We start from the raw sequence: 72089 nt of genomic DNA on the forward strand, positions 1-72089 counted from the left end.
AGATGGAGGAAGATGAGAACATTGAAGCAATGTTTTCAAGGTTCCAGACTCTGACTACTGGATTAAGAGTGTTAGATAAAGGCTACACCAAAGCTGATCATGTCAAGAAGATCATCAGAAGCTTACCCAGAAGATGGGGTCCTACGGTGACTGCATTCAAGATTTCCAAGAACTTGAATGAAGTGTCTCTTGAAGAGATGATTAGTGCCCTAAGTAGTCATGAAATAGAGCTGGATGCAAATGAACCTCAGAAGAAAGGTAAGTCAATTGCATTAAAATCTAATAATAAAAAATGCACAAACGCTTTTCAGGATGAAGAAGAAGATTCTAAAGAGTCAGAATCATAAGAAGAAGAAGAAGATATTGAACTTTCTATGATTTCCAGAAGAGTAAATCAACTCTAGAAAAGCAAGCAGAGAAAGTTCAAGAACTTCAAGAACTTCAAAAGGCCTGAAAGAGGAGAATCTTCTGGACACGAAAGATCTGACAAGAAGAAGGTGACGTGCTATGAATGCAAGGAACCTGGACATTACAAGAATGAGTGTCCAAAGCTTCGGAGGGAAAAGCCCAGGAAAAAGTTTGAAAAGAAGAAAGGTCTTATGGCTACTTGGGATGACTCAGATTCTTCTGATCAAGAGTCAGACTCTGAAGATGAGCAGGCAAACATAGCACTGATGGCTACTGTTGATGATGAATCAGAATCTACATCAGACTCAGATTCTGAAGAGGTATTTTATGAACTTTCTAGAGATGAGCTAGTTTCCAGCTTAACTAAACTTTTGGAAATCAAGGCTAAACTTAGTATCAAATACAAAAAGCTGAGAAAGCTCTTTTCATCTGAAACTAAGAAGCTTGAAATAGAAACTGCTGAACTTTAAGAAAAAGTTTTAAAACTATCTAAAGATGTTGAATCACCTTCAAGTTCATAAAAGTCTATTCCAAGTGTGAACAATATTCTTAAGGAATATGACTTGAGTTTAAGGAAGTTTCTATCTAGATGTATTGGCAGAAGTCACCTAGCCTCTATGATATATGGTGTAAGTGGAAACAAGAGAATTGGCATAGGCTATGAGGGTGAAACCCCATATAAACTTGAACCAGTTGATGAAATGGTTATTACATACAAACCTTTGTATGATCAGTTCAAGTTTGGCCATTCTCATGATATAAAGCACATATCTAACTCTAAGAGTTTCCACATAACACACACCAAGAAATATGTTGCACACACAAGAAAATCTTATGATAAATCCTGTGTTAAACCTGAGTTCAATCAGAACTTGAGGAGAACTAACCCAAAAGGACCCAAAATAATGTGGGTACCTAAGGAAAAGATTATACCTATTGTAGACCTCCTTCAAGGCTCAAAAGACAGAGGAAAACATGTCATGGTACCTGGACTCTAGGTGCTCGCGAAACATGACAGGAAGAAGGTCTATGTTCCAAGACCAGGAGGTTAAATTTGCTGGAGAAGTTAAGTTTAGAGGGAACCAGAAGGGAAAAATCATTGGCTCTGGAACCATATACATTGGTAACTCTCCCTCTATAACTAATGTTCTTTTAGTAGATGGATTAGCTCATAACTTATTGTCCGTAAGTCAATTAAGTGACTATGGTTATGACATTATCTTCAATCAAAAGTCTTGTAAAGCTCTTAGTCAGAAGGATGGCTCAATCCTATTTATAGGCAAGAGAAAGAACAACATTTATAAGATTGATCTTCCTGATCTTAAGAATCAGAAGGTTACCTGTCTAATGTCTGTTAGTGAAGAGCAGTGGGTCTGGCACAGAAGATTAGGTCATGCTAGTTTTAGAAAGATTTCTCATATTAACAAACTTAATCTGGTCAGAGGACTCCCTAATCTGAAATATAAATCAGATGCTCTTTGCGAAGCATGTCAGAAAGGGAAGTTTTCAAAACCTGCATTCAAGTCTAAAAATGTTGTCTCTTCCTCTAGGACGCTAGAACTTCTGCACATTGATCTTTTTGGCCCATTCAAAACAACATCACTCAGAGGGAAGAAATATGGATTAGTCATCGTAGACGACTATAGCAGGTGGACATGGGTAAAGTTATTGAAACACAAGGATGAGTTGCATACTATGTTCTTTGACTTCTGCACTCAGATTCAATCTGAGAAGGAATGCAAAATCATAAAGGTAAGAAGTGATCATGGTGGTGAATTTGAGAATAGATTCTTTGAAATTTATTTCAAAAAAAAATGGTATTGCCCATGATTTATTTTGTCCTAGAACTCCACAGCAAAATGGAGTTGTAGAACGAAAGAATAGGACTCTACAAGAAATGGCCAGAACCATGATCAATGAAACCAATATGGATAAGCATTTATGGGCAAAAGCAATTAACACTGCATGCTATATTTAGAATAGAATCTCCATAAGACCTATTCTAAATAAAACTCCTTATAAATTGTGGAAGAGCAGAAAGCCCAACATTTCATATTTCCATCCATTTGGATGTGTATGCTATATTCTGAATACTAAAGATCATCTGCATAAGTTTGACTCTAAAGCTCAGAAGTATTTTCTACTGGGATATTCTGAACGCTCAAAAGGCTACAGAGTATACAATACTGAAACTCTTGTAGTGGAAGAGTCAATCAATATCAGATTTGATGATAAGCTTGGTCTTGAAAAGCCAAAGCAGTTTGAGAATTTTGCAGATATAGAAATCTCTAACTCAGATATTGAAGAACCCAAAGCAAAGTTTTAGAAGATCACGTTGCTGCCTCTTTAGTGAATCTCAGAATATTTGAAGAGCCAACACCCAAAAGATCTTCTAGACTCAACTCTGCTCATCCAGAAGTTGTTATCATTGGAAAGAAAGATGATCCTATCAGAACAAAAGCATTCCTTAAGAACAATGCAGAATGTCAATTTGGTCTAGTATCTCTGATTGAGCCAACGTATGTTGATTAAGCTCTGGAGGATGCTGATTGGGTAATTGCCATGCAAGAAGAACTAAATCAGTTTACAAGGAATGATGTTTGGGATCTAGTTCCAAGACCAAAAGGATTTAACATCCTTGGAACTAAGTGGGTCTTCAGAAACAAGCTAAACGAAAAAGGAGAAGTTGTAAGAAGCAAAGCCAGACTGGTTGCTCAGGGTTATACTCAGCAAGAAGGCATTGACTATACAGAGACCTTTGCACCAGTGGCCAGGTTAGAATCTATTCGCTTATTAGTTTCATTTGCCACTCAACATAACATCACTCTATATCAGATGGATGTTAAGAGTGCCTTCTTAAATGGTTATATAGATGAGGAAGTATATGTCCACCAACCTCCTGGATATGAAGACTTTAAGTCTCCAGAACATGTTTTCAAACTAAAGAAATCATTATATGGCCCGAAGCAAGCTCCCAGAGCTTGGTATGAAAGGCTTAAGTTCTTTCCTTCTGGATAATGGTTTCACTAGAGGACAAGTGGATACAAATCTCTTTTGTAAAACAATTAAAAAGGATATTTTAATTTGCCAAATTTATGTTGATGATATCATTTTTGGAACATCTAATGCTACACTTGAGAAGGAGTTTGCTAAGTCTATGCAGGCAGAGTTTGAAATGAGCATGATGTGAGAACTCAAGTATTTCCTTGGGATCCAGATCAATCAAACTTCTGAAGGAACCTATGTTCATTGGACCAAGTATATGACAGAAGTTCTGAAGAAGTTTAATCTTTCAGAAAGCAAAGAAGCAAAGACTCATATGCATCCAACATGTGTATTAGGTAAGGATGAGGTAAGTAAGGAGGTAGATCAGAAGCTCTACAAAAATATGATTGGATCTCTTCTATATCTTACTGCTTCTAGACGTGATTTTCTATTTAGTGTATGCCTATGTGCTAGATTCCAACCAGATCCTAGAGAATCTCACTTAACTGCTGTTAAGAGAATTCTGAGGTATCTGAAAGGTACTACTAATGTTGGTTTAGTCTACATAAGATCTGAAGAATACAACTTAGGAGGATATTGTGATGTTGATTACGCTGGAGGTAGAGTTGAAAGGAAAAGTATTCTAGAAGCTGTCAATTTCTGGGAACTCATTTGATCTATTGGTACAGCAAGAAGCAAGCCACAATTGCCCTCTCTACATTAGAAGCAAAATATGTTGCTGCTGCTGGATGTAGTACACAGATGCTATGGATGAAGAGTCAACTAGAAGATTATCAGATATATGAGAGTAACATTCCTATCTTCTGTGATAATACTTCTTCTATTTGTTTATCTAAGAATCCTATCCTACATTCCAAAGCTAAACATATTGAGATCAAACATCACTTCATTAGGGACTATGTTCTAAAGGGTGTTCTTTCTTTAAACTTTCTGGATACAGACCATCAGTGGGCTGATATCTTCACAAAACCCCTTGCTGAAGATAGGTTTAAGTTCATTCTGAAGAATATCAATATGGATTTATGTCCAGAATGAAAGGATGAGAAGATATGATATATGGATTAGATTTGAAATGATTACTTATTTTCTTATCAGATATTCTGAACTTGTTTATCAATTAGATATTCTGATTCTGTTATTGCTAATGTTTCATATGTCTAAGTTTATTCAGATTTTCTTTTAAAGCAAAACAGTTGTCACCAGCTATTCCAGATGATGAACACGTGTTCATTCTGAAGGGACAAGCATGCATGCAGTTGATGAGACGCCGCCCTAGGTAACTGTGCAAATCATTTTAAATATCACATTATCTCTCCCAACGTCATTCAACATTAAATGCATTTGATTCAAATTCTGTAACATATTTCATTCAGAATCTCATTGCATATTATTTCAAATCTGTGCCTATATAAACGTATCTCTTTGTCATTTCATCTCTTTCCATTCATCTTCATTGTTCATTGTTTATGCATTTTTGCCTCTTTTCTCTCTCTTCAAAAACCCTAAAGTTACGAAACCCAACAATCTTAGTAGTGATTCAATGGCTTCTTCATCAAATGTTCAACGCAAGGTTTCATCTTTAAGACAAGAACAACAAAAGAAATCTGTAACTTCTCCATTGAAGACATGTTTGGTTCCTCATGATGAACTAGAAGTTCTCTGTGAATCTATGGTTGATTTTGAAAATCTGCAAGCACATGATTTCAAAATCAAAATAGGCATGTTTGTTCAAGGATGGGCAAACTACTTTGATCGTCTAATTGGACCAGTTTACCCTGCTTTGGTTAAGGAATTTTGGATTCATGCCACTGTTACTCCAACTGCCATCATTTCCTTCGTGTTAGGTCATGAAGTGGTTGTCTCTGAGAATCTGATAAGGAAGCTATATAATCTTGAAAGTACAAGTTGTATAACTGGTGCTCTCCCTGGAAGATCTAATTGGGAAAAGATTAATCTAGAATTGTTTACTTCTGGTAAAAACTCTCCTCACACCACTGATCTAAAGCCTACCTACAGAGTTTGGGATAAGATTATTATGGGATCTCTCTATCATAGAATATCAAAAAACTCTTCAACTTACTTCAGTCAAGATCAGCAGGTCATCTTGTACTGCATTGGAAAAGGTATGAGAGTCAATCTTCCTCATATTTTGTTTCAACATCTAAAGACTAATGTTGAAGAGTCAAGGGAAGAAGAACGTCTGAAGAATCCCAAGTTGAAGAAGAAAAATATTCCTTTGGGAAGATTGATATCAGACATTCTGACTAAGAATGGTTTGATTGAGACTCTGAGAGCAGCTGGCTCTAAACATTTGACTGCAGTTTGTGGAAGCATTTTGAATGCTCACACTCTGAGGAGAATGCAACTAATTGAGACAGTAACTACAACTCCTAAAGCACCTTCTGATGTTCTGACAAGAAGAAATCCTGTTGTTGATTTCTCTCTTTTGTTCAAAGAAGAATTGTCAAAATCTGTTAAGCTATATCTGGAATTTTGCGTTAAAGAAAAATCAGATGTTGATCCTGCATGGATTCGTGGAAGAACCCTTCCATCCTTGGAGGAATTACAGAAAAAGGATAAGAAGAAGAAATAGAAGAAGCTGAAGAGAAAGGTCACAGAAGAAGGTCCTGATGCTAAGAAAGCCAAGAAGAAGAAACCTTCAAGTATTGTTTGAAGGATAGAAAAACACTTAGAAAGGGGGGGTTTGAATAAGTGTAGTTTTAAAAACTTGACAGATAAAAATAAATTGCACGGTTATTTTTATCCTGGTTCGTTGTTAACTAAACTACTCCAGTCCACCCCCGCAGAGATGATTTACCTCAACTGAGGATTTAATCCACTAATCGCACGGATTACAATGGTTTTCCACTTAGTCAGCAACTAAGTCTTCCAGAGTCTTCTGATCACACACTGATCACTCCAGGAGCAACTGCTTAGATACCCTCTAAGACTTTTCTAGAGTCTACTGATCCACACGATCACTCTAGTTACAATCTGCTTAGTTCACTTCTAAGACTTCCTAGAGTATTCTGATCCACACGATCACTCTAGTTCCTTACAACTTAATGTAATCAATTCTAAGAGTATTACAAATGCTTCTTAAAAGCGATAATCACACACTGTGATATTTCTCTTAACGTTTAAGCTTAATCTCACTAATATATTACAACAGCAATGTAGTGAGCTTTGATGAAGATGAAGATTTTGAGCTTTGATTTGAACAGCGTTTCAGCAAGTTAATTTGAATTGTTTTGTTCAGGATCGTTAACCTTGCTTCTCATCAGAACTTCATATTTATAGGCGTTGGAGAAGATGACCGTTGAATGCATTTAATGCTTTGCGTGTTCCGTACAACATCGCATTTAATGTTATACGCTTTTGTCAACTACCTCGAGCCTTGTTCACGCTGTGTCTACTGACGTAGCCTAGAATAGCTTTTAACGTTCCTTTTGTCAGTCAGCGTAGCTTGCCACTTGTACTTCCTTCTGATCTGATGTTTGTGAATACAACGTTTGAATATCATCAGAGTCAAACAGCTTGGTGCATAGCATCTTCTGATCTTCTGACCTTGAAGTGCTTCTGAGCGTGATACCATCAGAACTTCAGTGCTTCTGTTCTCTTGTTCTTCTGATGCTTCCATAGACCCATGTTCTGATTCTGCTTCGACCATCTTCTGATGTCTTGCCAGACCATGTTCTGATGTTGCATGCTGAACCCTTTGAGACAAAGCTTCTGAGCGCTGAAATATGCGTACTCTTTATATATTTCCTGAAAGGGAAATTGCAATGGATTAGAGTACCATATTATCTTAAGCAAAATTCATATTATTGTTATCATCAAAACTAAGATAATTGATCAGAACAAATCTTGTTCTAACAATCTCCCCCTTTTTGATGATGACAAAAACATATATAAATGATATGAATTTGCGATCAGAAAGAACAGACGGCAAAAGACAAATTACACAGCTATAGCATAAGCATATGAATATGTCTCCCCCTGAGATTAACAATCTCCCCCTGAGATAAATAATCTCCCCCTGAAATAAATACTCGAAGAACTTTAATAAAAGACTTCCCTGATTATTTCGGTAGAGACGATCATATAAGCTTCTGTCTTCAGAGAATTCCTAGCTTCTGACTTCTGCTTCCATTGGACAGCTTCAGAACTAGAATTTCCTTAGATCCTTAGAACACTCACAGCTTCTGATTCCTGCTTCCATCTAGGACAGCTTCAGAACTTGAATTTCTTTGATCTTCTGAACATTCACAGCTTCTGACTTCTGCTTCCATCTAGGACAGCTTCAGAACTTGAATTTCTTTGATCTTCTGAACATTCACAGCTTCTGATTTCTGCTTCCATTTAGGACAGCTTCAGAACTTGAGTTTTCTGGATCTTTAGAACATTCGCAGCTTCTGATTTCTGCTTCCCTCGGATAGCTTCAGAGCTTTGAATTTCTACCAACATCACTTCATGCTAGATTTGTATCAGAACATTGTTGAATGTACCAGAGCATCATCTGAGCATCTCTACATCCTGAAATGTTACAGAACAAAAAACTAAACGACAAAAGTCAGCATGAACGAGTCAGAACATAAAATGTATATTAGAACACATTATATGTATCAGAGCCATATAGGCCAAAATGATGTATCAGAGCAAATAGAATTTTGTCAGATCAAATAGACAAATATGGATCAAATTCTATTATCAGTGCTTCTGATTCATTCTTCTTTCTTGCTTCTGATTTCTGAAGCTTGACAGCACTCGGCTTGCTTCAGTTTCCATGGTTTTTCTTCTTGTGTTTGCTTTGAAGATTCTCTTCACTTCTTTATACCTGCAAAACACTTAAACCATATAGAACTTGCAGTTCTTGTTAGTGAATGTGTGGGAGCTTTACCCAGCAACTGATAGATTAATCAGATCATTTATCATTTATCTTCTCCCCCTTTTTGTCATAATCATCAAAAAGAATATTTCAAAAGATTCAGATGCAATAAAACGACAAATAAAAATCACTGGAATGTAAATCAAAGAAAACTTTCATTGATAATCAAACGAAGGATTACAGGAGAGGAATGCAGGAAAAACAGATGCAACAAGGAAAGAAAACTACAAAGACCAAAAGACTAAGATCCTAGCCTACGCAAAATCCGCGCCAGAACATCATGAATCCCGTCAGTGCTTGTAGCTTGCCTTGTCATGAAGGAGCGAAACTCAGCATTGGCTGCTTCTTGCGCGTCCAAGCGAGAAGCCAGCATAGCTTGATTCTGATGAAAAGTTTCCAAGGTCTCCATCAGAGCTGAGGTTTCACCAGAAGAAGAGGCACCTGAATTTCTGCCAAAAGGGACAGCAATCTCAGCAGGGTGATCTTCTGGGAGATCTTCAGCTTGTGCATCTTCCATTTCCTCATCTGAGTCTGACTCAGAAGTAGCCTTAGCATATTCTGGTTCAGGCAGCTCAGAAGTTCCAGCTTCCAACGCTTGAAGAATAGCTGCTAGGTTTGTTGGAGGAGTAGGACCAGCAACTTCAGCACGATAAACCACTACTGGAAAGACCATATGAGGTGCTTTTTCAGAAGGGTTCATTCTGAACCAGTTGAACAGCCACTGAAAATCTCCAGTCAGCACAGGAAACCATGGTCTCCACACCACGATGTCTCTGCAGAGATTTTCTTCTTCCAACTCATCTGCTGGTATCTTCCTTTCAAGAACACTTCTGTTCCTGATGAGATGGTGATGGCTGCTCTCACCAACTTCCAACCGGAGACCACGAACACCAGGAGCTTCAGACATAATCCTTCTCTGAGTGTCTGTAGCCTTATCCAGAAAATCCTGACGAAAGGTATTCCAAAGGTTGTTTGTAGCATACTCATCCAGATGATTAAGGTGAGCAGCACCCAGAATTTCCAACCAGCCATTTACATCAGCATGTAAAAGCTCCAGATAAGATTGAGTGGTAGGGGTTGGAGGGATGACAGTGAACCTTGAGTCGGGAAGAACAACACTGTAGGGATTAGGGGTTCTGGTGGGAAAAGGGTGTGAGAGAGATGAAGAAATATCTGATGGAAGGGTTGAAGGAGAGGAGATATCAGATGGTGAAGAAGGTGGTTCCGAGAGGATGAATGAGGAAGAAGAGGTGGTGGAGGTCTTTGAGTAGGGAGGTGATTGAGGGGAACCGTCAAGAGGTTGATACACTTTGAGAGGGTCATAGGAGATCCTTACTCTTTTTGGTTTGGTTTCTGGTTCAGCAGATGCCTTTCTCTTTTGTTTCCGATCATTATCTTGATTCCCAGAGCTTGACGATGGATTCATGATGAATTTGCAGATATTGGAACTGCTAGGGTTTATGATATGAAAACAAAGAGAGAGAACGAAAAAGAAACTGAATGCAAAGTGAGAGAAATATGAGAGGGAAAAGAAACGTTTGAAGAATATAAAAAGAAAACTGAAAGGGAGTTAATGATGAAAAGCATTTAATGTTACGTGACATGAGGAGAGATAATAAAGAAAAAAGACGTGATTTGCACAGTTACCTAAGTAGACGTCCCCTCAACTGCACGCACGCTTGTCCAGGAGTAGTGAACACGTGTTTACCATCTGGATAGCCAGTTACAACTGTTTTGCTTTTAAAGAGATTTTGAGTCAACTTAGACAATGAAACGTTAGTAGTAACTGAATCACAATTTCTAATTGATTTTAATCAGAACTTCTTAAGAAAAAGATTTCATTTCAGAAGATACCCATATATAAGAACTTCTCATCTTCTAATTTTGGGCTTGTTTCTGAAGACTCATTTTGTACCAATTATATTGAATCCATCTGGTCTAGGAACAAGATCCCAAACATCATTCCTTGTAAACTGATTCAGTTCTTCTTGCATAGCAATTATCCAGTCTGGATCTTCTAGAGCATGATCAACAGAAGTTGGCTCGATCAAAGATACAAGACCTAATTGACAGTCTGCATTGTTCTTAAGGAATGCTCTTGTTCTGATTGGATCATCCTTCTTTCCAAGAATGACATCTTCTGAATGACCAGAGATGAGTCTGGATGATCTTCTGACAGATGGTTCTTCAGATATGCTTAGATTCTCCAGAGAAGCTGATACTTGATCTTCCGATTCTTTGCTTCTGAGAAGCTCTGCTTCTGATGCGTTGCTTCTTGGCTCAACAACTTCTGATATATCAATATCATAATCTGCAAAATTATCAAACTGCTTTGGTTTTTCAGAACCAAGCTTATCATCAAACCTGATATTGATTGATTCTTCTACAATCAATGTTTCAGTATTGTATACTCTGTAGCCTTTTGAGCGTTCAGAATATCCAAGAAGGAAACACTTTTGAGCTTTGGAATCAAACTTACCAAGATGATCTTTAGTGTTCAGAATAAAGCATACACATCCAAAAGGATGGAAATATGAAATGTTAGGCTTTCTATTCTTCCACAATTCATAGGGAGTCTTATTTAGAATAGGTCTGATAGAGATTCTATTCTGAATATAGCATGCAGTGTTTATTGCTTCTGCCCAAAAATGCTTAGCCATATTGGTTTCATTGATCATGGTTCTGGCCATTTCTTGTAGAGTCCTATTCTTTCGTTCTACAACTCCATTTTGCTGTGGAGTTCTAGGACAAGAGAAATCATGGGCAATGCCATTCTCTTTGAAGAATTCTTCAAAGGATCTGTTCTCAAATTCACCACCATGATCACTTCTGACCTTTATGATTTTACACTCTTTTTCAGATTGAATCTGAATGCAGAAATCAAAGAACACTGAATGAGTCTCATCCTTGTGTTTTAAGAATTTTACCCATGTCCAGCGGCTATAATCATCTACGATGACTAATCCATATTTCTTTCCTCTGACAGATGCTGTTTTGACTGGGCCAAACAGATCAATGTGCAAGAGTTCTAATGGCCTTGAGGTAGAAACAACATTCTTGGACTTGAATGCAGGTTTGGAGAATTTTCCCTTCTGACATGCTTCACAAAGAGCATCTGATTTGAATTTCAGATTAGGGAGTCCTCTGACATGATCCAGTTTGTTAATCTGAGAAATCTTTCTCAAACTAGCATGACCTAATCTTCTGTGCCAGACCCACTGCTCTTCAGAAACAGACATAAGACAAGTCACCTTCTGACTCATAAGATCTTGCAGATCTGTCTTATAAATGTTGTTCTTCCTCTTGCCTGTAAATAGGATTGAGCCATCCTTCTGATTTACAGCCTTGCAAGACTCTTGATTAAAGATTATATCATAACCATTGTCACTCAATTGACTGATAGATAAGAGGTTATGTGTTAATCCTTCTACAAGAAGTACATTAGAAATGGAAGGAGAGTTACAAGACTTTATAGTTCCAGAGCCAATTATCTTGCCCTTCTGATCTCCTCCGAACTTGACTTCTCCTCCAGACTTAAGCACCAGGTCTTGGAACATAGACCTTCTTCCTGTCATGTGTCGTGAGCATCCAGAGTCCAGGTACCATGACATGTTGTGCTTTGTCCTTTTTGCAGTCAAGGATATCTGCAATAGGAATAATCTTATCCTTAGGTACCCATATCTTTTTGGGTCCTTTCTTGTTAGATTTTCTCAAGTTCTGATTGAACTTGGGTTTAACATTATAAGCAATAGGAGGAACAGCATGATAATTCTTAATGTGAGTTTCATGATATTTCCTAGGTTGTGTCACATGCTTTTTGGTGTGTGTATGTGAAAACTTTGAGCATGTGAAGTGTGCCTAATATCATGGGAGTGGCCATACTTGAACTGATCATACAATGGCTTGTATGTGAGTTTCATTTCATCAACAGGTTCAAGTTTGTATGGGGTTTCACCCTTAAAACCAATGCCAACTCTTTTGTTTCCAGACACAGCATATATCATAGAAGCTAGCTGACTTCTGCCAATACTTCTAGATAAGAACTTCCTGAAACTTAAATCATATTCTTTCAGAATATGGTTTAGACTAGGAGTGGATTGTTCTGAATCAGAAGGAGATCCAACATTATTGGATAATTTTAAAAGTTTTTCTTTTAATTCAGAATTCTCCAACTCAAGCTTCTTTGTTTCAAATTCAAATAGCTTTTTCAGCTTTTTGTATTTGAGACTAATCTGAGACTTGAGTTCCAGAAGTTCAGTTAGACCGGAAACTAACTCATCTCTAGTAAGTTCAGAAAATACCTCTTCAGAATCTGATTCTGATGTAGATTCTGATCCGTCATCTTCTGTCGCCATCAGCGCACAGTTAGCCTGCTCATCTTCAGAGTCTGAATCATCTTCTGACTCATCCCAGGTTGCCATAAGACCTTTCTTCTTATGAAACTTCTTCTTGGGATTTTCCTTCTGAAGATTTGGACATTCATTCTTGTAGTGTCCAGGCTCATTGCATTCATAGCACATGACCTTCTTCTTGTCAAATCTTCTGTCATCAGAAGATTCTCCACGTTCAAATTTCTTTGAACTTCTGAAGCCTCTGAACTTCCTTTGCTTGGTCTTCCAGAGTTGATTTAGCCTTCTGGAAATCAAAGACAGTTCATCTTCTTCTTCAGATTCTGATTCTTCAGGATCTTCTTCTCTAGCCTGAAAAGCGTTAGTGCATTTCTTGATATTTGATTTTAATGCAATAGACTTACCTTTCTTTTGAGGCTCATTTGCGTCCAGCTCTATTTCATGACTTCTCAAGGCACTGATAAGCTCTTCCAGAGAAACTTCATTCAGATTCTTTGCAATCTTGAATGCAGTCACCATAGGACCCCATCTTCTGGGTAAGCTTCTGATGATCTTCTTTACATGATCAGCCTTGGTGTATCCCTTGTCAAGAACTCTCAATCCAGCAGTAAGAGTTTGAAATCTTGAAAACATCTTTTCAATGTCTTCATCATCCTCCATCTTGAAGGCTTCATACTTCTGGATTAAAGCTAGAGCTTTAGTCTCCTTGACTTGAGCATTTCCTTCATGAGTCATTTTCAAGGACTCATATATGTCATAGGCCGTTTCCCTGTTAGATATCTTCTCATACTCAGCATGAGAGATAGCATTCAGCAAAACAGTTCTGCATTTATGATGATTCCTGAAAAGCTTTTTCTGATCATCATTCATCTCTTGCCTTGTCAGCTTTACGCCACTGGCATTTACTGGATGTTTGTAACCATCCATCAGAAGATCCCATAGATCACCATCTAGACCAAGAAAGTAACTTTCCAGTTTATCTTTCCAGTATTCAAAGTTTTCACCATCAAATACCGCCGGTCTAGTATAACCATTGTTACCGTTGTATTGCTCAGCAGAGCCAGATGTAGATGCAGGTGTAGGTGTAGACTTTTCACTTTCATCAACCATCTTTTACTGAAGCGTTTTTCTCTTCCTGAATCTTTTCTAAACACGGTTAAGTGCTTGCACCTTAGAACCGGCGCTCTGATGCCAATTGAAGGATAGAAAAACACTTAGAAAGGGGGGGTTTGAATAAGTGTAGTTTTAAAAACTTGACAGATAAAAATAAATTGCACGGTTATTTTTATCCTGGTTCGTTGTTAACTAAACTACTCCAGTCCACCCCCGCAGAGATGATTTACCTCAACTGAGGATTTAATCCACTAATCGCACGGATTACAATGGTTTTCCACTTAGTCAGCAACTAAGTCTTCCAGAGTCTTCTGATCACACACTGATCACTCCAGGAACAACTGCTTAGATACCCTCTAAGACTTTTCTAGAGTCTACTGATCCACACGATCACTCTAGTTACAATCTGCTTAGTTCACTTCTAAGACTTCCTAGAGTATTCTGATCCACACGATCACTCTAGTTCCTTACAACTTAATGTAATCAATTCTAAGAGTATTACAAATGCTTCTTAAAAGCGATAATCACAAACTGTGATATTTCTCTTAACGTTTAAGCTTAATCTCACTAATATATTACAACAGCAATGTAGTGAGCTTTGATGAAGATGAAGATTCTGAGCTTTGATTTGAACAGCGTTTCAGCAAGTTAATTTGAATTGTTTTGTTCAGGATCGTTAACCTTGCTTCTCATCAGAACTTCATATTTATAGGCGTTGGAGAAGATGACCGTTGAATGCATTTAATGCTTTGCGTGTTCCGTACAGCATCGCATTTAATGTTATACGCTTTTGTCAACTACCTCGAGCCTTGTTCACGCTGTGTCTACTGACGTAGCCTAGAATAGCTTTTAACGTTCCTTTTGTCAGTCAGCGTAGCTTGCCACTTGTACTTCCTTCTGATCTGATGTTTGTGAATACAACGTTTGAATATCATCAGAGTCAAACAGCTTGGTGCATAGCATCTTCTGATCTTCTGACCTTGAAGTGCTTCTGAGCGTGATACCATCAGAACTTCAGTGCTTCTGTTCTCTTGTTCTTCTGATGCTTCCATAGACCCATGTTCTGATTCTGCTTCGACCATCTTCTGATGTCTTGCCAGACCATGTTCTGATGTTGCATGCTGAACCCTTTGAGACAAAGCTTCTGAGCGCTGAAATATGCGTACTCTTTATATATTTCCTGAAAGGGAAATTGCAATGGATTAGAGTACCATATTATCTTAAGCAAAGTTCATATTATTGTTATCATCAAAACTAAGATAATTGATCAGAACAAATCTTGTTCTAACATTGTTATCTCTGAATCTGTACCTGTTAATAGTTCTGAACAAGTATCAACAGATTTCATCAAAGTTCTTAGAACTTCTGAACAGCTTCAGAAGCTCATAGAAGATATATACAATGTAGATACCTCTAGTTTACATTCTACCTCTGACCTTCCCCCTCAGAAAATACCACCTACTTCTGATCTTCCATCGTCTTCCACCCCCACTAAAAGAAACCATCCACTTCATTTTGAACCAACCCTTGACCCCCAACCTCTAAATGTTGTCTTTCCACTTATTCCTTCTGAAAATATTTTCTCAACCACCTCCTATCCTTCTGAAATCTCACCATTAAATGATCCTTCAACTACCTCAACAACAGATTCTTCATCATCTCTATCATCTTCTCCCACCTCTATTTTGTTCTCTAGAGAACCTGAACCATATTTTGTTCTTAATCCAAACTCCCCTATCACCCGTCTCAGAATCAGCCCTCCTGAACCCTCTGTTGATATTTGTTTTGAATTATTAAAATATAAGGTACGGACATGGCTATATGCTCTGAAGGTTGCTCATGACTCCAAGATGGATCATGTAGCTGCTGGGAAGCTCTGGAGAGCTTTCAGAAGGGAGATTCAATAAGACTTTCTAGAGCTTCAGAAAGACTGTCTAGCTGCAGCTCCTAGTCCTTCTGGATACCTTTTGGAGTATGATGATGGAAGATACTACCATCCCATCACCAGCTGGAAGCTTCTTGAAAAGAAGGAGTTTGTTGATGAGCTTGAAGTAGTGCAGCCTTTGGCAATTGTTGTGTGGAAGCCATATCCATACAAGGTTCTAACTGGAGATTTTCAGTTTTTGTTGAACTGGCTTAGAGAGAACCCCTCTGATAAGGCACCAAATATGGTATATCCAGAAGTTGAATACCTGTAGCAACCTGCCCTAAAATTGAAAGTTTAGAGTCGCCACCTATTCTACCAAGGCGAATAGGAAACCTTACGCAGCTATAAAGATTCAGGGTAAGATACTATATTCGGGTCGAGGGAAGGTATTAGGCACCCTCAAACCTTTCCTAAGGGTTTCATTATAAAGCCAAGGTTTATGGTTAAACATAAAGAAAAGTGACCGAAAGTTAATAGGGTTAAAAGACTAATTATTTGAACATGATTAGAGTTTGGAGGAGGGGGACTCGCCTTGTTGCCAAGTGCCTACGTATCTCCTTAGGGAGAATCAGAGTCAACGTAGTTCGGGATAGGGGTTGTACGCCTTTTGAATTTGATCTGATATGGTTCAAAGGCTTTTTCAGTTGCCTTATCGTAGTTATGATAAATCGCAGTTTTGAAAAGGTTTGGGAAGTGTTTTAAGGTTGGGCGTACAACCCTCATTTAATATGTTTCGTTAGGTGCGATGATCAATAGATTTGATCATTATAATTAACTAATTGAATTGTGTATCACTGGTTACTCTGACCAATAGATTTGATCGTCGCGGACAGCAAATGAAATGTCTTTTAGTAAAATTTATTTTTTACCGTCAACTCTCATAACCAATAAATTCATTTATTACACGATGACGAGTTCCATTAATTTATATTTTTATTATCTCTTGCCTAATGCGACAAATAAATTCAGTCGGGTCGAGAGGAGAATTTAAACAAGGGTAAATATCAATTAATATCAATAAGTTAAATTAAATCAATTAAGTTCATCTCTCGTCAATGCGACTAATGATTATAATCGGATCGAGGAGAAAATAGTATGAATAAACAATTAACAATTATTATTAATTCTTTTATTTATTTTTCTATTTGACAAGGGGGTGTATTTTACTTTTAACAAAAAAAAAAAGGGTTCTAATAGCAAAAGCCTGGCCCATTAAGGGAGGTTGAGTGATTCAACGTAGCAACCCTTAAGGCCTATGGTATAATTATTCAATCGTATGCGTTGGATATAGATGGATGGTGAATTAAAGGGTCAGATCTGAGGGCGCATGAGGGACTATAGCAATACAGGCACATGGGATCTTATGAGAAAATTCAGAAAAATATATAAAGAGCCAGGGATCGAACCCTGGACCCTTGGGGTAACCAACAGACACGCGCACCAACTCAGCCATTGCCATGATGCGTTAACAAATCATATCATAATAATTATATAAAAAACACAAACAAGTTGCAAACAACTCGCACGAAAATTTAAAAGGACTAATCAGATGATGACACCTCATCATCTTCCCCAAACAGACCTGTAATTTCTGCAAATTTAGCTACGATTTAGCTAGGGTTTATTTCATAGCAAACCAACCTGAAAAAATAGCGAAAGCATATGGGTGCACATAAATATTTCGTGACCTGCCAGATCCCTTCGTCTACCTCATGTGAACCCAACCATACCCTCCTTTTAACCTAATTTCACCCTTACAAGAAACCCCTAATTTAAACCCTAAAAACCTCACTCGACCTTCAATGGCCGATCATATATATAATGCCCAGAAATCCAATCAATGATTCACAAACGTTCACAACATCAATAACAGACAGAATACACGATTAAAAACCTATGAGGATGCATGAAACAGTCCAATCGATCCAAGTTTTAAAGTCATATACCTCGGCCAATTGGAGATTGTTTTGGGGGTGTTGAAGTCGTGCAATGATTCAGATAGACTCAGAGTGCTCCAAGGAACGTGCAACAATGTTTAAATCTCTTTGAAATTCTTCCAATTCTTGAAACCGAAATTGAGTTTTTTTGGAGATTTTGTGTTCTTGCCAACTCTTCTCAAACCAGAAATTGCACCCCTATTCGTGTGGCATGTGTTAGGTACTTATAGGCAACGAATTAGGTCAAATCTTCTATTAATCCTTTCCCAATCAATACACCACGAAAATATATTGTAATTTTGTCATAAATGAGATTGGAATATGTCAATATAATTTTTTTTACACAATATTTGATCTTTCCTTTAATTATATTACTTTAAATCATCTTTAAATGAAATAAAATTATATAAAAATAAATAAAATGATATAATTCGTGGCACATGGTTTGGATAACTCGTGGACCAAGATTGAGTCATGAAAAGCTAAGCCCATTTGCAAAAAATTCCAATTTGAACCTCTTTTATTTCACCTTTTGCCTCCAAAATTACCCAACTTTGACAAGGCACATCTCTCTCAATTTTTAAGATATGAAGAAGTTCTCAGACTTTTTGGAAACCTCAAGAGGTCCTCTATAAGCCACTTTGGAACATATTTTTCATTTGGAGATTTTATCTTGATGATATGCCCTTTGACAAAAAACTGTCTTTGGTTGACTTTGAAAAGGACCTATAATCTTTTGTACTATATCTTCCAAATAAAGTATTTCTGGCCTTGGCTTGTGAGAGACAAAGTTGTAGAGGATCCAATTTCCTTCAAAATAGGCTTTGAGTGAGGAATTTTTGATGTTCCATATGAAAGTTATGGACAGTCAAAGTTGAGTTGACTTTCTCCCATAAAAACCCTAATTTGAACCTTTTTGCCTTTGTTCATTTCTGAGTTTCTATTCATGAATCATGATCAACCTTTGATCAAATGATGGATATATTATTCCATACTTGATGTTGACCAAGAGTCAGGAGCTTTGATTGTACTTTGACCATGGTTTACTTTTAGGCCAAACCCGTTGATTGTGGATCATCTGAGCTTTTGAATGAGTAACCTTTGGAATTAGGCTTTGACTTTTGACATGGAGGTGTCTTGAGACATAATGGACCATGGAGAACTTCATTGGAGGCCTTATTTTGTTAATTTCTTCAAGGAGGTACCAAACCCTAGTTTTAGGAGATTCTTGCTTAAGCGAATGTATGAGACTCTTGAGCTTTTGAACCATTATGACTGAAATATGGAAGGTAAATTTTGGGGTATGACAATACCCTCTAGAACCTGTTGCTCAAACTCCTCCAGAAAATATGGCTGCAATTCTTGCAGGCTTAGAACATCATGCTACAGAGATTCTTGTTGAGGAAAATCATGAAGATGTTCTTATGGTTAAAGCTGGTGCAAATCCTCCTGCTACGGACAACAGTTTTGTTGCTGCTTCTGCTGGACCTTCTGTCTCTGTTCTGATGAACACTTTGGACAAGCTTCAACAGAATCAAGCAGGTTTGGCTACTCGTCTAGACAAGCACGAGGATACACATGTTGAGTTCAGATCCTTTATGAAGGATCAAAAGGAAGCTACTCAGGAGCAAGTTGAAGACATTACTGAGATTAAGAACCTTCTAACCATCTTAGCTTCTAAGCTTAGCCAGTCGTAGTCCGTCTTGTGTCTTAGGTTGTTTTCTGCATCTTCTTGAATTGCATCTATTTCTGTACTGATTATCTTCTGATTCTATCAATGAAAAATTATCCTTTCATTCTTCACTCTGTGTGTCTCTTTCATCTAAATCTTTATGCTTTTTGATGTTATGACAAAAAGGGGGAGAAATGTGATAATTGAATTAATTTATAATATCAGTTGCTAGGATTAAGTCTCAACATTCCTAACATTATTTTCAAGTTTTCTGTCTCTGATAGTTTTGCGGGAATATGATATTCTGGACAAAGCTCGACATGAGAAGAAAATACATGGGGAAAAGCAATTCTAAAGGAAAAGCAAGCTCTTAAAGAATTGAAGCAAGCTTAGTGCTTTAAAGCTTCAAGATCAGAAGCAAGAAGAATGCTCTGATACAATTGAGTATGCTCTGATACAAATGATTACAAAGAGAAATTCAAAGCTCTGCAGCTGTCCAATGGAAGCTCTGCTGTCCAATGGAAGCTCTGAAGAGAAGCTCTAAATGTTCTGAAGTTCTATTCTATGTGAAAGTCTCAAATGAAATGGAAAAATACTCAGGGAAGTCTTTCATTTATAAATTCTTCTAGTATTAAATTTAGGGGGAGATTGTTAATCTCAAGGGGAGACATATTCACACACTCGGATTATATGCTTATGCTATAACTGTGTAATTGTCTTTGTTCATCTGATATTCTGGATACAAATTCATATCAATTATATATGTTTTTGTCATTATCAAAAAGTGGGAGATTGTTAGAACAAGAATTGTTCTGATCAATATTCTGTGTTTTGATGATAACATTATATATGAATTTTTTATAAGATAATGTGGTACTCTAATCCTTTTCATTTTCCATTTCAGAAAATATATAAAGAGAATGCACAAATCAGCGCTCAGAAGCAACTGACTCAGAAGGTTCTGGATGGCTTCATCGTAACATGCTCTGGCAAGACATCAGAAGATGGTCAAGCAGAATCAGAACATGAGCTGGAAAGCATCAGAAGAATGAAAGTTAGAAGAACAAGCTCTGAAGCTGTGATGGTATCACGCTTAAAGCTCTTCAAAGTCAGAAGACATAAGATGCTCTGCACCAAAGTTGATGACTCTAATATTCAAACGTTGTTATCTACAAAATCTGAGTCCAGAAGAAAGTACAAGATGAAAGGATGAAACGTCTAATATCTGACTGACAAAAGGAACGTTAGAAGCTACAAAAGGCAAAGTCAGCAAAAGTAGCAAAAGAAAGGCTCGAGGTAGTTGACAAAAGTGTGAAACATTAAATGCAGCGTTGTACTATTCAAGCAAAGCATTAAATTTTCCCAATGGTCATTTCCTCTCAACGCCTATAAATAAAAGTTCTGATCAGAAGCAAAGTAGAACACTTGTGCAAATATACTGAAATGCTGTCAAATTCAAAAGCTCATGAACTTCATCTTCAACCTCACAAACTCTTGTAATATTTTAGTGAGTGTCAAGTTTAGAACTTAAGAGAAATATCACAGCTGTGATTACAGCTTTATTAGAAGCAAATCTATACTCTTGTAAACGTTATTTTTACATTGATTGTAAAAGGTTCCAAGAGTGATCAAGTTATGATATGTAGACTCTAGAAGGATTCCTAGAGTGATCAAGTTGTGATCTGTATACTCTAGAAGGATTCCTAGAGTGATCAAGTTGTGATCTGTATACTCTAGAAGACTTAGAGGTTATCTAAGTGGAAAACCATTGTAATCAGTTGGATTAGTGGACTAAATCCTCAGTTAAGGTAAATCACTCTAAGGGGGTGGACTGGAGTAGTTTGGTTAACAAAGAACCAGGATAAAAATAATTGTGTTCATTGTCTTTATCTTCTAAGTTTTTGAAGTTACACTTATTCAATCCCCCCCCTTTCTAAGTGTTTTTATATCCTTCATATTCAATTCAAAAATAATTAAGATAAAAATAAAGGAGGCGTGGAAAGGAGTATAAAGGCAATGGATAATGTCAAGAACAAGTTTGGGTCATAAAATTATAGGCCCATTTGGAAAAAAATTGGTTTTGACCAATATTTTCTTTTGTGCACCTCTTCAAAAATGCCCAACTTGTGCAATTTGTATCTTGCTCAATTTTCCACATTTTTTAGTGTTCTTAGACTTTTTAGAAAGGTCAAGATGTCCTATAATCAACCATTTTTGTTTCATCTTCGTTGAAGTTTCCATGTTCAAGAACACTTCTTTGCGAAAAGATGACATTTTGTTGACTTTTGAAAAGGACCTATAATGTTTTGGCTCCTATCTTCTAAATGAAGCATTTCTGGCCTTGGCATGTGAGCGAAAAAAGTGTAGAGAATTCAATTTCCTTCAAAATGAGCTTTGGATGGAGAATTTCTTAGGTTCCATGTGAAAGTTATGGCTAATCAAAGTTCAGTTGTCTTTTAGGTCAAAAACCCTAATTTATAAACTTTGAGTTTTGTTGGTTTCGGAGCTTTACTTGATGAATCATGATCAATTCTTGATCAAATGATGAATGTGACTTCAAAATATTGATGTTGACCAAAAATCAGGAGTTTTGACTGTACTTTGACTATAGTTGACTTTTAGGTTAAACCGGTCGACTGTCGACCATTTGAGCAGTTGATTGGGCAATCTTGGGAATCAAGGCTTGAAAATTGGCATGAGGATACTATGAGGCATATGAGAGGCCATGAAGTCCACTTGAAGTATCAGAATTTGATTTTACTTGGAGGGGAGCAAAACCCTACTTGAAAGCTTGTTGCTTAGGAGACAAGTAAGTGTGCTTATTCCTCAACATTTGAAAATCCGGTGGATCAGAATATTTTGAAATATGATGGGAAAATTTTAGGGTATGACAGCTGCCCCTGTTCAATCTTCTTAAACCTGAAGATGTAGAATGGTTTGTATGCGAATCGGTATTTGAAGGTGGAAGAGGATTGAACACTAGAATACCCAGAAATTTGCGCTTTTTGAACTTGTGTAAAGGATGGGCTTAGAGATGCCATCAGCAGGAAATATGAAGTGGGCTTAAAGATGCCGCCAGGATATTGAGAGAATTGATTGAGATGGGCTTGGAGATGCCATCTAGCTTGATAAGTTTATCGGGGATGGGCTTAGAGATGCCACCATGTTATTGAGATAATTGATTGAGATGGGCTTAAAAGATGCCATTTGGATGTTGGGAGTATGAAGTGGGCTTAAAGATGCCACCTTCCTTGATAGGTTGAAAGTCAGAATGAGCCGTACGTTAGACTGTATCTGAAAAGATATACTTAGGATAAGTCGTACGTTAGACTGAATCCACTGTATTGATAAATGTCAAGGTAAGCCGTACGTTAGGCTGTACTTTAGAAAGATTCATACGTTAGACTAGGTCCAATTGCATCGATAGATGTCTATAAAGCCGTACATTAGGTTGTAGGATGGGTCGTACGCTAGACTAGATCCTTTGTATTGAGAAGTGTTTGTTGGAGATTGATCGTGTCAGCACCGTTCGTGGCGACTGAATTAGATCTTTGAAGAATGACCGTGTCTACACCGTTGTGATGATAGAATTAGATCTTTGAATGTTGACCGTGTCGGTACCGTTCGTAGAAACTGAATTAGATCCTGGAATGTTTTTTATTACTGCCAGGGGACTGATGTAGATATCGTTGCCAGGGGACTGATGTAGATATCACTGCCAGGGGACTGATACAATAAGGAGTATTGCTTATGAAGTCATTTGTCTATCAGGATAACTTTTAGTTATTAGTTGTACCCTGTGCAGATTTTTCCTGATGCTAACATTTGATATTATGTAGCAGAATATGTTTAATAATGAATTTATGAGATGCAATTCATATGTCTGTCTTGAGTTTTGTTTTAAAAAATAGGAGATGTAAAAGCGTGATATTTGTAAAAACGTGATATCAACTCAGCATTTATGGCCAACCTTAAGGAGTCAAGATACCTTTTTGGTGACAATATACTTTCGAACTAACCATGCTTCAGTTAGGACTTTCAAGGGTTGTAACATGGCTTGGTTCATGGTTTAAGAAACAAAGGAAAATGGCTCAAATTTTATTTGTACCCATCCCAATCTTCGTGATGTTCTTCGATCCTATGCTCAGTTAACTTTGCGTTTAAGTCCTAGCAGATCTTGAAGTCGTAACATTGACATTTGATGATGGTTAAAGAAATTACAGGTTATTGGACAGGCAGCCGTCCTTTTTTTGTAACATTATTGAGGATTCGTAACGACCTCTCTTTTTTGACTTTTATTATCCCTACCTTTTGCCTAAAATGTTCATTTTGAGATTTCAGTCAGCGGGATGTTTCAATTTTTATAAGTCTCCTTCATAGGTTTTGACTTAACAGCTTTTTTCCTTTTTGGTGGATATTGGTTGCCTGACTTAATGGTTACGGGAACCCATCACAAATCGTGTAGAAGAAATGCTAGCATAACTGAGTTAACTGAGTAACTACCCTGCCCCAGGTTATGATTAAGGGTTTTAATCTGTATGAGAAAGAAAACTTCTACTTCTTAGGCTCAAAGGGGTTGACGAGGGATTAACATCCTTATATATCCACTGTTTAGGAGTTGAAACAATGCTTGTACATCGTCAGCATAGTCCATTCAAAAGCATATTGTATGAGGTTGCGGTATCGTTTTCGTCATCCTCCCTTAAAAGGCTTACAGCTTAGCAGGAGTTAAACATCACAAAACATAAATAGAGTAAAGACACAATTTAAATGTGTGATAGGAAATGATTTATTCAAGAAAAACATATGTAATGCACTAATGATGATTATTAAAATAGATAATGTCTATCATAAGTCGAATGATTAACCAAACAGAATAGAAATTGCAAATGAAAATAAAACTAATGATTTGAAAGTCCATCCTTCTAGCCATCCACAGCATTAGCAATCTTGTTATGATTAGGCATGGGAGCAGTGATCACGTTAGGAGATGCAGGAGGGTCGAACTCAATTTCACCAACATCGATCATGTCTTGGATGTTAATCTTCAGTGCCCAACAGCTATTGGTGTCGTGCCCAGGACTATTGGAATGATAAGCATATCGCACATTTGGATTGTACTTAACAGAGGAAGTGTTGATGTGTTGAGGAGGATCCCTCACAGTAATCATTCCTGCTTTCAACAGATGTTGCAGTGCCTGATCTAATGACATTTTAATTTTGGGGAATTGACGCTTAGGTACATCTGGCTTGCATCGTTGTTGTGGAATTTCCCCAACCGATAGGTTGCGTTCATTTCGACTTTTCTGGTTGTACACAGCATTGAATTCATTCTTCCCATTATATGACTTTTTTGTAGCACCAGATGAAGTAACCACTTGAATCTTACCACTTCGGATTCTGCTTTCTACGCGTTCTCCAGTTAGTATCAGACCAGTGAAACCAAATGATGAGCTTCCCAACAGATGACTATAGAAAGGACCAATCAGTGTACTCATAAACATATCGACCAACTCTCTGTCAGCTAAAGGAGGTTGAACTCTGCCAGCCAGGTGTCTCCATTTTTTAGCATATTCCTTGAAACTTTCTTTCGGCCCCATAGACATGCTTGGTAGTTGCATGCGAGTCGGCGCTAGATCAACATTATATTGGTATTTCTTGTAGAAAGCGGTTGCCAAATCTTCCCATGTATGAATGTTGGCACCATCCAATTGATAGTACCATTCTAGTTGAGTTCCAGATAAGCTCTCTTGAAAAAAGTGGATCCATAGCATCTTGTCAGCAGTATGAGGCTGAATCTTCCTCACATAGGACTTTAAGTGCAGTTTAGGACAGGAGACTCCAGTTACTACGAACGGTACTGACACGACAAAAAGATCTAATTCTATCATCACGAACGGTGTAGACACGATCATCTTCCAAAGTCTAATTTAGTTACTACGAACGGTGCTGACACGAACAACTCTCCAAAAATCTAATTCATCTACTATACGATCAACATTCAAACAACTACTTCTCAAACACTTCAGTCTCGACATCTGGATGGCATTTTTAAGCCGATCTCCAACAAATATTCCTCAATACAAAAAACATCAACCTGACGCACGGTTTTCCAGACATCTACGGATGCAATTTGGATTAGTCTAACGCACGACTCATTCATCAACCTAACGCACGGTTTTCCAGACATCTGAGGATGCAATTGAGAATAGTCTAACGCACGATTTATTCTTCGACCTAACGCACGGTTTTCCAGACATCTGACGATGCAATTAAGAATAGTCTGACGCACGATTTATTCTTCGACCTAACGCCCGGTTTTCCAGACATCTGAGGATGCAATTGAGAATAGTCTAACGCACGATTTATTCTTCAACCTAACAAATGGTTTTTTAGACATCTGAGGATGCAAGCTAGACCCAGTCTAACGTACGACTCAACCTAAGTCTAAGGCTCAGAAACAGTCTAACGTATGACGTACTCTGACTCTCAAGTTTATCAAGTTGGATGGCATCTTTAAGCCCATCTCAATCATACATCTTTTCCAAACACCCGGATGGCATCTTCAAGCCCATCTCCGACAAAAGTCCCTACTTCAGCTAGGGCAAATTTCTGGGTATTCTAGTGTTCAATCCTCTTCTACCTTCAGATTCCAACAGGCACACGTGCCAATCTACATCCTCAGATATTAGAAGATTGAACAGGGGCAGCTGTCATACCCCAAAATTTGCCTACATATATTTTCGTATGTCATTTCATTTCGAATAATTGACATAGTCTAGTCGGTAAGAAAATAAGGTTTGCAAATATAGGGTCCCGGTTCGAATCTCACGTCTAACTTTTTTCCCATCTTTTTTCTCTCTCCTTTTATTTTCATTTATATTCATAAAATCAAAAAATAAGTAGTCTTGTTATATAGATATTAATTTTGTTTTTTTTTGTTTGTTATTTACTTTAGTAAAATCATTTTTGCATTATTACCAAAACAAAAGAAATATAGGTGTTCTTCTAATTTTGTTTAAATATTATGTTTAATTTGTTCCATATTTATTTTAGTTGGTCCAAGCCCATTTTATTTAACCTAATTTTTCCTATAAATATAACAACAATAAACCTTTTGCGGGGATGGACAATAATCCTAACCTACACATTCCCTATTCTCACGTTTACTGTTACAGCAAAAAACATTCTTTCCATAATCCTATCACCTCCAACCTTTATCTAACTAAATTCTCCACACAAATTTTCAAGTCATGGTGTCTACCATTCACTAACACATCACAAATTCAATAAAATCACCATGCTCAAACAACACTCAGATATTGAAAATCTACCATTATCATAATACAAAAGTGCAACAGCAGATAATATGACTTGTGCAATTTTGTTTTTCCTTTTGTTGTTGTTGTTTTGAGTTACAGAAAAAAAGGAGAGGAATCCATATTACTACCGCGCAGAGAAGTAGCGATAGCCCTTTGCGATGCCGACACCTTTTGCACACCATCCTAGCGGTGGCCTCCATCGTCAACAGCTTTCGACACGCCATCGACTGAAGCCAATCGCCGCCATCAATTTTATTCTGGTATGTTTCTTTCTCTAAATCGATTTATTTGTGGTTCTGTTTTGGTATTTGGTTGGATTTCTGTAGGAGCACACTTTGGTGGAGGAAGCATTACAAAGAGAGGAGGAGAGATTTTGTTGTTTCTGTGCCGTAAGAAATAAAAGAAAGACAAAGTTGTTAGAACAAGATTTGTTCTGATCAATTATCTTAGTTTTGATGATAACAATAATATGAATTTTGCTTAAGATAATATGGTACTCTAATCCAATGCAATTTCCCTTTCAGGAAATATATATAAAGAGTACGCATAATTCAGCGCTCAGAAGCTTTGTCTCAAAGGGTTCAGCATGCAACATCAGAACATGGTCTGGCAAGACATCAGAAGATGGTCGAAGCAGAATCAAAACATGGGTCTATGGAAGCATCAGAAGAACAAGAGAACAGAAGCACTGAAGTTCTGATGGTATCACGCTCAGAAGCACTTCAAGGTCAGAAGATCAGAAGATGCTATGCACCAAGCTGTTTGACTCTGATGATATTCAAACGTTGTATTCACAAACATCAGATCAGAAGAAAGTACAAGTGGCAAGCTACGCTGACTGACAAAAGGAACGTTAAAAGCTACTAAAGGCTACGTCAGTAGACACAGCGTGAACAAGGCTCGAGGTAGTTGACAAAAGCGTATAACATTAAATGCGATGCTGTACGGAACACGCAAAGCATTAAATGCATTCAACGGTCATCTTCTCCAAACGCCTATAAATATGAAGTTCTGATGAGAAGCAAGGTTAACGACTCTGAACGAAAACAACTCATATCAACTTGCTGAAACTCTGTTCAAATCAAAACTCAGAATCTTCATCTTCATCAAAGCTCACTACATTGCTGTTGTAATATTTTAGTGAGATTAAGCTTAAACGATTAAGAGAAATATCACAGTTGTGATTATCGCTTTTAAGAAGCATTTGTAATACTCTTAGAATTACATTAAGTTGTAAAGGAACTAGAGTGATCGTGTGGATCAGAATACTCTAGGAAAAGTCTTAGGAGTGAACTAAGCAGTTGTAACTAGAGTGATCGTGTGGATCAGTATACTCTAGAAAAGTCTTAGAGGGTATCTAAGCAGTGTTCCTGGAGTGATCAGTGTGTGATCAGAAGACTCTGGAAGACTTAGTTGCTGACTAAGTGGAAAACCATTGTAATCCGTGCGATTAGTGGATTAAATCCTCAGTTGAGGTAAATCATCTCTGTGGGGGTGGACTGGAGTAGTTTAGTTAACAACGAACCAGGATAAAAATAACTGTGCATTTATTTTTATCTGTCAAGTTTTTAAAGCTACACTTATTCAAACCCCCCCTTTCTAAGTGTTTTTCTATCCTTCAATTGGCATCAGAGCGCCGGTTCTAAGGTGCAAGCACTTAACCGTGTTTAGAAAAGATTCAGGAAGAGAAAAACGCTTCTGTAAAAGATGGTTGATGAAAGTGAAAAGACTACACCTACACCTGCATCTACATCTGGCTCTGCTGAGCAATACAACGGTAACAATGGTTATACTAGACCGCCGGTATTTGATGGTGAAAACTTTGAATACTGGAAAGATAAACTGGAAAGTTACTTTCTTGGTCTAGATGGTGATCTATGGGATCTTCTGATGGATGGTTACAAACATCCAGTAAATGCCAGTGGCGTAAAGCTGACAAGGCAAGAAATGAACGATGATCAAAAGAAGCTTTTCAGGAATCATCATAAATGCAGAACTGTTTTGCTGAATGCTATCTCTCATGCTGAGTATGAGAAGATATCTAACAGGGAAACGGCCTATGACATATATGAGTCCTTGAAAATGACTCATGAAGGAAATGCTCAAGTCAAGGAGACTAAAGCTCTAGCTTTAATCCAGAAGTATGAAGCCTTCAAGTTGGAGGATGATGAAGACATTGAAAAGATGTTCTCAAGATTTCAAACTCTTACTGCTGGATTGAGAGTTCTTGACAAGGGATACACCAAGGCTGATCACGTGAAGAAGATTATCAGAAGCTTACCCAGAAGATGGGGTCCTATGGTGACTGCATTCAAGATTGCAAAGAATCTGAATGAAGTTTCTCTGGAAGAGCTTATCAGTGCCTTGAGGAGTCATGAAATAGAGCTGGACGCAAATGAGCCTCAAAAGAAAGGTAAGTCTATTGCATTAAAATCCAATATCAAGAAATGCACTAACGCTTTTCAGGCTAGAGAAGAAGATCCTGAAGAATCAGAATCTGAAGAAGAAGATGAACTGTCTTTGATCTCCAGAAGGCTAAATCAACTCTGGAAGACCAAGCAAAGGAAGTTCAGAGGCTTCAGAAGTTCAAAGAAATTTGAACGTGGAGAATCTTCTGATGACAGAAGATTTGACAAGAAGAAGGTCATGTGCTATGAATGCAATGAGCCTGGACACTACAAGAATGAATGTCCAAATCTTCAGAAGGAAAATCCCAAGAAGAAGTTTCATAAGAAGAAAAGTCTTATGGCAACCTGGGATGAGTCAGAAGATGATTCAGACTCTGAAGATGAGCAGGCCAACTGTGCGCTGATGGCGACAGAAGATGACGAATCAGAATCTACATCAGAATCAGACTCTGAAGAGGTATTTTCTGAACTTACTAGAGATGAGTTAGTTTCCGGTCTAACTGAACTTCTGGAACTCAAGTCTCAGATTAGTCTCAAATACAAAAAGCTGAAAAAGCTATTTGAATTTGAAACAAAGAAGCTCGAGTTGGAAAATTCTGAATTAAAAGAAAAACTTTTAAAATTATCCAATAATGTTGGATCTCCTTCTGATTCAGAAAAATCCACTCCTAGTCTAAACCATATTCTGAAAGAATATGATTTAAGTTTCAGGAAGTTCTTATCTAGAAGTATTGGCAGAAGTCAGCTAGCTTCTATGATATATGCTGTGTCTGGAAACAAAAGAGTTGGCATTGGTTTTGAGGGTGAAACCCCATACAAACTTGAACCTGTTGATGAAATGAAATTCACATACAAGCCATTGTATGATCAGTTCAAGTATGGCCACTCCCATGATATTAGGCACACTTCACATGCTCAAAGCTTTCGCATTACACACACCAAAAAGCATGTGACACAACCTAGGAAATATCATGAAACTCACATTAAGAATTATCATGCTGTTCCTCCTATTACTTACAATGTTAAACCTAAGTTCAATCAGAACTTGAGGAGAACTAACAAGAAAGGACCCAAGAAAATGTGGGTACCAAAGAAAAAGACTATTTCTTTTGCAGATTCTCTTGGTGACAAAGAAGATAAAAGTCAACATGACATGTCTCCTGGACTCAAGTTGATCTCAACACTTGAAGGGAAGAAAGATTGTCTTCCAAGTTCTGGTTCTTAAATCTGTTGAAGAAACTATGTTCGTTGGAGATTCAGAAAAGAAAGTTTATTAGTCTTGGAACCATCTGCTTTGTTTGTCTCTAAAGCATTGATGTTTCATTCTTGATTATTCTGAATGCTCTAAATGCTACAGAATATACAACATTGAAACATTGATTGTGGACGAATCAATAAATATCTGGTTTTGATGATAAACTTGTTTCTGATGAAACAAAGCAGCTCAAGAATTTCTGCAGATACAATTTTGTCTTATCAGAAGCTGCAGAACAAAGAAGTGAACCTCCAGAAGCTGTGCATATCAGAAGTAATGGATCAGAAGATCATTCAGATTTATATCAGCACACTTCAGAAGGAGTGTTTCCAAAAGAGAAAGTTGATCAGATAAGAAGCAGTGATCAGAATCTGAAGGCGTAAAGTCTATTCTGAAATTTACAGCTGTCATCTATTATCTGATGGTGAACACGTGTCTGCACGGTTAGTACAAAGCGTGCAGTTGAAAAGACGCCGACCTAGGTAACTGTATTAAATCATTTCATTTACTGTGTTCTCTCTCCTAATGTCATTTCTCATTAAATGCATAATGATTTCTTTTTAAATCTTTTAAATAACCCGCTTCATCTTCATTCCCTCTTTTTCTCTCTTTCTCTCTATTTTGTGCATTCACTTCGTTACATCTCTTTTAAAACCCTAGTTCTCTGATCTGATCTCAAAGCATTATCATCATGAACTCTTCCTCTTGTTCATCTTCCTCAAAAGAGAGACCTACTTCTTCACAAATCCGTCTACGAAGTTATAAAGATGCTCCTTTGAAAACTTGCTTGATACCCACGAAGGACTTGGAGGTTTTATGTGAAACTGCTGTGGACATCAACAACCTTAAAGCTAATGGCTTTCAGTGTGATGCAAGAATCTTTGAGCAAGGATGGTCTAATTATCTTGATAGATTGGTTGGTCCAATTTATCCTGAACTTGTGAAGGATTTTTGGGTACACGCAACGGTTACACCAACTGCCATCATTTCATTTGTGCTAGGGCATGAAGTGGTTATCACTGAGAAGCTCATCAGGAAGCTGTACAATCTTGATGATGAAGAAGGTTGGTCTGGCCTTCAACCCAATACAGTTGACTGGACTCCAGTTGAAAAACAAATCTCTACGGTTTTTGGAATTGATTCTCATAACACAGGCACCTTAAGGCCTTTCTATAAAGTATGGGCTGAGATTATTCTGGGTTCTCTTCACCATAGAAAAAGGATGCTCTTCTCCTCCTACATCAGTCCGACTCACAAGTACACTCTTTTCTGCATTGGCAAAAAGATAGAAATCAACATCTCTCATATTCTGTTTGAAAATCTGAAAACATCTATCTTTGAATCAAGAGAAGATGAAAGGGCGAAGTACCCTCATATTCCAAGAACAACCATTCCTTTCGGAAGGATGATTTCAGACATTCTGATTGAAAGCAAAGTTGTGGACTCTATCAGAAATCGCAATGCATCGCATTCTCTTGGAGTAATTCAAGGTCCCATCTTCAATGGTGTTGATTTGTTCAGACTGGAACTCATTAAGAATGTACCTTTCGTGTGTACAAGCTTTCCTAACATTCTGTCAAGAAGAATTGCTGTTGAAGGATTCATCTCCTTGTTTCATAAAGAACTTGATCATGTTGTCAAGTTTTACTTGGAAGATTGTGTTAGGAAGCAATCAGACGTTGATCCTGCTTGGATCCGTGGCAGAGTACTCCCTTCCAAAGATGATATTCTGAAGAAGGATAAGAAGGAACGACAGGCAAGGCTAAAAAGAAAGGCACAAGAAGATGAGGCTGAGAGAGCCAAGAAGTTGAGGGTCACCTATGATCCTGACAAGGTGGACTCTAAAGAACGAAGAGATAAAAGGATCAGAGATTCCTTTCGCAGAACCAGATCTTCTTCTTCTTCTGTACAAATCTCCAGAAAGGTCTTTACTCCACCTCCTTCTGTCCCTAAACCATCTTTCCAATCACCTCCTTCTGAACCAATAGTAAACTTCACCCTACCAAATCCTTCTCCATCATCCTTCTCCTCTCCCATTCTAAACCCCACACCTTTAAGTATTCTTCCCCCAACTCCTTCTGATAAATCTCTCTCACCAATTCCCTTTACAAACACTCCATCCTCGTCTCAATCTATCATTTCTGATATTCCATCCTCATCAATCATTCTCTCAGATATCCCTTCTTCCTCATCCACCGTACCTCCAACTTCTATATCCCATCCCTTACCTACTAGAAAATCCAAACCTTACTGTCTTCTCTACCCTGACTACAAATTCACCTTCAATCCGCCTGAACCTGAACCCTATACCTACCTGGAACTTTTCAGACATGAGGTGATTAGCAGTCTAGACCTTCTGAAGGATGCATTCCTAAATGGTCTGGATGATGTTTCTACAAGAAATCTCTGGAGAAGATTTCGCAAGGATGTTCAAGTAGAAGCAATGGGAGTACAGAAAAGACTAGTGGCTGCTGCCCCTGGTTACCCTGGTTACCTTCTGGAGGAAGATAATGGTATATACTACCATCCTCTCAGAAATTGTGTTGCTGCTGAGGAGAAGCCGTTTGTGGATGAATTGGAAGTATTAAGACTGGCTGCTGAAATGGAAGCAAATCCATGCAGGGATATGGTTATCTTTGTTCCTGATTATCCTGTTCTGCTCGGAGATTTCAAGACTCTCTTTGACTATCTGAGGGAAAACCCGTCTGAGAAAGACCCAACCTTGGTCATTCCAGAAGTTGTTGACCCACCAGTAGTTGAAGGTCCTTCTGCTCCAAGGAATCTAGCTGCCATTCTTCAGGCACTTGAGAATGGAGACTCGGAAATTCCTGCTGCAGAATATGGAGATGCTTCTATGCAAGAAGCAGATGTTGAAGATCATGTTGCTAAAACTGTTCCTGTTGAGGAAATCCCTGCAAATGATCTATCCATGGAAGCTACAGATCAAGTTGCTATTCCTGTAGTTGAAAGCGTTGAAACTTCTTCTGGTGAACCTTCTCGTCTTGCAAGGACCCTGGAAGAAATTCAGAGGAGACAGGATGAGCAAAGCTCACTCAATGCTGAGTATAGCGCTTTCATGGTGAGGCAAGAAGGACACAACAATATGGTTCAAGAGATGCTGACCAAGATCTTGTCAAGACTAGGGCCATCTTAGATTGAGTCTGTGTTGTTTCTTTCTTCTCGTTGCATCTGTCTTTGTGCATCTAATCTTTCTTATCTTCATGTACTTCTGTACCTGCTGTTTGAACCTTCAATGAAATCACCTTCTCTCTCCGTGTGTTTCGTTTTATTTGTCGTTTTATTCATCTGAATCTTTTGAATAATTCTTTTTGATGTTATGACAAAAAGGGGGAGAAGATAAATGATAAATGATTTGATTAATCTATCAGTTGCTGGGTAAAGCTCCCACACATTTACTAACAAGAACTGCAAGTTCTATATGGTTTAAGTGTTTTGCAGGTATAAAGAAGTGAAGAGAATCTTCAAAGCAAACACAAGAAGCAAAACCATGGAAACTGAAGCAAGCTGAGTGCTATCAAGCTTCAGAAATCAGAAGCAAGAAAGAAGAATGAATCAGAAGCACTGATAATAGAATTTGATCCATATTTGTCTATTTGATTTGACAAAATTCTATTTGCTCTGATATATTATTTGCTCTGATACATTATTTTAGCCTATATGGCTCTGATACATATAATGTTATAGCTCTGATACATATAATGTGTTAGAATATACATTTTATGTTCTGACTCGTTCATGCTGACTTTTGTCGTTTAGTTTTTTGTTCTGTAACATTTCAGGATGTAGAGATGCTCAGATGATGCTCTGGTACATTCAACAATGTTCTGATACAAATCTAGCATGAAGTGATGTTGGTAGAAATTCAAAGTTCTGAAGCTATCCGAGGGAAGCAGAAATCAGAAGCTGCGAATGTTCTAAAGATCCAGAAAACTCAAGTTCTGAAGCTGTACTAAATAGAAGCAGAAATCAGAAGCTGTGAATGTTCAGAAGATCAAAGAAATTCAAGTTCTGAAGCTGTCCTAGATGGAAGCAGAAGTCAGAAGCTGTGAATGTTCAGAAGATCAAAGAAATTCAAGTTCTGAAGCTGTCCTAGATGGAAGCAGGAATCAGAAGCAGTGAGTGTTCTAGGGATCTAAGAAAATTCTAGTTCTGAAGCTGTCCAATGGAAGCAAAAGTCAGAAGCTATGAATTCTCTGAAGAAAGAAGCTTATATGATCGTCTCTACCGAAATAATCAGGGAAGTCTTTTATTAAAGTTCTTCGAGTATTTATTTCAGGGGGAGATTATTTATCTCAGGGGGAGATTGTTAATCTCAGGGGGAGACATATTCATATGCTTATGCTATAGCTGTGTAATTTGTCTTTTGCCGTCTATTCTTTCTGATCGCAAATTCATATCATTTATATATGTTTTTGTCATCATCAAAAAGGGGGAGATTGTTAGAACAAGATTTGTTCTGATCAATTATCTTAGTTTTGATGATAACAATAATATGAATTTTGCTTAAGATAATATGGTACTCTAATCCAATGCAATTTCCCTTTCAGGAAATATATATAAAGAGTACGCATAATTCAGCGCTCAGAAGCTTTGTCTCAAAGGGTTCAGCATGCAACATCAGAACATGGTCTGGCAAGACATCAGAAGATGGTCGAAGCAGAATCAGAACATGGGTCTATGGAAGCATCAGAAGAACAAGAGAACAGAAGCACTGAAGTTCTGATGGTATCACGCTCAGAAGCACTTCAAGGTCAGAAGATCAGAAGATGCTATGCACCAAGCTGTTTGACTCTGATGATATTCAAACGTTGTATTCACAAACATCAGATCAGAAGAAAGTACAAGTGGCAAGCTACGCTGACTGACAAAAGGAACGTTAAAAGCTACTAAAGGCTACGTCAGTAGACACAGCGTGAACAAGGCTCGAGGTAGTTGACAAAAGCGTATAACATTAAATGCGATGCTGTACGGAACACGCAAAGCATTAAATGCATTCAACGGTCATCTTCTCCAAACGCCTATAAATATGAAGTTCTGATGAGAAGCAAGGTTAACGACTCTGAACGAAAACAACTCATATCAACTTGCTGAAACTCTGTTCAAATCAAAACTCAGAATCTTCATCTTCATCAAAGCTCACTACATTGCTGTTGTAATATTTTAGTGAGATTAAGCTTAAACGATTAAGAGAAATATCACAGTTGTGATTATCGCTTTTAAGAAGCATTTGTAATACTCTTAGAATTACATTAAGTTGTAAAGGAACTAGAGTGATCGTGTGGATCAGAATACTCTAGGAAAAGTCTTAGGAGTGAACTAAGCAGTTGTAACTAGAGTGATCGTGTGGATCAGTATACTCTAGAAAAGTCTTAGAGGGTATCTAAGCAGTGTTCCTGGAGTGATCAGTGTGTGATCAGAAGACTCTGGAAGACTTAGTTGCTGACTAAGTGGAAAACCATTGTAATCCGTGCGATTAGTGGATTAAATCCTCAGTTGAGGTAAATCATCTCTGCGGGGGTGGACTGGAGTAGTTTAGTTAACAACGAACCAGGATAAAAATAACTGTGCATTTATTTTTATCTGTCAAGTTTTTAAAGCTACACTTATTCAAACCCCCCCCTTTCTAAGTGTTTTTCTATCCTTCAAAAGTTGTTGAAGAAGAAGATTAGAAAGTTCACGCCGACCCAACAACAACTTCGCTCATCCGCCGTAGGTTCGCCAGTTCCGGAGAACCATCATCACCGCTCACGGCCATCCCTTTCTGCCGTTACGAAAGCCACCGCGAGAACGCAGTCATGTCGATCAACAACCAATTGCGACCGTTCGCATCCAGCGCGATACAAGCCACTCTCATAGATCTCAACACATCAACAACGCTCCACATAACATCGACGGATTCGAGTTCTTCACCGACCTGCTTCAGTTTCTGAACAACACCCTCACCTCAGCGCTGCAACCGCTCAGAAAGCCAAACCGTCTGCGAAACATCGAGCCTCCATACAAATTCTTCGGTGACGGTAAACCCCTTTGTTGTGAGATTTCGCTTGATTTGGTTTCATTCATGATTAATTTTCCATTTTTGCTTTAAGAAGAAATTTGCTGTTTTTTTTGTCTGTTTTTTTGTCTGTTTAAGAGAGAATGAATCAAAGAGGAAGAAGAGGTGTTAGCCTTTTGTTCATCTGACTCTTGTATATGATATTGTTGTGTTTTATTTTCTTATTTTTATAATTAAGAAACATGTATCAATACACGTATGGTCAAAGGCAAAATTCAAAATGTGATGCTGAGATATGGAAAACGGGTCGGCGCATCTGAGGCTGAGGCAAGTTCCTGTGCTTGTTTTTTTTAAATTATTTCTCTTGTTAAGATCAATTTTTTTTATTTATTTGTATTGTTATTATATACTTCTTTTTTATATATATAAAATGTGCATAATAGAACTAACATGGTGCCTCTGTACGACACTCCATCTTTTTTTAATATATAAATTTTAATTTATTTATATTTTGGTTATTATAATCAAGTTTGTTAGAATTAAATTAATTAAATTCTATTTTCCTTATTAAAATATCAAAATATGTTTAGGTTAATTAGACTATTTTCTTGCAAAAACACAAAAACATTAATTCTTTTAATTAGCAATATAATTTATGCATCATGTATCCGTACTATCATTTTCTTGTTTATTGCAAGGTACATTCGAGTTGTTTATCTATTCTCGTGGATATTCGCAAATTCATCATCAATCTCCTCCACTGGATTTCGCTAATTCCATATCTAAAGGACCAGAACGCGCTGCTCCACACTAGAACAGAGCTAAGTGATTCTGATTTTTATTTTAATTACATGAATATGTTTTACTTTCTTTTTCTCTTCTTTTATTATAATTTCTTCTTTATTTATTAAATTAGTTTTATATGAAATTTCATACTCATTTATTTATTTAATCGAAAACTCGATTCTTTTCACAAACATTAAAAATATGTGTTTTTAACAATAAAATTATATATACTTGTTAATCAATTAATTTTAATATTTGTTAACCTCGAGGCATCTATAAACCCTAATAGCCTTAGGTTTGTTGGTAGGTGTTGCTTGTTAACCTGGTTCTGCTATTGGTTGGTGTTATCCTTATAAACCCTTTAGGCCACAATAAGTTTTCTTTTTAGGGTTTATGGATCTTTAATCAATTAAGATTTATAGATCATTCCTACACTAAAAATTCTTTTTTTGTGCAAATTTTCAGGGTTGCCCCAAGATCTTCCGACAACGCGCCACGCCTATTACAAAGCTAAGTCCTGATCTAAACCTTATTTAAAATTTTATTTATTTTTGGGTTTGTCTTTTATTTAAAAGAACTGTCCATACACTCACGTCCTATTATCTTCTGTCAATTCTCAGATGGTCAGAGTCAATGCTCAAGGCAACCTCCGACTATCAACCGTCATCAATCGAAGCTAAGTTTCTTTTACCCTTTTTCTTTTATTGATATTTTTATTGATTAGGGTTAACCATACCTGCATTGGAACCGATAATGCACTCACCCCTGGTTTTCCCTTTTCCAATTTTCAGGGTTTGTCAAATTGCCAAAGCTACGAACATTGGTAACCCTAAACCCTGTCCTCAATTATTACTTGTGTTTTTGTTTTAATTATATCCCGCTGGTTTCAATTCCCCTCTCCTCCGCTGGTTACAATTTCCCTTCCCCATTATTATTGTTTATATTATTGTGTGGTTAGTAATCCTAGGGAGTGCTAGTCTTGAATTGAATTAGGATAAATAATTACAAGATAATTTTCTGAATATAATCACATGATTGTTGCACCCACGCACACTTTTGGGGTAACCTCTCTGTTGCCTTGTTGCCTGTTGCCTTATGTTTTTTGCAGAATAGCCATGTCCCTCGAATACGAGGATACCTCAGCCATGCTGCCTCGATAAATAAAGGTCATACGACCCTAATGATGCTGCCTTCGACACACTAATATGACCTCGACCCTCGGAAGTTGCCTACGAAAAAGACTGAGGTATCCTCTGGTTGCCTACGAAAAATGCTATTCTGATCCTTCCCTTAGACTACCTGCCTCTCTATGGCATGGGCCAGTCTTATGGCGAACGATGACTCGACGACCCTTCAACCTCCAAATGAAAGGCTTCCCGCCCTCTTATGGCAAGGATAGACCCTTTCATCCTGCAAGGCTAAAAGAAACCTCATTTTCAAAACTTCAAGGTAATTGCCCCTAATTGCTTTGCCTTGCTCTAAACCTTTGTTATATTCTTTCTCATAATTCTTTAAAAGGGCTACGCTCATTTACGAGCTAAAGTCCCTATCTTTTTCATCTATGTTTCTAAAAATTTCAAACAAAGAGCAAAGCAATTAAGAGCCCATGGAAAACCATGGATGCAAAGGGTGCCTTACACCTTCCCTTTGCATAATTACCCCCGAACCCTATTTTATTTAAAAGGTTTTTCCTATTTCTTTTAGCCTTTCTAACTTGTTTGGATAAAATAAAAGTCGGTGGCGACTCTTGCTTAACCGCAACATTTCAAATAAAGTCAGTTCACCGTATTACAGTTTTCTTGAGGATTATCATTAATAAGCCTCCAACGCTGAACATAACGGATGTTTATTCTTTCTGGGCATGGCAGGACGATATAAGGAATCAGAACTTTGTTGACGACCAAAGTGTAGTGGCCATCATTACGGGGTGAAACCAAGTGAGAGTCACGGCAGTAAGTAAGATCGAGGGATTGAGCAGGCATCATAAGATGAGAGAGGGAGATGAGGTCATCACCAAGACCTAAGGCACAGGCCAAGGATGGAATAATTCCGCCAAACAGAAAGGGGTTTGTAGCGGGAGCGTTGATGCAGCCTTGGATGTGTTGGAGCATAAAAGGTGCGGCATTGAAACGGATATTATTCAGCGCACAGTATAATAAAAATAATTCATTTTGGTTTACCTTGTGGTTGTTGGATCTTGCAAAAATAGTGTGCCCCAAAACACATTGAAAATAACGTATAGCGGGGTTTTGAATATGAGAAGCATGTAGAGCCCTCCAACCGGTAGGGATTTCCCTAGTAAGATTAAACCAAAATTCGAAAGCAAGTTCTTCCCAAGATCGACCATCGAGTTCTTGAAAGATTGTGCGGAGAGCATTTGGTGCATTATTAAAATGCAAGTACGTAGCCACTGCTTCTTGATCCAGAGTAAATTCACGATTAAACATCCGAAATTGGATGTTACCAGTTAAAAGTGGTTGATCAGAAGGAGTGTCGTAGTTGAAAGAGCTTAAGAACTCTAAGACGAGCGACTCATAAGTTGGTACGGGTTCGGTACAAAGATGGTGTAGGCTAGATTTTGTGAGCAAACGGGTGACACCATCTATGAGACCCAGAGTTTCTAGACATTCGATGTTCACAAATTTTGTGGGAACATCCGAACATTCATAGAATGCGAGGTATTTGGTTCTTTGAGCATCGTTGTCTTCCTCTCGAAAAATAACATGTGAAAGGTCGGGAGGTGGCCTCTCAGGACGCACACTACGGATGATTGAACGTGGAGGCATGGTGTGTTTGGAAAGAAAAATAGAATGGAGAGTAGAAGAGTAGAAAATGGTTTGGAGGTTGTGAAGAAGAAGAGTGGTGGTGGTGTGGTTTTATAGTGAGGTTTGAAAATGGTGTGGTTAATGTAGAATTAAAATGGAATTATGGTGGTGTTTGAAGATTGAATGGAATGGAGAAAATGGGAAATGATGTAGAGTTAAAGAGGTGAATGATGGAGGATGAATGAGGTTTATGGTGTTTAAATGGAAGAAATAATGGGGAGAATGAAGAATATTGAATGATGAATTTTGAAATTCACAATTCAAAATTCAAAAAGGGGAAGAAAATGCTTCTGCGAGGTCAAACTGAAAAATGCAGCTGCTGCCCTTGGGAGACGCGCGTCTCAGGCAGTCAGTCTGCTGGGGGACAGGGTATGGAGACGGGCGTCTGCTGTCCTTTGCATGCAGAGCTCTGGTCCCACAGAGTTGGAGACGTGCGTCTCCTAGCTTAGGCAGGTGGTTTTCACGCATGCATGGGTTTGGACAAGTTCTGACAGATACCATTAAGTAGTGAATAATAGTTCAGAACAGTGTCATTGTTTTATACTATAAACAGCAAAAAATAATGGTAACCAGGAATATGTAGCAGCTAATAGTAATGCAGTATAACACAGTAGCAGTAATGAATAAAATAAAGCATTTGGAATTAAAACTGGTACTGAGTGTTGACAGAAACAGAATGGAAAAGTGCAGAAAATGAAATTCTAAACTAGAAATTGAAATTGCTAAAACAAGAAATAAAATCTAATAATCTAAACGATAACATCTAGCCACGTCTATTGTTGTGCACATTAGAATAAATGTGTTTGAAAACTTCGTCGAATTGAGCATTGACGATGTCGATGAAGTCGAAGAAGTGCATTTGCAGAGTGTGTAGCTCGTTGCGCACATGTTGTACATCGTGTTGCAGTGCATTGATGGCTTGCTCATGTGTGTTCTGATTAGGAATTCTTTGGTTCACTGATTCGGTGGATGCAGCAGGTTGTTGTGGTTCAAGCTCGACATCAGACATATCTATAGTATAATCTTCAGCAGAATCTTTAGAAGGAGTCTCAGGCTCATACTCAGGAATGGGTCCATCTTCAGAAAGAGGTTCATATTCAGGAATGGGTTCATCTTCAGGAAGAGGCTCATATTGAGGCACATGATCATCCTCAAGCAAAGGTTCGTAGTATCCAGGAGGAGTGTCAGGCTCAGATTCCGATACGTGCATTTCTTCATCAAAATGTTCATAAGCTTCTGTGAACGGTATGGTTATGTTTAATTGTTTCAGAAGTTCTACAAATTTTTTAAATTGCGCTTCGGTTTTTGATTTAGCTAATTCTGAGGGTAAGGAATTGGTGGCTTATAAGGTGGTGGTGGAATGTAAGGTTTTTCTTTTTCAGGTTCCACTTCGTTGTTGTTCTCATTGGTCTTAGCAGTTTGATCATTAGTTGATGTCTTTTGGGTTTCCGTTGGCTCTTGTTGTGACATGGGTACGTTTTGAGTTCTAAGATCAATAGGTCCATCGTAGTTTGTTCCACTTCGTAGTGTTATCGCGTTCGCATGTCCTTTAGGATTAGGTTGTGGTTGAGCAGGAAACATGCCAGCAGGGGTAGCAGTAGGTGCTTGTTGTTGAGCTACTTGTGAAATTTGAGTTTCTAACATTTTGTTATGCGTAGCTAAGGCATTTACTTTGTTTGATAATTGTTTTAGTTGCTCACTATTGTGGATGTTTTGATTTAGGAAGTCCTTATTGGTTTGTTGTTGGGAAGCTATAAAGTTCTCCATCATGATTTCTAGATTCGACTTCCTAGGGGCGTTTTGAGCAGCTACAGGCGCTTTTTGATAGCCAGGTGGCACAGCAGGTGCTTGTCCAGGCGCGTACAACGCGTTGTTGTTCTTATACGAAAAGTTCGGATGGTTTTTCCATCCAGGGTTGTACGTGTTAGAATAAGGGTTTCCTTGAGCATAATTTACTTGACCAGATGGGATTCCAGTCAAGAGTTGACATTCAATAACTGCGTGTCCAGTTAATCCACAAATCTCGCAGTTAGGTGCTACGGCAGCAGCGGTGGCTGAAGGAGTGATGGTTAAGTTTTCGATCTTTTGAGTTAAAGCTTCTACTTTAGCGTTAACGCGGTCTATACCACTTACTTCGTACATTCCTCCTTTGGTTTGGGTTTTCTCTAGAGCGGCCTGTTCTCCACCCCATTGGTAATGGTTTTGTGCCATGTTCTCTATGAGGTTGTATGCTTCATCATGGGGTTTGTCCATTAATGCTCCGCCAGCAGTGGCATCTATAGTCATTTTAGTGTTATAAAGGAGACCACCGTAGAAAGTATGGATGATCAACCATGGTTCGAGTCCATGATGAGGGCACAGTCTAAGCATGTCCTTATATCGTTCCTAAGCTTCGAAGAGTGATTCGTTATCTTTCTGGGTAAATCCGTTGATTTGACCTCTTAGTATAGCAGTTTTGCTAGGCGGAAAGTATCTTGCTAAAAGTACTCTCTTCAGTTCGTCCCATGTAGTTATGGAATTAGAAGGCAGGGATTGAAGCCACGCTCTAGCTTTATCTCTCAAGGAGAAAGGGAAGAGACCTAATCGAATAGCTTCGGAACTAACATTGTTAGCTTTGACAGTGTCAGCATATTGCAAGAACACAGATAAATGGAGGTTGGGGTCGTCTGCAGGGCTTCCATAGAATTGATTCTGTTGAACAGCTTGTACCAACGAAGGTTTCAGTTCGAAATTGTTCGCCTCAATCGCAGGTGGTGCGATACTTGAGTGCGGTTCAGCGCGTGAAGGAGCGGCATAGTCTCTAAGAGGACGAATAGCAGCCATCTCTAACTTCGGGGTAATTTGATTGATTTGATCAATAAAGGTCAATTCCTGATTAATCGGAATTGGTGCTACTTCGGGAAGATTGCGAGCTCGACGTTTGACGTTAATGAAACGTTCAATCTCGTTAATTCGTTGTATTAAATCTCCTCCTTGTGAACGAGTATTTGGCATACAATCATTCAGAAAGAAAGGAAAGAATTGCCCTAGTCTCTACGGTGTAACAGTGAGTTACGATATCGACTTAAATAGTCCCCGGCAACGGCGCCAAAAACTTGATCGCGACTTTACGTGTCTATTAATATGATGACTGCAAGTGCACAGTCGTGTCGGGTAGTTTTAAAAGATATCGAATCCACAGGGACTATGAATCGATCTACCGTTATCTAAGGTTACTATGTAAGGCTAAGGCTACTAATATTTTGATTGTTCCTAAGGGAAAGTGATTGTGAATAATAAGAAATATAATAATAGACGGATATCAGTATGTATTTCGTTTAACTTTGGGTGATCCGAAGGTCCATTGGCTAATGCAAAATTCGATTAAAAATCTTTATTAATTCAATTGATTAAAAATCCTCCTCTCAAACTTTCGCTCTGTTGATTTAGATCACTATCCTAACTCTTAATGTACGCTTTCGCCATCCCGTTAGATTTTAGAAAAACTTTTTGGAAACAACGTAATTAATAAAATGCCTGTTTTATGAAGTTGTTATCTATTTAAATATCCTAATCTCAAACTTTCGCTCTGTTGACTCGAAACATGCTAATATCCCTAACGTACGCTTTCGCCATCCCGCTCGGGTGTAAAAACACTTTTTGAAAATAAATAAGTTCTAATTAGTTTTAATACGCTTTCGCCATCCTTAAAACTAATGTCCTATGTCTACTATCGAGTTAAAGATCTCAAACTTTCGCTCTATTGATTTTAACCTTTGACCGTCTTAAACCCTCAAACTTTCGCTCTATTGGTTTTAAGACTTACTAATCAAATTAGACATACAAACCAAAAACAAGTGATAATTAATAAAACATAATTAAGCCAATTTATTTCGGATCCCACAGTTAACTTACTCTACATACCGATATCTTAATAAATTAGCCAGACATATTAATACGGTTAAACATGCATAAATTAATTTGGCTTATAATATAAGGCATGTTAATTGGCATATAATATATCATGCAATAATAATATAAATAAAGGCGCTAAATAATAAACCTGAATAAAGTAAATTGCAATTGAATCTTGAAGTACCGAACTTCCACCACAGGTTGGCTGGATCGTTCTTCGGAATTTAAATGGACGGAAATTAAAACAAGGAAAATAAAACGATAAATCTAACGTAAGGCTAGATTTATAAAAGGTTCACAACAATTTCCGGTGTAGAAATTGTTATGAGAAAATAAACTGTTTGAATGAAAGCAGGAAGAAAAATAATAAGCGCGGAACAATTTCGGCAGCACTTCGTTAGCAGGAAATCGGACCCTTTGAACTGAAGTAGCAGGTTCTATTTATATGCGAGGGACTGCAGTTGGAATGCGTGAAAATAGGGACTCCACTTCTTTAGGGAGGGCCTTTGAACGACTTGAGACGTGTGTCTCAAGTGGAGAAGATGTAGGAGGCAGCTGGAGACGTGCGTCTCCACTTTGGTGACGTGGCATAGAGACGTTGGTGACGGGCGTCTCCACGTGCTGGAAAGATTTGGGCCACGCGCAATTGGCTTCTTCGTGGGCTGCTCCGTCTCTTTGGGCATTTGGGCCTTATTTGCACCTCTTTTTCACTTCAACACCCCTTTTTCATCTTTTAGGCATAAATATTGGTCATTTTAGCTGCATTTCTTTTCCTTTTCACAAATAGTCTCAATAAGAGAGTAAAACCTGAAACAAAGCAAATACTCGCATAATATCATAATAAATCAATATAATAAACGGAAAATGCTATAAATATCTACGGATTTCAAGCTAAATATATGATATAAAATCGTGTTATCATGACCCCTCTTTTTTAAGCATATCCCCAGCAGAGTTGTCAGTTCTGTAATACGGTGGGAGAACTGACTTTTTAAAAATGTTGCGGATAGCAAGAGTCGCCACCGACTTTTATTTTATCCAATATATAGAAAGGCTAAAAGAACAGAAAAGACCTTAAAAAGATTTTGAGTTCGGGGGGTCAGTTATACAAAGGGAAGGTGTAAGCACCCTTTGTATCCATGGTTATCCATGGGCTCTTAATTGCTTACCTCGCTTTTGTTTTCAAAACGTTTGAAGTGTAGTGTGTGAATAGTAAAAACTTTGTTAAGGACTTTAGCTTGTAAATAAGCGTAGCCTTGTTTTTGAAAGTATTCGAAGAGATAGTGTGAAAAAGAGTTTTGAATTTGAAAAGAGTAAGCAATCAGGAGCACCTACCCTAAGTTAGAAAAATTGTTCTTTTAGCTTTTCAGTTTGAAAAGGCTATCCATACCATAAGAGGGTATGAAGTCCTTTCATTGGATGTTGAAGGGTCATCAGAATTATCATTCGTCATAAAACTATCCCTACCATATAGAGGGTAGGTAGTCTCTAGGGAAGGATAGAATAGTCATTTAGGCAACAGGCGAGGATACCTTAGTGTCGCCCTCGGTTTTTTTTGCCATACCTCTCGCGGAGAGATACGCGAACTGACTCTTTTTTTGCTTTCTGCTTTTGTATTTGAAAATCAGAGAGTCGCCACCGACCTTTTATTTTATCCAATTAAGGAAAGGTTTATAAAAGAAACAGAAAAAAGACCTTTAAGAAATTATGGGTAAGGGGGGTAGGTTATACAAAGGGAAGGTGTTAGCACCCTTTGTATCCATGGTTATCCACGGGCTCTTTAATTTGCTTAGCTCACTTGTTTTCAATCACTTTTCTATTGCCTTGAAATGCTCGTATGTGGTTTCAAATACCTTTGTAAATTGACTTTGTAATGATCCTTGTGCGGATATATACAAAGTGTTTTTATCTTTCAAAAGATGTTTTTGAAAAAAAGAACGTTAACTTCGTAATGATCCTTGTTTGGATATATACAAAGTATTGTCTTTTTGAAAGTTTTATTTTGAAAAACAACGATATATGAGAGATTTGTTAGTTTTGATTTGAGCAAGCAAATTAGGAGGTCTACCCTGAGTTATAAGGTCTTTATCCTATTTCCTTTAAAAATCTATCCTTTCACCGGATATAAACAAAAGTTCGATTTTGTACTCGAAACAGTAGAATTTGATTTTTTGATTTTGAAAAAGAATGAGAACAGGGATTACCTTAAGAGGTGCAAGTGTGATTGTGTTTAGATTCAGATATTTTATCTTTGAAGTTAGTGGTCTAACGATTCAATTTTTATCTTTGACATACACGCAGTTTATATGTGCTGCAATTTAAAATGCGGAAATGTAAAATGCGGAAAGTAAATCTACGCTATTACATCGATTGTGCAGGAAATGTAAACTACGCTATTTACATGAATTTGACAACCTATACATTTATCTAGGAATTTAAATTGCAAGAAAATAAAGAAATGTTTTTGGATTTTTCATGATTGATTTTAATTATAATTAATGCATGATTAATTAAGTTAAAATGAGGAAAAAAGATGAAAATAAATTTAAACCTAAAAGTTAAGTTCAAAATATGTTCAAAATGCTTTTCAATTAATTTTAAAACAACACTAATTTTTTTGGAATTTTTGAAATTGATTTTGAATTTATTAAGTTAATTAATACCTAATTATACAAATAATTATACAAATAATTAAAATTTAAAGAGAAAATTATTCTAAATATGTACAAAATTAGCCTATAATATATAAACTATATTTAATATAAAGAACAATTTTTTTTAATGATTTTTTGATTGGTTGAAATAATTAAATAGCAAACATATAAATATATTTACTAATTAATTATGCAAAATAGCCTTAATTTAAATAAAATATTAATATTTTTTTGTCTAAAAATAAATAAATATTTTATCAGATTAAAACTAAAAAATAAAATATTTTTGGTGTTTTGTGATTTGTTGATTTTAATTAAAATGCAAAGTATCGAGATTATTAATTAAAATATGCAGGGGGGTGTATTAAGTGAATCTGAAAAAGAACTGAGTTTAGTTCAAAAGATGCATTTGGGCCAGAAACCAGGGGTGTAGAAATCACTTCGTATAGGCCCAGTCCACTTGTTTCTTTTTTTTCTGAATTTAAGTTATGTGGGGTCCACGTTTTTAAACCAGAACCAATCATGTTATAACATTTTGCCACGCGAGCCATAGACTTGTTGACCAGCCAATAGGAGCGAAGGAGGAAGCCACGCATGCAGTCAACCATGCCCTAGCCTTGCTGACCACCGGAACAGTGTTTTCCGGTTGTCTTCTCCGGCGAGGTGGTTTTCAAAACCTGCGAAATCGTTAGTTTAAACACCAAATGAAGACCCTACCCCCCTAAATCGAGGTCTGGGAATCCAATGGTGAGGTTAGTTTGGACTGAAAGTGCTTGTGTTAAGAGATTCGAAGAGAAACATAAACTCACAGTTGACAATGGCAACCTACGTTCTGGACGTTAGAACTCTCATGCTAAGGTTCAAACCTGATCTAATGATCATTATAAACTCAACCATAACCATTAGACATGATAACAACACATAAAATGAGAGTTTGAAATCAATGAAAGTTTACCAAATCGGAGAGTGAGAGAACTCGAGTTTCAGGCCTCTATGAACTTGGTTATGGATCTGAACTTGCTCAAATAAGTTCCAGGAAGTGATTTATGGACTTAGTTTGCTTTGAAACTAGCTGCAAATTTAAATACGAATTTTGAAGTTTCTTTGATTATTTTTGAAATATGAAGTGAGTTTATGCTATATCTTTGCTCTATTTCGTGTCTCTCTTTACATTTATGAAGTATGCTACCTAATTTACAAGCTACATAGTGCTTAAAAACTAAGCTAAAAGCATTGATGAGCTTTGTTGAAACTTTGATTTTTAAATATTAAAAATCTTTGAAAATTTGACCAAGTCTTGCTCTTCTTCACTTCTCTTGCCTTGTACTTCATTTGGCTGCAGAAAATTGAAGATTCTTTGATGAGTCATGCTTAAGATTTAAGCTATGCATTATCCTTCCATTTTCCTTTTTCAATTTAATCTTAAATGTGATAAAATTAAACCAAAAAAAGGAAAAAATGTTATGGGCTTGGTCTTGGTCGTGGGAGGCCCATTATATCATGGTAGACATGTTTGGATTATGAAAACTTGGCCTCATTTGGAAAAAATACATTTTTGATCAATGTTGGTTTCATGCATTTTTCCAAAATTTAGCCAACTTCAACACGGTGTAAATCCATCAATGTTTGTCATATGAAGGAGATATTGCACTTTTTGGAAACCTCAAGTAGTCCTCTAACCAATGTCTTTGGTCTCATGTCAAAATGATTTTTGATGCTCCTTGTGTGTCCTTTTGAAAAAAGTGTCTTTTTGTTGACTTTGAAAATGACCTGTAATGTCTTTGTCCATATTTTTCAAATGGTGAACCTAATGACCATGGGACCAATTGAATTTGAAAGATAATTGAATTTCCTTCAAAATGAGCTTTGGTTTGAATTTTTTGGATGAAGGATGAGAGAGTTATGACCAGTCAAAGTTCAGTTGACTTTTTAGGAGAAAACCCTAATTTTGAATCTTAGGGTTTTGTTGATTTTTGATCTTTCCTTGATGAATTATGATCATCCAATGATCAAATGATGAATCCTTTGACAAAATATGGATGTTGACAAAAAATTTCATTTTTGACTGTCTGTTGACTTTTTTGGTCAACCGGGTCGTCTGTTGACTGTTTGAGCTGCTGACGGTGCGTCTGAGTGAATTGAAGTTTGAAAATTTGTATGATGGTACTTTGAGATATATGGAGGTCCATGAAATCCATTTGAGGTCCCAAAAACTTGTTTCTCCTGAAAAAACAATAAACCCTAATTAGGGACTGTTTGTGTAGGAGACAGTTAAGCGTACCTGATTTTTGTGCAGTGCTGAGTCTCTGCTAATCATGTGATATTCATAAGACTTCTAGGACAAAAATCTTGGAATTTTGAATTGCAAAAGATTGATTTGATTGATGGTACAAAACACTGAAAATTGTACTATCAGCAGTTTGACTGTCAACTGACTGTTCAGGTATTAATGTAGCAGTTAGAGTGAAAAATCAACAGTCAAAGTTAATTTTCTTTTTGTTGTTTTTGTTTTATGTGAAAGATGAAAGTTTATTTACATGACTTGTTAAAAAACACAGACATAATAAATAACTAATATTTACTGTACGCGAGCAAAATTACCGATAATAACCCTGAAAATCATTTAATGCACACAAAAATAAATATTTGACTGGCAGAAAACCCACAAAATATTATCTGAATAATTAAGCAACAGTACGACAAATAGTACAACATTTTATAATGACAGTACAAATATTACATATTATAATGAACAGTACGACGAGTAAACGGTACATTTAAGAAATAGGAGATACGACAAACTTTAAGAATGACGATTGATAACCAATGCTACAAATAATAACCTGTAGATGATTGGGAGTGTAAGCATCCCAGGTCCACATTTTTCCGGGCTATGTAGACAGAAGAAAGACATGATTACCACCACGACGGTGATGATCATAAGAAAACACGTCTCTATCCGCTTCGCCATTTTTGTCGGGGAAGAAGAGAGAATGAATATGAAGTAGAAATTTGAGAGATGAGTTAGAATTTGATGTGAGATTTTATGAAAAAAATGAGAGGTATTTATAGAATGAAAAGAAGAATAGAGACGTTGGGGAATGAAGTGATTCCGTACAAAATGGAAAATTTGAGTGGAAGTAAGATTTGAAAGAAAGTGTATGATAATGTTGGGAAAAAGAGAGATGTATAGAATAAAGTTAGGATTTGATTTTTGAAAAAGAGATTTGAAAAGAGATTTTGAAAATAATGGAATATAGTACAAAAGTTAGTGGGAACAAAAAATTAGTAATAATTTACTTGTTACCAGTACAGTCTGAATCCCGGACTCTGCGCCTGCAAAAGATTTATCTCTGTACCAATTGTGTCAGTACTATTTATCTGTAAATAAATATCAAATAAATAGCGTGTGTGAAGTAATAAACAGTAATTGGCGTTTGCGTAAGAATAAATTCAACAGCGAGCCAAAATATTGTATAAGAAAAATTCTAAAAACTAAGTATTTCATATGTCAGGATATTTATGAAATAAAAATCCATGATTATATGAAACTCCTAATTTTTAGATTGGAGTTTTCTTGAAAAAAGATGCGGGCAAATTTTGGGGTATAACAGTTGCCCCTATTCAATATTCTTAAACCTGAAGAGATTGTCTGAAATCTGAAGGTGGAAGATGATTGAATATTTTAGATGCCCTGAAAATTTGCACTTACCTTGATCGGAAGAGATGTTGGAAGTTTGTCTTTGAACGTTGTCTAAGAATTGTTGTTGGCAGATTGAAACATTACCTGAGATGGGCTTTCCAGATGCCATCTGGCAAATGTATTTGATGGTTTGCTCACCAGAATGAATCCATTGATTATATCTTGATGAAGGATTTGAAAACCTCTGCGTTGACTATTCCGGAACCGTCCAAGGTTACCGCTTTAAGTCTAGGAGGATGATCGTTACGGAACTGTCCAAAGTTTTTCCGCTTTAGATTTTGATCATCGTGGAACCGTCTGAGGTATCAGCTTTAGATCTTCGATGGTAGATCGTTCTGGAACCGTCTGAGGTATCAGCTTTAGATCTTCGATGGTAGATCGTTCTGGAACCGTCTGAGGTATCAGCTTTAGATCTTCGATGGTAGATCGTTCTGGAACTGTCTGAGGTATCGACTTTGATCTGTGTTACTTGTTTTTTGAGTTGATAAGTGATTTGGAAAGAGAGATCTCTTCAGAATGAATCCTTGGCTTGATTATATCTGAGAGGACTTCTTATAGAATTCAGGGGAACACTGCATGTGTTTGAGAACATCTTTGCTGAAGACACCCGTCTGCCTGAAAAAATCAAGGTAGTGATATGCACTGTTTATGATGCATGTAATGTATGAGATTCTCGAACTAAAGGAGAGATATGCATGTTATGTATGCGTTTGAATATGTGTATGAATATGATGTATGATGTATGATGGTGTGTATGATGTCTTGAGTGTATCAAGCTTCTGGTCGGGAAAATAAATCCCTGCTAGTCATCTGGACATGAAGGCATTGTGATCGTTGATGATTTTTGTCGTCTTGTTTGAGTACCCTCGGCTGGGAACCTTCTTTGAGAACCATGGTACTCTGTTGAAGGATCTTCGACTACCGTTCGGGGATGAAAGGTAATTTGAAAGTTCTGATTTTGATGCCCTTTTAAGTGGGAATGAGGAAGATGCATAATCCTCCGATGCACTATTTGACTAAGTCCTGATGTGGAGATCACACCTTCTGGGGATAGTAATCTGGAACAGCCCTGCCGGGGGAATAAGATTTCTCGAATCACTTTGTTTGGAGAGAAAATCTTATTGAGGAATTTGCTGAGAAATGCATTTCTCTTGGGGATTTTTCTCCTGATGCTGGTTTCAGAATGATGTCCAAATGATTGGAACATTACTTGAATGCTTTTCCTGTTTTTCCTGGTAAACATCAATCATATTCAAATGCACATGTTCATTCAAAATTATCATTGGGACGTTTACGTATTCAAAACAGAAAAAGTGAAAATGTTGATTTTGAGCCTAAGCTGCATTGATTTTTGAAAAAGAGCCATGATAGGCTGATTAGTACAGGGAGACAACAATCTTAGTAGTAGGAAATTGTCATAAAGCTTTGAAAAATATTTATAAAGTGAAATAGCTATGTGAAAACAATCCAGTCAAGTTTCAATTCTGCTATTGCCAATCTGTCTTCGAGCATCTCATCCCTCACTTGTTGGAAGAAAGTAATTGGACTGATCGGTGTCTTTGATGTATTGAATCTTGACGGTGAGTAGGCAGCTGAACGGAACATAGTTGTACGCTTTATTCCCTAACTTTTGCCTAGGCTCCCTATTCAGGTTTTCAGCCTACCGGGATAGTATTATTTAGTCTCTAATTTTAGCCTGGATCGCCCTTTCGGGTTTTCGATCCACCGAGACGCTCATTTTTTTGCCTAAGTTTCCCTTTCAGGTTTTCAACTTAGCGAGCTTTTCTTCAAGCGAAGTATTTTTTGACTATATCCGCATTTACAGGGTGTGGGAAATCCTCGCCATCCATAGTGGTAAGCAACATGGCACCGCTAGAGAATATTTTCTTGATTACAAATGGTCCCTCATAAGTGGGAGTCCACTTGCCTCTGGGATCACCTTGTGGTAAGATGATGCGTTTGACAACCAAGCCACCTGTCATACCCTAATTTTTGACCCCCCTGAGATGACATATCTTTAGGATTTTCATCAGGTCAAAGCAAGTACCCAGAGCAGTCACTTTTTCATCTGGCATTTAATCGAGGATGCTCAAAGACAAGAAAGCTCAGGCAAAGGATCAATCAATAGAAAGATTAGTCTCTAATACAATCATAAGACTCAAGAGTTTCTTTTTTTTCACCCATGATTGATTAGACATCCAGTCATCTGAGTACAGGTTTATTCAGGTTGCCAGACTAGGTTTTTTAGCCTATCAAGGACTGAAATCAGGGATCACCTTTGGGAAACCCTAAAAAGCCCCAGGAGATCATTCAAAGACATCAATCATCTTCAAATAGCTCATATGACAAGATCCACTGAACATCACACCTCAATTCAAAGTCTACAGTCATTATTTTCTTATGGTCGACAATTAGGGTTTTTGACCTAATTCACCAAGATAGTTGACTTTTAATTAGGGCATGGATCCAAAACTCCAGACATGATTCAAGAACCTCTACTACCTCAAAATAACCCATTTACATCATTCATTTGAAGAGAAGATCTTGATTCTACACAAAAGTCCAAATTTTCACTTTATTAGGAAAAAGTCAACTGTATGGGTTCACCTTTGACTTTTGAGATTTTTGGTCAAACCATGACTTTCAAGGATCAATATCATCAATATATGGATATTAAAGTCATTTGACCAAAGAAATTCAAGAAGAATCTTCAAGGAGCAAAAAGTCGGGAATTAGGGTTTTTAAGGGCATTGTGAGAACTCAAAATTTCACCTACACAACTCAAAAAACTTCCAACATGAAAGTTGTAGATCTTGCAAAATAAAATAACATCTTACAATGAAACTTTTTTCAAAAGATCAATCATTTAAGAGTTTTGGAAATTTTGAAGTTTTAGGTCATAAACACTTAGAAAATTTTCTAAGTGTTTTAACCTAGTTTTCTTCCAACTTTGGCCTCATTTTTCACAAATTTGCCAAAGGATTCTGAAGAAACTCCAAACTAATGATTTGAAGTAGATGTTTAGGGCTTTCCAAATTATGTTCAACCTTCTCCAAATTCATTTTGAGCTAGGAGTTATGCTTGTTCAAAGTTGGCCTCATGAAGTGAAATTATAGGTCATGCATCATTTTGGAACTTTGCAATTTTATGCATATGACCTCAATTATGGATGCTACACGACCCATAACACATCTGAAAACATGCCATGCATTCATTTTCACCATGCCATAACATATTACCTAATTAACCTATCAAATTAAATCATTTTCACTTCATTTTTCACATACTTGTTATTTAATATATCTATTTTGTAAATAATAAAAAAAAATCATAAAAATATTATTTATTTCATATATTTTTATTAGGTTTAAAATAGTATGTTTTAAGTGTTTTCTTAAATACTTTAAATGCATATATTCATTTTGTTTTAACCTAATTATTTTTGTGAATAATTTTATGATAAAACCCTAATTGTTTAGGTCTTAATTAGGTAAAGATCATTATCTTTACCTTAATTAAGTTGACTTTTGTCAATTCTCAAAACTGTTTTCAATCTCTGATTAAATCAAATGATTAAGGTTTCCAAACAACAAAAACTTACATCATTCCAAATCATTTTCAACTGCTTTTTATAGCCTGTACTGTAAAGTACTGGGCCTCTAATAGAGTGTAAGTCCCAACACCTTCTCTTCTTAGCTTGTTTTCAAAACTGTATTTTCAAAATCTTCTTTCTGTTTTCAAAACATTCTTCTGGTATTTGAAGGGCATTATTCCCGGTGAAACTCTTCAGATACCTATGTGACCTATGTCCATCTTCACTTCTTCTGTTTTCAAAAACCATTAACTGTTTATCATATATATATTCAACTGTTATCCACCAATTACTGTTGAGGCTCTGTACATACTTCTTCAAAGGCCTCCACTCCATCCAGGTTAGGCTTTACAAGTTTTCAATTTACAGTCTTTATTTAAATTACTGTCAAATATAAACTGTACATATATTTGTTTAGAACTACGTTTGAGTGTAAACCCTAGGACAGTTAAACTATATATATATTATAGGAATATGACCTAGGATTGAGAATGTCTTCCCGGTGAAGGCTCTTTCCTAATTAGAGATCTGTAGTTCAAATCCCCAAGATGAATTATTCCCGGTGAAACATCTTGGCAAAAACCTTAGAATCCAAAAAAATAGGACACATCCACCCAAAGAGGAATTATTCCCGGTGAAACCTCTTACCCATTTGCTTAGAGCCAAAATAAGTTCAAAACTACATAGCTTTCTCTTGTGCTATAACAAGGACCCTCGATTAGCCTCCTCTTGGGCTTTGTACAAGGACCCACAGGCTTCTTAAAAGCATTTCCAGCTTCCTCTTGAGCTTGTATACAAGGACCCATCAGGTTTCTTATAAACATAGGAACAGGTCTTTAGTTACCTTTTAGCCTATCCTGGTGAGTTTCTTCCAATTAAAACCAGACTTTAAACAAGCTAAGTTTGTCTCAATTTTACATTGAGTACACCTTTTTGGAATGAGAGACATGGACAGTCTCTGTCACCCTTATCCTCATCAATTTTCCTTAGCAGAGTCTAGGATCCATGTTTGCTTATCCTCAGTCAGTGTCAGCCTTCATCTTGGGCTTTAAACAAGAAGTCTCCACTAGCTAACCTTTCTGCCTTTCATTTCAACAAAAACCCCTGGAAAGGGTTAGCCTCCAAAATCAATCTTTCATTTTAACAAAAACCCCTGGAAAGGGTTAGCCTCCAAAATCACTTCTTCAAAAACCAAAGATTCATTTCTCTTAGGAGATAATTTCCCCAAAAAGAGTCAAAACCCCTGGAAAGGGTCAGCCTCCAAAAACATGACAAAAATCAGTCTTTTAACAAACATTTTCTTCAGCTGAGTCAAAATCCCTGGAAAGGGTTAGCTTCCAAAAATTAGTCTTTTAAATAAATAAATCCTTCAATAGGGTCAAAAATCCAACAAAAACAGTTAGCCTCAACCTTGGGCTTCATACAAGGCACTAAAACAATAAAACTCCCTGTTAATAGTCAGCCTCAACCTTGGGCATTGTACAAGGCAGATAATAGAGTCTCCCCTAGTGAGTCCTTCATTTTTCAGTAGCCACAACCTTGGGCTTTGTACAAGGCAGATAAACCATATTTCATGAGTCAAAGATTCCTAATATCCAGGATCTTCTCCCATAGAGTCATCCATACTCAGTTTATTTAAAGAGTCTGCCACAGCCTTGGGCTTTGTACAAGGCAGAAAATAATGTTTTCCCTAGCTAGAGTCAGCCTCAATTCTGGGCTTTGTACAGAACACCAAATAAAACCCATCAAAATAGATTTTCCCTAAGTTGAGTCAGCCTCAATTCTGGGCTTTGTACAGAACATAAAAATCCCTTGTAAATTAATCCCCAGTGGAGTTTTCTCCCAGAGTCATAATAATAATTAATCAATCAAAAAGCCTCAAGCTTGGGCCTCATACAAGCCAGCTAAAAAATCAAATCTTTTATACAGTAGATAGACATAGCTTATCTCTATAGAGAGATCTTTCCTCTATCTCACCACATTCAAACAAACAAACATTTCATTTCAATTTTAATCAAGTTTCCCATTTAGGATTTTGAAAGGCATGAGCTGGCAGTAAAACCCAGACATGTGGTAACTTTCCCTAATTTGGATGAGCATCTTTCTTTCATTTAAGAGGCATTTGACTGGTATACTTGCACATACACAAGTAAGGTCCCCCTCTTGAATGAAATGAATTCAGTTATTCTGTCACTCTTTTAATGTTTGTGGTGGAATAGTAGAAATACCTCTCTGTAAAGATGATTTCATGTCTCTTTACTGTAAACAGAGATTTAATTCAAGCTTCAACCTTGAGCTTCAAGCAAGGCACCAAAAATAATTAATTTCCCTAGTTAGTTCCCCGAACTACATTAAGCTCTGACTTCCACTAGGGATATGTAGGCATGAGGTTCACAAGGAATCTCAGCGAGCTAATAAAATACCAAAAATAGTCAGTTTGTCTGTCTGTCTGTCTTTCTTTAATCAATTCAATTCTCTCTCCTAACACAAAGGAGAAACTTTCCCAATCATTAGCAATAAACACAATCACAATGACACAGAGAAGGTTCCTGTAGAGTACTACAGATACGTAGGGTGTTTAAACACTTCCCTATGTATAACCGACCCCCCGGACTCCAGAATTTCTAGTCTAGGTGAAATCCCCACACTTAGCAAACTCTTAGGGTTTAGTTGAGATCTTTTTTTCCCTTTCCTACTCGTAGGACAATAAGAAAGTTCGTGTGATATCGTAGGAAGAACTGAAACAAAATTCCTCCCACCACGGGCGCATTCTCCTTCCAAATTTCGCGTGAAGGGTCTAGCGTGTCGTCCTCCCAAGTGAAACGGGGAGGTAAAAAAAACGACACCACAGTAAAAATGGCGACTCTGCTGGGGATATAAGTGTTAAAAACCTTGGTTTTTTATCCAAACCAATGGTTGACCTGTTGCTGGTCCAGCCCCAATGAGGAATTAGGGATGCCAAATTCCCCCTCAAACAAGAGAGGTCCTGCCTAACCTCTGTGTCATATCATGTGATTGTTGCATATATATTTGTTTATTTTGTTTATTCTGTATCGGGAAAGGGCTTGATTCCCCCTTGTGGTGAGAAATCCTATACCCGGATTTGAGTGCAACATAAGATAGGATGTAGGATGTCTTCCCGGTGAAGACCCTCTAATCTTGGTTTCCAAGTCTACTCTTGGGATTTGCCTGGCTGGTTGTGATTAACTGCGCCACTGCATTCCGAGACTGATTTGTACCAGGAGGACCTAGAAACACATTAACCCCACTTAAAGCCTTTTTTAGGACGTAGAGCGGTGATTTCGGAAGTAATTGTCACGCAGATACTACACTCAGAAAACTCTCTTATAGATACCAATCAACGAATCTTTAAGGTTGAGCAAAAACTCTGAGACCCCTAGAACCCGTTCTACAGGTACAAAAATCCTTATCCTTAGTTTACCATTGGGGCGAGGTTTGCGTTTTGACTTCATGACCACTATACCCTTCAACGCCATGTTTGTTTAAAACTCTTGTGTGTGCATTCATGCATTCATGCATCATTCATTAATAACAACTAAAAGAAGAAGAGTCTTTGTCGAGTCGTTTTTCAAGGAAACTAAATAATGAACGTTTTGAACTTCATAGAAAGAGAGAAACGGAGAAAGGACTTAAGGATCTATACCATGGATTACGGAAGAAAGAGAGCTAGGAAATACACCTTCAAGATTCCCCAGGTCGAGGAAGTGGGAAAACTCGGAAAACTGGTGGTCAACCCCCAGGCTTTCAAGGAGAAGTATGGAAAACTTCTGCCTTTGCTCAGCACCAACATGGTGGATGGGATCCTTCCCACCTTGGTACAGTTTTACGATCCAACGTATCACTGCTTCACCTTTCCAGATTATCAGCTCATGCCTACGTTGGAGGAGTACTCTCGTCTGATTGGAATACCCGTGTACGCGCAAAATCCGTACTCCGGTTTGGAAAAGAATCCTGACGACATTATCATTGCTGCAACTACTCCATTGAACGTAGTCGACATCAGAACTCATATGGTGAGTAGAGGAGGAATTCAAGGATTGCCCTCCAAATTCCTGTTTAATCAAGCTCGGTACTTCGTCAACATCCAAGATATGAGCGCTTTTGAGGAAATCTTGGCTTTGCTTATCTACGGATTGTTTTTGTTCCCTAACATTAACGATTTCGTCGACATCAACGCAATTAAGATCTTCTTAATTGGAAATCCAGTTCCAACCTTGATTGCGGATGCTTATCACTCTGTGCATTCAAGCAACCTGCAGCGAGGAGGATTAATCACATGCTGCGTACCGTTGTTATACGAATGGTTCGTTTCACACCTACCGAAGTCTAGCACTTTCTGGAACATGAGGGATGGCCTTTACTGGTCACAGAAAATCATGTCCCTCACTCATACGGACATTGAGTGGTGTAGTCCTGACAACGACGAAACCAAGATCATCTTCAGTTGCGGAAGTTTTCCCAACATACCCCTTATTGGAACTAAGGGAGGAATCAGTTACAATCCAGCTTTAGCCCGTCGTCAATACGGCTATCCTATGAAAAATATACCAAGTAACATCCAATTGGAGGGTCTGTTCTTCAAGAACATCGACGATCATGGCAACATGCTGAAGAAGGAAATTGTTCAAGCCTGGCGTCTTGTACACAGCAAAGGGAGAAGATTGTTAGGAAAACATCTTTGCATCTCCCTGGATCCTTACCTTCAATGGGTACGCATCAGAGCATGCAAGCTCAGGATGCCATATCAACATCAAGAACCTATTCCCCTAAGGGAACCAATTTACCTTTTCTCCACCGATGTTGAAAAACTACAAGAGGCATTAAACAAGGTATGCCAAGAAAGGAATGCTTGGAGGAACAAGTATCAAATCGTCAACACGGAAAATGTTGAGATTCAAAACATCCTAAGAAGGAAGGATGAGTTACTTGAAGTACTCGATCGACAAGTGACACAATCGTCACTTTCTCACCATATCCCTCCTGCCTCCTGGATCATCGATCAGCTCACGTCAGAGAACGCTCAGCTCAAGAAACAGAAGAAGATGTTAGAGCGTGAAGTCGGCTCTTCGTCAAAATTTTAGAGTCCTTTCTCTCAGTTTCTCTGTATTTCCCTTTTCGAAGTGTGTAAAAACGGCGTTTTCGCTTAATTAATAAAAGTTTGATGTTTCATAACGTAATTATGGTGTTTCCTTGAAAAATATTAACTTAATTGCATATCATACATCGCTTTAGTCGTACGCACTGACACGAGAATTGTCGCGGATCTAATAGTCACTTTCCTTTCTCCAGAAAGAGAGGAGGAGAAGGAGGTGAACCAAGACTTTCAAGCTGTCTCATCCATACAACACTCGTTCAAGTCGCAAGAAAAGAATGGAAGACTTTGAGCAAGAGAATGAAGAGCTCAGAGAAGAGATTAATACTCTCAAAGGTACTGTTGAAAGACTCAATAGTATGGTAGAAGCCCTGGTAGTTGCGCAGAATCGACCAACGCCAGAAGAACCACAAAGGACTGTGGTTTCCGAGATTGTTTCTACTCCTATTCCTCAGTATACCATGCCGCCTGATCGACCTTGGGGCATGCCGTATAACTTTACTCCAGAAGGGTACATACCTCCAGCTTCTGAAGCTCCAAAAGTCACCATGGATATGCGTCCACCGCAGGGTTACAAACCTCTGGAAATTGAAGTTCCAAGAGCAACGGCAATGGGTTTTGCACAACAGAATGCTGAGATACCAAGATCTGCTGTCATGGCTTCTCCACGACCGATTATGCATACTTTTCCCCTGCAGGGCGGACAAGTATATCATCACGCTCCAAGTGAGGATGCTGGCGTGTATGAAAGATTGGACGAGTTCCAGGAACAGTTTCTGCAAATGCAGAAGGAACTCAAGACTCTTCGAGGACAAGATCTATTTGGAAAGAATGCTGCAGACCTCTGTCTGGTTCCAAATGTTAAGATTCCTCACAAATTCAAAGTACCAGATTTCGAGAAGTACAAAGGGAATTCATGCCCACAAAGTCATCTCGTGATGTACGCTCGAAGGATGTTAACTCAGACTGATAATCAACAATTACTCATTCATTATTTTCAAGACAGCCTGACTGGTGCTGCACTCAAATGGTACATGAACTTGGACAGTTCAGAGATTCGTACTTTTCGAGACCTCGGAGAGGCCTTCGTGAAACAGTATAAGTACAATCTGGATATGGCTCCCGACAGAGATCAACTCCGGGCCATGACTCAAAAGGATAGAGAAAGCTTCAAGGAATACGCTCAGAGATGGCGTGAAGTTGCCGCTCAAATTTGTCCACTACTTGAAGAGAAAGAAATGACAAAAATCTATCTCAAAACTTTAAGTCCATTTTACTACGGACGAATGGTTGCAAGTGCACCAAGTGACTTTATCGAGATGGTAAACATGGGTGTACGTTTAGAAGAAGCAGTTCGGGAAGGACGCTTGAACAAAGAACCAGAATCTTCTATTGGTCCAAGAAAGTATGGAAGTTCTTTCCAGAAGAAAAAGGATCAAGATGTCAGCAATGTCTTGCACAAAATCAAGAAGAAATTCCAACCTCAAGTTGCAGCAATAACTCCGGTTGTTAACTCAGCCCCAGCTTATCAACCTCAGGTCCCGCAACAACAAATTCAACAAAGGTCGCAGCAACCTCAGCAGCAGGTTCGACCTCCAAATTACAACAATCGGGCTCCAAGGTATCCTGCCTTTGACCCCGTACCAATGCCGTATGCAGAATTGTTTCCAACATTACTGGCAAAAGGACTCATTCAGACCAGAAGTCCTCCAAATCCTACAAACAGTTCCTCACCATGGTATAAGGCTGACCAATCTTGTCCCTATCATCAGGGGGCACCAGGTCACAATATTGAGAATTGTTTCCCTTTCAAGATTGACGTCCAACGATTAGTGAAGAGCGGAATGCTATCCTTCAAAGATACTAATCCAAACGTCCAAGCAAATCCTTTGCCGCAGCACAAAGAAGCTTCAGTAAATCTGATAGATCAACACCCTGACGTCATTCAAATCTACGACATTCGTCAGATAGGGGAAAATCTTGTCAAGATGCACGCTAAACAAGCTGGGTACGGTCATGTACCACCTCACAACTACTTCACATGCGAAATTTGTCCAAAGAATAATCAAGGATGTGCCGTAGTTCAAGCTGCATTACAAGAACAAATGGACTTAGGATGGATTCAACATATCCGAGTCAGAACTGAACATGACATCAACATGGTTCAAGGATGTCCAGGAGAATACAAAATCTACAAAGTTGAAGATCTTGAAGGATCGGTAGTCAGGTTCCATAAAACTTTAAATGGACTTGCCTACTTTGGAACAGATTTCCAAGCTTACAGTAGATGCGAAATCTGTCGAAGAAATTCACGAGGATGTTTGCGTGTTCGGAATGACATTCAAAAGCTGATGGATGACAATACCATTACTGTTCTTGCCAACAGAGAAGATGATGAAGTTTTTACTGTATCTCCTCAAATTAATCAAGTTGAACCAATGCAAGTTAAGTATGATAGCAGGAAGACAGCAGCTGCTCCACTAGTCACCTACTTACCAGGTCCTGTACCGTATGAGTCCAGCAAGGCTATACCATACAAGTACAATGCTACATTCATTGAAAATGGTAAGGAAACACCATTACTGTCTGTTGTCAACATTGCTGATGTTAGTCGAGTCACCAGAAGTGGACGAGTCTTCAACAGAACAACAGAAAATGTGGAGAAACCTCCGGAGGAAGTACCACATAGGCAAGACAATCATCCGACCAATGCTGTTCAAGCGAAAGAAAATGATGAGATCTTGAAGTTAATCCAGAGGAGTGAATACAACATTGTAGATCAATTACTACATACTCCGTCTAGGATTTCTGTTCTTTCCCTGCTATTGAGTTCTGAAGCTCATAAGGAAGCTCTACAGAAAGTTTTGGAACAAGCTTTCGTAGAACCAAGCGTCACAATAAGCCAATTCAACAACATTGTTGCCAACATCTCCGCCGGAACTAACCTAAGTTTCTGTGACGAAGATCTTCCTGAAGAAGGAGTGGACCACAATCTTCCACTTCACATCTCAGTTGGCTGCATGGGTGATATACTCACAGGAGTCCTAATAGACAATGGATCCTCTCTCAACGTCATGCCTAAATCAACATTGTCAAGATTATCTTTCGAAGATTACCCTCTAAGAAAAATTCATGTCATCGTCAAAGCATTTGATGGATCAAGAAAGTCAGTTTTTGGAGAGGTAGATCTTCCCATAACTATTGGACCTCAGACGTTCAAAATCACTTTCCAAGTTATGGACATTCCAGCACAATACAGTTGTTTGCTAGGTCGCCCATGGATTCATGAGGCTGGGGCAATTACTTCAACACTTCATCAGAAGCTGAAGTTCATAAGAAATGACAAATTGGTAATCGTATGTGGAGAAAGAGCTTTGATCGTCAGCAACCTGTCATCATTCTCCGACATAGAACCAAAAGAAGTTGTTGGAACTAAATTCCAAGCACTTTCCTTGGACAAAGGAAAGGAGAAAGCAGCGTCTATCTCTTCATACAAAGATGCAATCCAAGTTGTAAAGGATGGCACTACCAGTGGTTGGGGGCACATTATTATTCCTACCAACAACAAGAACAGAACAGGAATTGGATTATTTCCGGCATCATCAAAAGCTATTCCAGGGATTGAGGTAGTTCTCCCAATTCAAGAAACTTTCTGCAGTGGAGGTTTTCTTCAACCTGTTCAACAAACAGTCAATACCATCGGTACGGAAAACACCGATGAAGAGGAATGGTTATCCTATCTTAACAAAGCAGGATATATCTCCCTACCAGAGTCTGATTCACCTTGCTGTTATCCGACTAAAGGATCTGAAAGTAAGACTCAACCAAGCAGTGATGAAGTTACTAACAGCTTCACCACCAGAAGTCATGGTTCATCAGAAGAAGTTCCTCCTGTCCCCGAAGAGACTTGGGATACATTAGGAGAACCAAGCGAAAAATTCGACTACATGGTGAAATACTCTGCTCCTGAAAGTTCAAGAATCTCTCTTGAAGATGTTGTTCCAACTGGATGGAACATTGATTTTGAGTACCTCTCTCAGCCAAAAGAGATGTATAACCCTTGCTATTTATCATCATCGACTGGTGAAATCATCATTGAGGATTATATCCCCAAGTCACCTTCCGAGGCTACGGATCTAGAGTTCACATATCTAGTCAATGCCATCTTGGGAGAAGAGCAAGACCAAAATACAGAAGAGAATGATCTCGAAAGTGTCTCCGACAACGAGTCTCTCCATTCAGAAGATTGGAAGTTTCCTCAAAAGAAAAACCGACATACTCCACTTGGAAATGGGTATGCTCACACCGCTCAGTCTGCTGAAGTAGAAGAAGGTCGTCTGAGTGTTGCAAAGACAGTGGTTGGTAAATCAAGACCTACCACAGGCCAGCTTAAGCCTATGGTTCCAGATTACTTAGTGCACAATGGGGTTCGCCACTACTGGACAGCTGTTGAAGTTTCAACTGTTGTTCGCACTCCTAAGTAGGAACTTTTGTAAGTTTAAGAGTGCGCCTAAGAGGGGGGGTGAATTAGGTTTTCAAAGATTTATCCGGTTTTTAGAATACTTGTATTTATTTTTCTGGTTAAGTGTTTGAAGGTTTTTGAATGGTTCTTTTCTTTTCTTGATAATAGTGATGAAAGCGGTAAATTGCGGAAAAGTAAAGAACACAACGATATATACTGGTTCCCCTCACAATCCGAGAGTACTCCAGTCCCCTTTCAACATGAAAGAGATTTTACTATTGTTAGATCTTTGTACAAGCCTACACAAGACTCCTCCTACAATCTTCTAACAAAACCACCAAGAACAATCCTCTTGGATTTTTCACTAACTTGTTTCCAACAATCCTGGACAACAAGATCTCAACCACCAAGAACAATCCTCTTGGATTTACTATCTTGATTATGAGAACAATCCTCTCACTAATCAATAACCCTTGCTTCCAACAATCCTGGATAGCAAGTCAATAATAATGAATATATTTGAGTAGAAAGGTTAATGAACATATATCAATCTATAAGATTGATCTTCTCTTTCAAGCAAGACAATTTACAATGATATAATAGTGCTCAAGTGTTTATGTATGAATGAGAAACTTTTCTAACAATGTGTAGAAAAAGTTTCAATGAAAGTTCAAGTATGAAACACTTGTATGAAAATTTATGATGAAAATATATGATCAACAGATGGTAAATTGTAATGAAAGAGGTGAGGAATAAAATCTGAAATGTATAGTATATATAGGTGACTAAATGCCTCTTAGAATGGTTGCATATTGATAGAACAATGCAATGGTTAATGGTTTAAAAGATGAATTCGTTTGGGACAGATTTAACATGAAAGGTTGCCACTGGTTCAGGTGTAACCGGTTACCTAAAGCATGTAACCGGTTACATGATAACGTTATGCCCAGAAAATTCAAATTCACGACCATGTAACCGGTTACCTAAATGATGTAACCGGTTACATCATGTTGAAAAACATCAATAACAAATGAGAAACACTACTGACAGCAATGTAACCGGTTACATGTTTTTGGTAACCGGTTACATCATACTAAAGATGTTTAAAAAACATATTTTAAATGGGCAAAGACTTTATGGTATGCATTTGTATAAACTTTGATAAATGCATTTGTATGAAAGTATATATGATTTTTGAGCACTAAGAAATATCAATGTAAAAGGAATTTAGCTTGTACCATTATGACATGAAAGATCAATCAATCAAAGCTAATCTCCATGAAAGTTGCAATCTTGATCCATAGCTAATTTGATCTTTTTGCTCATCCTTTATTGATGCATACTTATGATAGTTGTCTTCATCAAAACATAGTATTGTAGAAGCTTGCCTTCACATTCTCCCCCTTTTTGATGATGACAACCTTTGAAATATGAAGTGTAATGTTCTTATGTGAATGCTCCCCCTAAATTTGATAACTCCCCCTTGATTAAAGCTCTCCCTTAATTTATAGAGAATATTATTTCTTTGTGGCTGCAAATGTTAGAGACAAGCAAGCATACACATATACAAAAATATCTTCTCCCCCTTTGTCATTATCAAAAAGGATGGGAAAAAGATAAATTATTATAAATAAATCATGAAAAATATTACTTCTTTACCTATGAGTTTTACCTCATGAATGACTTCATCAAAACATTCATCTTTTGTAAAAATGATTTTGAAGCCTTTGTCACAAAGTTGACTTTTGCCTTAGAAGATTTTGCTTTAGTCCTTCAACATAAAGAACATCTTCAATGGATATGAAAGTTAGTGCTTCAACTTTGACAATGCCAAGAATTCTTCCTTTAAGGTATTCTCCATATGTGAAATCACCCTTGGACTTTATTACTAGATTTGAAAGTTAGTTTAAGTCTCCCATCAAATGCTTAGAACCACCACTTGTCAAAAAACACCATAGATTTTAAGTGGTCCTTAAGCAAACCTACAAAACAAATTAAGTTTGATTTGGTACCCAATGTGCTTTGGGTCCATCATAGTTAGTTCCTTTCTTAACCCACACATAATGACCACTTGCCACACTGAAATTTCTTACATAGCAGGCATTAGGTGTATGACCAACAATACCACAATAAAAACAAGTAGGAACAAAATTGGTTTTATATCTAGGAACATATGGTTTCTTTTTAGGAAACCTTTTAGGATGATGATGAACCTTTTGTGCTTTATCCATTTTGTTGAATTGTTCACTTGCCTTCACAAAGATAGTTTTACTAGTACTTGGTTTGTTAGACTTTGAATATCCAAGACCACTTTTATCATTAGGGAATCTTTGTTGCCTAAGGACGCCTTCCAACCCAATTTGTCCTTTTTCATACCTTTCAAGGACTCTCTTTAATTGAACAATTTGAAAAGAAAGTGATTCACAATTCTTGCATGCAACACTATCTTCTTGAACACTAATCAATTTTTCTTTGTCATCTTTTTGTCCTTCTTCTATTATCTTAACCTTCTCTTCTAAAGATGATATTATTTTCTTTTGAGATGAGATAGTTTTATAGAGAATTTTGCCCTCATTTAACAATTCATTTATTGCACCTTGTGTATCAATATCATAAAGAGAAAATTCATTACTAACCTCATTGTCTTCATCATCGGAATGGTGTGTTGCTACCAATGCAAGATTCACATGTTCTTCATCTGAAGATGAACTTATTTCATTGTCATCCCATGCTACATATGCTTTCTTTGATTTTTTATCCTTATTTTTCTTGAAGTATTTGTTCTTCTTTTCAAGTTTAGGGCATTCACTTTTGACATGTCCTCTTTCTCCACATTCAAAGCATTTAATCTTCCTTGTTGGTGCTTCCTCTTTAATGATCTCCTTTTTCCTTTCTTTTCTTAGAAACTTTTCAAATTTTTTGATAAACTCATCATCTTCTTCACTAGTGGATTCATCCTCTTGATTGCTATCATGATGCTTGGCTCTTGTCTTTAAGGCAATATCTTTTGAATCTTTTATTTGAATTTCATGCGTTTCAAGTCTTCCGAGTTCTGTTTCATATTCTTGAAGTTTACCGAACAAGGTTGCAGAAGTCATCTTTGATAGATTCTTTTTCTCGGATATCGCCGTTACTTTCGGTTGCCATTCTCTCGTTAAAGATCTAAGCACTTTTAGATTTAATTCTTCGCTAGTGAGGGTCTTACCAAGTGCCTTCAAGTGATTTGTCAAATGAACGAATCGTTTTTGCAATTCGAGAATAGTTTCTCTAGGCTTCATTCTAAACAGTTCGTATTCTTTACTTAAGGTATTCAATCTTGATCTTTTAACTTCGGTTGTACCTTCATGAGTTTCTACAAGAGTATCCCATATTTCCTTTGCTGTTGTACATGCCGATACTCGGAAAAATTCATCCATACTAAGAGCACCTTGAAGAAGATTGATAGCCTTTTTGTCAGCAAGAACCTTCTTTCTATCATCATCATTCCATGAAACTTTAAGCTTTGTTGATTCAACACCATCGACAATAGTTGTAGGAACAAAGGGACCATTTTGGACTGCTTCCCATACTTCTTCTCCTTGTGCTTCTAAGTGAGCCTTCATTCGGATTTTCCAAAAGTCAAAGTATTCACCACAAAATAATGGAGGCTTGTTGTTACTACCACCATCTCTAAAAACTGGATTTTGATTTGCAGAAGCCATTCTGGATCTTTAGGAACAGGTTACCTATAACCTGCTCTGGTGCCAATTGTAAGTTTAAGAGTGCGCCTAAGAGGGGGGTGAATTAGGTTTTCAAAGATTTATCCGGTTTTTAGAATACTTGTATTTATTTTTCTGGTTAAGTGTTTGAAGGTTTTTGAATGGTTCTTTTCTTTTCTTGATAATAGTGATGAAAGCGGTAAATTGCGGAAAAGTAAAGAACACAACGATATATACTGGTTCCCCTTGTCATACCCCAAAATTTGTCCGCCTTAATTCTAACATTTAAATTTTTTAACTTTGGTTTTATAAATTTTTATTCAATTTTACTAACATTTTAACAGTAATTTTTATTTACGATAAACTATGTAATAGTTACTTTATATTATTTGTATTTTTTTTTTTAATAAATAAATTTTGCTTGACGCTTCACATGTTTTATAGTGCGATTTTATTTCAAGTAAATTGAATTGCATAATTGACAAGGAAGCATATTTAAGGACTTACTAGTGTCTAAGATCTCGAGTTCAAATTCCACCTGTATTAGTTTTAACTTTTAATCTTATTAGTGTTATTTATTATTATTTTAAGATGAGATTTTTTAGATTTTTATGTCATTATATTTAGTTTTAAAGTCTTGCTTCTTAATTTTAGTAGCTTTTTGCTTATTTTATTTTAATTTATTGCTATTACTACTATTATTTTGTTAGGTTTATCTAATTGTTGTTAGATTTATGCTTATTATAAATTTTAATATTGTTTTTACCTTTATATATATATATATATATATATATATATATATATATATATATATATATATATATATATATATATATATACATATATATATATATATATATATATATATATATATATATATATATATATATATATATATATATATATATATATATATATATATATATATATATATATATATATATATCATTAGGAACGTAGCATTAATGTTAATTATTTAGTTTAACGTTATAATATCATTATTAAGTTGATTATATTACTACTATTATTAAATTTATTGCATTTTATTGTCATTATTGTTATTAGGATATTATTATTGCTGTTCCTTTCTTTTTAAAAAATGTCATGAACCAAACAAACATGGAAGGTGCATCAATGAGAAATAAATCAGTAAAGAAAGCATAATATCAAAACAAGAATCACGTCAATATCGTCAATATAGAAGTAAATTAAAACATTATCAATTTCCCCAAATCAAATCTCCCACGTAATTAAATCAAATCAACAAAATAATAGCAACATTCCAAACTTTCTAATTTATACAAATCTGACATAAAGTTTAACCTAAAAAAGTCAACTATAAAAATCGCGAAGTTTTGTTCAGCAGGGGAGAAAAGAAAACCAAAAAAAAAAGAGACAAACCATAGCCAATTCCCTTCATTATCAAACAATCACATCACCGGAAAATCACTTGCCGTCGAAAACGCATTCCAGCCCCACCACTCATAGCTGAACCAAATCCGCAGTTCTCCGACGAAAGCATCACCGCAGGCGAAAATACCAGACTCACCGATCGAGTATCTGCCATTTTAGGATTACACACAGAAACCCCATCACGCGATCACCGGGATTTATCCTTCCCTGCACATCCAAGACGTGTTCCAATACACTGCCGACGAATCCATATTCGGTTAGCTGTTGCATTTTGTTTTCGTTTTTATTCTCTGCGATTTTGCTCTCTGTGTTTGTTACTAGCTGTATATTTCTTCTACTTTGGTTGTATATGTGTAATGGCTTTGTGTAGAATTTAGGTAAATTAGGAGATTCACATGTGGGCCCAGAAAATTTGGTTATTCATATTGACTATTATTTTAACATGTTTACTAATAATTCTTAATATCTCATGTGACCATGTTAGTCATTAGGCTCTATTTTTCTTATCATTTTTTTGTACGTTGATGTTGATAATTAACTATTTAATAGGTAAAGAGAAATAATTAGCATAATCTTTGGCTAAGTCATGTGAAAATGTATCGAAATATATATATATATATATATATATATATATATATATATATATATATATATATATATATATATATATATATATATCTTCTTAACATAAAAAACTTGTTTTTTAATAATTAGATCTTATTTACAATTAAATTTAGTTGTTTAGGTTTGGGTCCATGTGTGGATTATTACATCATACTCTTCTCAAGTCTTTTACACACCCCACTTTTTTGTTAAACTATTTAATCTACTTTTTTGTTAAACTATTTAATTTATTTAGTTTAAAATGTTAGGGAATGTTCAACTGACTCAAAACATAAAAAACACAAAAAAAAAACTTCTAATTTCTTTTAACGGATAAATGATGGGTGAGAATAAATTTTATCCTGTCTTTGAATTGGTTGACTCTCTATGTCGCACCAGTCAAATATTCACAACCCTCTAAAAAAATCATGCGCAATCGATTAACGCCTTGAGTGATAATCGAATGCATGTCGCTAAGAATGCGTGAATCAATTTAAAAATTTAATTTATTTAAAATATAATTATTCTAATTCAATTAAAACATTATTTAATTATTTAACATAAAAAATACCAAAAAATAGGGGTTGTACACAATATTGTTTTTACCTATAACTACGAACTACGTTAACTATGAAACTACGTCTAAAACACATTCAACATACAAATAATGGTGTACAACCTCATAAAAAAACACCAACAAATACTACGAACTACGTTGACTCTGATCCTCCATTAAGGAGGTACGTAGGCATTCGGACAACCGAAACGAGTCCCCGTCCCCCAAAACTAAGTAGGTTTGAGATTTTATTCTTTACCCTACTGTTTATTTTCAACCACAAAATTTTCATCATAAACCTTACCATAATACTCTTACAAACCTTAGAGACATTTAGAAAACCTTAAGGAAGGGTCAAGGGTGCCTAACACCTTCCCTCGACCCTAATTTCTCAACTTACCTAGAAACTCTTATTTAGGTTTTTATCCCATGTTTACCCTTATCTTATGATAAAATAAAAACATAGGTGGCGACTCTGTAGTTTAGGTTTTATAACTTAAAATTTAAAGCCGGTCGTAACAGCTGGCGACTCTGCTGGGGACCCTTAGGACAGAGAAGCACTTAAGGTTTGAGGCGTGTCTCTTTTATTTTTAGGGTTTATGGGGTTATTTATTTTATGGTTTATTTTTTATTATTTGGCAAAAATAAATATATCTTTATTTTATTTAGTTATATAATTACCTGCCTATGTTTATATTTATTCTTGTTTAATATTGGGGAATTATCATATATGTGTTTGTTAAACCTTAAATGTGGGAATTGTCACTAAGTAAGAGGAGACTTGCATCGCCTACAAGCTTTAGTGACAATTCCACTCAGAGTGGGTTGAATTCCGAGAAATATCTTAGACGAGGCTAGACCTTGTCGAGGGTAGGATGCGGAATTTGACTGATCTCTCTGGGAACCTACCCCTAAAATTCGAACCTCATGGACAAAAGAATCCTTCTAAAAATCCAAAGAAACAAAAAGTTTCGGAAGATATGAAGGGCCCCATGAGACCCTTAGAAATTAACCACCTTTGGGAAGGGTAGAAAATCTGTAGGACGGACTTATGAGCCTACGTACTAAGGAAACTTTTATCATAGGAAGCCTTCCCGAGAGGGACATTACATTGAAAACCTATGTCAACGTAGGGTTACCCCCAATGATTATCATCCCTTAGAATCTTAAGGTTATTACTTTGTTTAACCTGGATCCCTAGCCTGTAGGGATGCCCTTTTAATCTGACATTTTCTATAAGACCTCTCAGATTTTGGTTTAATGCGCAACATGTGGCCTCATGATGGCCATGTGATAAGGAGACTCTTGATGGATCCCCGAGCATATATCATCAATCATTATTCAAACCTAGTCATTAGTTCAATAGATTTTGAATCCACGCCCCCAGATATCTATTCCTAGGGCCATTAGATTTGAAGCGAACGGTCCATGTGATCTGTTGACGTTAATATGCAATACAAACCTTCTGTTCACTAGACTTTGAATCTACGCCCTCGGATATCTATTCTGAGGACCATCAGATTTGAAGCAAACGATTCATGGGATTTGTAGACGTCAATATGCAATCTAAGTCACCCGTTCATTAGACTTTGAATCTACGACCTTAGATATCTATTCTGAGAGCCATTATATTTGAAGTGAACGAATCGTGAGATCTAGTGACCATCTTGAACGGTCACCATGTGTTCTTTTTCCACGCATTCCCTAGCCTATAGGGATTTCCTTTGTTTGTTGCAATCCCTATCCTGTAGGGATTTCCTTTTTTCGATCTTGGTACTTTTATAAGATCATATTCTTCCCACGAGGGACATTTTTGTTAATGCACATCGCATGGCCTCCCGATGTCCATGAGATCTAGTGACTGTCTTGAACGGTCACAATGTGCTCTCTCCCGCGCGTCCCATAGCTTGTAGGATTTAGACTTCTTTCCGTACGTCATTCATCCCTATCCTGTAGGGATCTTCATAAACCTATCATAATCCCTAACTTGTAGGGGGTTCCTTTTTTATGAAATTATCCATAGCCCTTGAGGGGTTTCCCTATGCTTATCCCTTAAACTATGTGGGGCATCCTTATGTTAATCCTCACTCTATGCCACATTGCATTGCATTTGCATGAAAATTGTAGCATCCTCAAAAAATTAAAACAAAATACATTTGCATACCATTGCATCAAGAATCATATGAGTTTATCTCTCTTATCATTCATGCATCTTAGGCATTTCTACAAAGAGCTCATTCGCACCTTAACTTGTTATTTGGAATCAGAATACCACAAAATTGATTTAACGACATTCAAGATTTATCATGGAACAAATTCAGACAGAGATAGCAGAGATCAGGGCTCAGATGGGGGCTAATATAAGTCAATTTAGGGAAGCTATTCAAGCCATCACCCATGGACAAGAAGAGCTAAGGCAGCCTGTTCAGAGGCCAGATGTTACTGTTGATCTAAGCGACGTTCATCGAAAAGGTGTCAATCTTAGCCAA

The 72089-nt window shown here is 37.2% G+C and overlaps 1 protein-coding gene and 1 non-coding gene across 2 annotated transcripts in view; both read left to right on the forward strand.

Annotated features, from left to right (window-relative positions):
* Positions 1-42253: 42253 nt before the first annotated feature.
* LOC131600834 (small nucleolar RNA R71) lies at positions 42254-42360 on the forward strand. The gene has a single exon (XR_009283440.1). It is a non-coding gene; the product is annotated as a small nucleolar RNA R71 (small nucleolar RNA).
* Positions 42361-71906: 29546 nt separating this feature from the next.
* Positions 71907-72089, forward strand: part of LOC131597387 (uncharacterized) — a 1482-nt gene continuing 1299 nt past the window's right edge. Inside the window, exon 1 of the mRNA XM_058870087.1 lies at positions 71907-72089. This exon is cut by the window's right edge and continues 265 nt beyond it. Within this exon, the coding sequence (XP_058726070.1) occupies positions 71907-72089 (183 nt within the window).

The sequence above is a fragment of the Vicia villosa genome, linkage group LG4 (genome assembly GCF_029867415.1).
Source record: "Vicia villosa cultivar HV-30 ecotype Madison, WI linkage group LG4, Vvil1.0, whole genome shotgun sequence".
Lineage (NCBI taxonomy): Eukaryota > Viridiplantae > Streptophyta > Magnoliopsida > Fabales > Fabaceae > Vicia > Vicia villosa.